General features: G+C 37.2%; 3 protein-coding genes across 5 annotated transcripts; 1 reads left to right on the top strand and 2 right to left on the bottom strand.

Annotated features, from left to right (window-relative positions):
- Positions 1–11,242: 11,242 nt before the first annotated feature.
- Positions 11,243–22,420, bottom strand: odad3 (outer dynein arm docking complex subunit 3). 2 transcript variants are annotated; one of them, XM_052130916.1, is made up of 14 exons: positions 21,643–22,420; positions 21,162–21,283; positions 20,974–21,051; positions 19,517–19,693; positions 17,713–17,748; positions 17,458–17,559; positions 16,934–17,059; positions 16,576–16,698; positions 15,000–15,146; positions 14,361–14,521; positions 14,019–14,175; positions 12,900–13,049; positions 12,323–12,407; positions 11,243–11,738 (listed from the first exon to the last, which is right to left on the bottom strand). In XM_052130916.1, the coding sequence occupies exons 1-14, from the start codon at positions 21,725–21,727 to the stop codon at positions 11,608–11,610; spliced, it is 1,680 nt and encodes a 559-aa protein (XP_051986876.1). In that variant the 5' UTR covers positions 21,728–22,420; the 3' UTR covers positions 11,243–11,607. The 2 variants fall into 2 exon arrangements, with proteins under 2 accessions (XP_051986876.1, XP_051986877.1); XM_052130917.1 differs by lacking the exon at positions 21,643–22,420 and having other exon boundaries at positions 19,517–19,689; positions 21,162–21,183.
- Positions 22,421–23,097: 677 nt separating this feature from the next.
- Positions 23,098–51,844, bottom strand: slc44a2 (solute carrier family 44 member 2). Of its 2 annotated transcripts, none has more exons than XM_052130330.1 (22): positions 51,650–51,840; positions 41,833–41,881; positions 41,608–41,681; positions 41,416–41,500; positions 41,187–41,271; positions 39,092–39,205; positions 36,280–36,340; positions 36,014–36,140; positions 35,659–35,742; positions 35,336–35,448; positions 33,834–33,965; positions 33,563–33,662; positions 33,225–33,317; positions 32,921–33,005; positions 31,733–31,995; positions 31,476–31,570; positions 30,481–30,584; positions 29,644–29,717; positions 29,403–29,473; positions 29,188–29,276; positions 29,012–29,096; positions 23,098–24,427 (listed from the first exon to the last, which is right to left on the bottom strand). In XM_052130330.1, exons 1-22 carry the CDS (start codon positions 51,684–51,686, stop codon positions 24,318–24,320), a joined length of 2,130 nt encoding a protein of 709 aa, XP_051986290.1. In that variant the 5' UTR covers positions 51,687–51,840; the 3' UTR covers positions 23,098–24,317. The 2 variants fall into 2 exon arrangements, with proteins under 2 accessions (XP_051986290.1, XP_051986288.1); XM_052130328.1 differs by lacking the exon at positions 23,098–24,427 and adding an exon at positions 24,453–27,991 and having other exon boundaries at positions 51,650–51,844.
- Positions 51,845–59,234: 7,390 nt separating this feature from the next.
- Positions 59,235–65,872, top strand: gcdha (glutaryl-CoA dehydrogenase a). Its single transcript, XM_052130341.1, has 12 exons — positions 59,235–59,344; positions 60,058–60,173; positions 60,399–60,434; positions 60,523–60,663; positions 60,787–60,849; positions 60,958–61,128; positions 61,568–61,697; positions 62,625–62,841; positions 64,017–64,120; positions 64,309–64,434; positions 64,649–64,809; positions 65,088–65,872. Exons 2-12 carry the CDS (start codon positions 60,071–60,073, stop codon positions 65,159–65,161), a joined length of 1,326 nt encoding a protein of 441 aa, XP_051986301.1. The 5' UTR covers positions 59,235–59,344; positions 60,058–60,070; the 3' UTR covers positions 65,162–65,872.
- Positions 65,873–69,247: the final 3,375 nt, after the last annotated feature.

The raw sequence follows: 69,247 nt of genomic DNA, 5'->3' as shown, positions 1-69,247 counted from the left end.
GTCTGTCATTTTGACAGATAAAAAAGAAACAAGAAACACATTTTAACCTACTGCATCAGTTTTGACTTCACTCTTTGTCCCTCACATTCCCACTGTGCTTGTGCCCCGTTTATTCCCTGGTATTAATATGCATTTTAGATGCGTATTAACTGGCACCATCATCATTTACACCTGGTATTGTGTGTCACGTTTGTGTTTAGATATTGAGTAGAGGGTATCTTGATTTCATGACTGCATACATCAATCATTACTTCAGTGTGTTAATGTACGATAATAAAGTGCAAACTGCATAATAACAAAAAGAAAACAAAAAAGAAGTGCATCATTTCAGCCAATTATGCATGCATTATAAGGGCAAACATCACGTTTAGAGCAAAATTGTCCGTTTTTTTAGCGGAGTGCTCTTCTGGCCCCACATGCCAGCAGGCTTTTCCCCACCTCTCTAGGGCTGCGGAGGGGGACGAGGGGAGGAAAAAAGAGGAGAGGAGAGGGAAAGGGCAAGGCAGATGGAACACCTCTCCATATTTTGGCGGCCGGTAGGGAACATCTCCGCTCCTGGCAGTGGCTTCACCACTCCAGGCAGCTGGTAGAGAGCCCCTCCTCCCCTCGCGGATGGCAGCCATTCCTCTGCATCCAACTCCTCCGTCCCCCAGTGGATGGCCGCAGCTGCTACTTTGGGTGGATGGCAGTGGCAAGGACTCCATGACAACGCATCCCTCCTCCTTGCAGGGTTTCGGCACCAATGTAACAAAGGTTCACGGCAGCTGCATGTGGCTCTCTCTCTCCCGAACTGCCACGTTCCTCTGCACTTATCCCACTCCTTGGCTGATTGGCCTAATTGGAGGCCGGGCATGCATAGTCACGGCCCTCTTCCTCCTTACAACCTCGTTTAAGCACAGCAGTTGATTGACAGGTAGAAGTTTCACACTAGAACTCATTGGTTTCACCAGACTCAAACAAGGGGAGTCAAAAATCTATCATAAAAGCCTATCTACTGTCATTTATGTGCCATTATAATAGATGCTACGCCCCTCAATGTCCTAGTACTAATGAAATGAAAAGTTCAACCATTCATAAATACACAAATGTATAAAAACACAACAAATTTTCAAAGATGTACAATTAATTATTTATATTTATTCATTTGTGAGTTATACAGTATCTCTAAGTCAAAAATACAGGTACCGCCTGAAAGTACCTAAATGAACAATGTTGGATGGTCTATCTGCTGATTCAACTGGAGCCTGTTTTATCCATGAAAACCTTTCATGAAAAGTCCAAATGACTCAGAAGCAGCTGTACAGAACCTTGAATGAATAATGGGGAAAATTGTATGAGATGTCCAGAATGAGATGCCCACACACTCAAAATCTCTAAATCAGACAAAGAGCAGATTGTTGGTTTTCTGGGTATAGAATGAGTGTTTGTTCATTAAAGCCTCTCTGTTCTCTGTAACACAGATCTGTGAATGTACAATGGCATCCATGGAGCCCACCCCACGCTCATACTGACATGCAACAATGGATGATGCACATTAATGAACTTGCCATTTAAAAGACATTAACACAATGAGTACAGTATTTATGCATAATCATTACTAATAACATTTATTTCTGAGGCAGGGGTCTCATGATTATGTGTTTGCTGTGCACACTCCCACAAAAATATGTGCACACACAAGCATGCGCACACAGGCACAAAAAACAAACATAACTTGCATGAAAATCCATCCCTGCTTAGAACATTGCTTCATTTTTACTAGGAAACTTAAAAACTTTTTATCATCAGCCTAGAATAATGGCCAACAACTGGTGGTAGGCCAATGCCAAAAAATCTTGACATTATATTAATTGTATATAATCTTGTATATAATTCTAAAGTAAGTTATAAAGATAATTAAAATAATAATTAAAAAAAAAATAAAACAATAAGGTATTTTTTCCTTGATGGATGGATGGATGGATCATCATCACTGACCTCACTGTGTTCCTCCAGGTCCAGCAGATGAAAGCTCCTGAGCCAAATGCCAGGCTCCTCGTCCATCTGCACATCCACATGATGCCCAGCCTGGCACAGCCGATGCCTCATACGGCCCAGTCGTGCCCGCAGACCCCTTTCTCCCCCAGACACCACTAGAGACGACCTCATCCTCCACCCGTTTTGCACACCAACTTCCTTTAGTTTCAGAGAACTGTGAACAAAAATTTAAAGAGCATTCAGTTTGCTGATGCATTTAAGAGCCAATTTGTGACCAAGAAACAGAGAATTTTATATATTTCTTATCCATTTCACATTATTTATTTATCTTTTTTCTTCAGCAGAATCCTAAATTTTAATTTTGAATCCCAGGTTTGGAATATGGTCTCAGATTATGGACTGCACTTTATAACTTGTAATTCTTTTAGTTCATAAGTCTTGACTTTGTGTAAAATAACTTTTTGGTTTCACAGATCTAAGAAGTCTTGACTGTAAAATAAATGGCTGCACCTGGGGGAAAGCCATAGTTTTTATTTGATTTTAGACACACATTCAGTATAAAGATAAGCTCACCACATAATAATTATGTAATATTTTTTTATAAAACCAGGTGTGTGTAACAATTCTAATGAGATAAACCACAGTAAAATAATAAATCCTTATTTAAATGTTTTGTCACATTTAGATGCAGAACAAACAAACAAGTAAGCAAAAAAAGCTTGTAAAACAGGGTGAGTTACTCACTGTAAATGATGCTCCTTATCCACAGTGTCTGTTTTCCTGGTAGATTAGATCAGATTGTCATGTTCACTGTTGTCTTTTTGTTTTTGTGCTTTTATGTTGAAATTTACTTTAGTTCCTGTTTCCTGTTTGGTTTTTGTAGTCCTTTTGTAGTTTCATATTATGATTGGTTTTCCCCTGATTAGTTCTCTTTCCCTGATTGTTTCCCCAGGTGTTCCTTATTCCCTTGTCTGTTCCATTTGTGTACTTAAGCCCTTTAGTTTCCTTGTTTCCCTTGTTAGTTCTTGCATGTTTTGGATGCTCTGTGCCAGGTCTCCCTTGTTTTGCTTTCTACTGAGTTTTTCTTTATGTTTTTTGAATAAACTGCTGCATATAGATCCCCATTCTCCGCCTGCTTTGTCACACAGATCCTAATATCTATGTTTGTACTCTAAAATCAGGACTGGGGATGCCATGACTTTCAGAAAGTTCCTTAATGATCTGATGCACAGAATGGAGCACATTGAAAGACAGCTCCCTGTAAAAGTGAATATGAACTTACTAGATGATCTAAATTTAGTAACACTGCAATTCTGATCCATTTATCCCTCATTCTCTCTGTGCTAATTAACAGGCACATACTCACACAATAAACTGATTGTCACAGACTAATGGGCTGTCAAATCAGTTTATTCCACCCAATGCATCCTTTTCATTGACACAGTCTCTCCTTTTTCTGACAATGTTTTGTTGTACGTTTTTAAATAGCAGGAATTTTGTAGTTCTCCGTCCTTGTGTTTAATGGAACTACATTTGACACTATCAAATAAACAAGATATTAATAGTGGACACTGTAAATTCTGTAAGGGTGGTAGATGTGAAAAACCAAAATGAGAGATAGCTAAACATAACAGATGGAAGTTAGTCAAGTACAGGCATTGCTATCCACAACACAGATTTTGTGTAACCTATGAAACTTTAAGAATGTCTATTTTAGGGGTCTGGGTAGCTCAGTGAATATTGGCCCTGACTACCACCACTGGAGTCACGAGTTCAAATCCAGGGCATGCTGAGCGACTCCAGCCAGGTCTCCTAAGCAACCAAATTGGCCGGTTGCTAGGGAAGGTAGAGTCACATGGTGTAACCTCCTCGTGGTCGCGATTAAGTGGTTCTTCCTCTCAATGGGGTGCGTGGTAAGTTGTGCGGGGATCGCGGAAAATAGCATGAGTCTCCACATGCTGTGAGTCTCCACGGTGTTTTGCACAGCGAGCCAAGTGATGAAATGCGTGGATTGACAGTCTCAGATGTGGAGGGAACTGAGACTTGTCCTCCGCCACCCGGATTGAGGTGAGCAACTGCGCCACCACGAGGACCTACTAAGAAGTGTGAATTGAGCATTCCAAATTGGGAGAAAAAGGGGATAAAAATATATATTTTAAAAAGAATGTCTATTTTAATTGACAATAAATGATCAATTACATAATACGTCACGTCGATATTTGCATGTCTTAATACTGAACCCTTAAACCCCTCGACCAGTGTTTAACTGAAAATATCTCACTTTGAAGTGAACTTTTCTCCAATTTAGAATACAATTTAGAAACTCCAACTTTTTCTCCAATTTACAAGCCATATCACTACTTTTACCTTATATTTGAGCACAAACACGTCATTGGCTATCTGTAAATGTGATAAACTTTGAAAGTACAAAAAATAACATTATCGACTTGTAGTTACACCTACAGTCTTGGCCTATGTTTGGAATAGCAGGCCTACTACAATAGGAAGTATGCAGAGAATGCTGTGCATAGTATACACATTTTTTGTATGCATAGAATACATGGGTGATTCATCACAAGGACAAATCACATTTGCCAAAATGTAAAAACTACAGCAGAGTACACTTTAAGGAATACTGTATCCTGCAATGTAATATGCTCGACTTGACCTTCCATTTCCAGTGTGAAGAATTAATGAAAAAAACATCAACATTGATGTTTAACATAAATTTCTTGATTCATTATTTGATCAGACTGACAAAAATTAAATTTTTATTTCCAAGATGATATGAAAACTGGTTGCCACTCACTAAAGTAAACAATAAACTATGCAGTATTTCTTATTATAAACACAGCAGAGAATCTTCTGTTTGGTACATGAACAAGTGTGCAATCCGAACACATGCAGAATATCTGACAAAATAATTACTGCACAACATACATAAGTCATGGTTGCCCTAAAATTTTTCATACTTCACGTTTCTGTAACCCAATTTCTATTTCTCTTTTGCAAGATAGAACAGAAAACTAATTGACTGCCAACCAAATTAAAGACAAACAAACAAACATTTCTAAAGTTTTTAATTTCTAAAGTACATAAACAATATAAAGAAGCATTAACACTGAAGATTAGTCAGAAATAAAGACATAATATGGGGATAAAACATTTATACATTTTTTTTTTTTTTTCAGAAACCAGTGTATACACCGAAAGTAACCCAAGATTATGAGTTTATTGTTTGAGTAATTTGGGATGCATCAGTGCTAATGGCAGAGAGGCCTTTTCCAACACACACACACACACACGCGCGCGCGCATGACCAATCCTGATGTACAGTTAAGATGGTTACACTTTTATCTCTCTCTGAGTCAGTGTCTCCAGAGTGTTATATAACAAGTTCAGGGAAGCAAGGTAGGCATTCAGAACACCTGTTCATGGAAATGCCCTTCTGCTTAATATGTGGGAGGAATATTAACGATACTAATAATTTACTGATTTATGAGATTTGTTAATGTTTTTATTATGAAACATTATTATTTCCCAAAAGGGATTATTCTTAAAGAAAAAAAAATCTAGTGTGTTTTGCCAACAAAGTAATATTCTGTTATGACAACACATATAAGACACGAGCATTGAGAAAGAAGAACTCAATAACTACATTGCATTCATGGTGCTGTCCAATTATTGATAAATACCAGATTTAGAGCCAAAACTCAGTACATTCAGATGAACATTTCACCCAAAATTAAAACCCTGTCATCATTAACTGACTTCATTAACCCTCATGCTGTTGTAAACCCATTTTTTCTTTCTTTCTATGGAACTCAAAAGGAGAAATACTGATATGTTCTGCCCACTCTATTACAAGCAATTTTGAAAGGGTACTAAAGCTTTCCAGTCCCAAAAAGGATGCAAAAGCAACACAAAAGTATCATATAAGTAGTCCATGTGGCTTCCAAACACACAGATAAGATGCAGTTTACACTGGCTGTGTATAAACTTTACCATCTGAATGTATTAATAGCTGTATACAATCCACAGAATACGAGGAACACAGAAACAACGGAGGACTCTTCCAAGATGCTGTGGAACAATGACAGTAGGAGCTGTTTTCAAACTCTCATGTGATGTGTGCTTATATCTTATATCATCCATCCATGATTTCTTGGGATCGTCCCGGTTTTTGGGTGTCTATCCTGGAAGAATAAAATTCCATTCCCAAAATGTCCTGAAACTTTCCTGAACCACTTACCCATAAGAACATTTGTTGTTTATGTACACAGTTTTCAAGATGACTGATCAAACTCTCCTACACCACTCTCTCATATGAATCTTTAGAAAGTCTGATTCATTTTAGTGAGTCGTTTCGTATGGACAACTCGTGTGTATGAAGCTCACCAAAACTGTTCTCTCCCTCTCGTATGAAGCATTGGGAATTTCGATTCATTTTAGTGAATCAGTTTGTTTGGAGGATTAATTTACATGAACCATATTCTGAGTTTCACACAGAATATATTTGTGGAAAGTATTTTTAAAACCAAGTAAGTTTTAATTAAACAGTATTATAATGGACATTTGTGTGGTATCTATATGTTTACTTAAGTATGAGAATTGAGTACTTTTTACACCACTGTATACGGAGGTAGGAAATGCAGCAAGGCACATACGAATCCAAAGTTCGCATCACATCCTGTCTACTGAGATACGTTCATCTGATCGTTTCTCCCCCTTTTCTCCCCAATTTGGAATGCTCAGTTCCCAATGCGCTCTCAATTCCCAATATGGCGTAGTGACTCGACTCAATCCGGGTGGTGGAGGACAAATCTCAGTTGCCTCCGCGTCTGAAATCGTCAATCCACGCATCTTATCACGTGGCTTGTTGAGCGCATTACCGCTGAGCCATAGCATGTGTGGAGGCTTCACACTATTCTCTGCGGCATCCATGCACAAATCACCACACGCCCCGCAGAGACAGAACCACATTATAGCGACCACAAGAGGTTACCCCATGTGACTCAACCCTCCCTAGCAACTGGGCCAATTTGGTTGCTTAAGAGACCGGACTGGAGTCACTCAGCACACCCTGGATTCAAACTTACGACTCCAGGGGTGGTAGTCAGCGTCTTAACTTGCTGAGCTACCCAGGCCCCCATCTGATTGATTTTTGGAGGCAACAAAGATGTATCCTTTACTGCATATCAAATCCCACAATCCTGTGTGTGCGGATCCACAGCTGTTGAGCTGAAGAAAGAAAATGGTGGCCGAGGAGGTGGTTGATAGCCAGTTTATGTATAAATGTATGTTTTTCCCCTTTTTCCAACTTTTGATTCCATTTCTAGTAAGGTTGTGTGACATGACGATATATATCGTGGCAATGATATAAAGTGTCAAACCATAGAGATTTTGCTATATCATGTACATTGTGATATATATAGCCATGAGCTAGCATGGGCTTATCTATCAGTGGGCAGGGTTTCACATGAGACTGAGAGAATTTAAGGGTTTTTACGGCATTGAGCATTTTTCTGCTCAAGCAAATTTAATGAATGACCTTCTTCAAGCGTTTGGCGCTTCAAAGGCACTAAATATTCTTCTCATCTGACCAAGAGTGTCTCACGTACCTGTCGCGTGCCCTGTCTCTGGAGCTCCGAAATGCAAGTGAGTCCAGGAGGCTGTCTGATATTTGCGCTTCAGAGATAGGAGAGCTTAGAGCGGGATCTGAAGTGCTACTCAATCGTTTCTTATGGTGGCCCAGTAGTGCACAACCCAACGAAATTCAAAAAGCAAACATAAGTTCACAACACAACGGAAACAAGCCACAACACAACGCAAAAAAGCCGCAACACAACGGAAACAAGCCACAACACAACGAAATAGCCACAACACAACGGAATAGCCACAACACAACGGAATAGCCACAACACAACGGAAATGATCCCGACCACTAGGGGGCAGCGTCGGCACTAAATGACTAAATTTTGACTGTCTGATCAGCCTCACGTTCTGTTCCTGTCAATCATACACAAGGTGTCAACCAATTATACGGCATGAGGGAGGGGCCGAGCCATCACACACTCACACACACACACACAGTGTCAAACTCGGAGGAGAGGAGAGGAAAAACACATGTGAAAACAAAGCAAAAGCAGGAAAATGAGTCGGAAGCACAGCAGCATTTGGAACCACTTTAATGATGTGGACAATGTTAAAGCACAGTGTAGAATTTGCCAAAAAAAAATATCGCATAAAGCCGGTTCTACGCACAACCTACACCAGCATATGCGAACTGTGCACCTAACTGTGAAGCTAAGCGGAGCTTCGAGAAACAGCTTTTTCTTTAATATGGGTTCTATTATGTTCAGATTGTATTTGTTTTGAATGTTGTTTCTATACATTAAAAAGTTCTAATGCAAATGCTTAATAGTATTATTTTTTCATAACAAATCAATGCATTTTTAAAGAAATTGTGAGACATTGCGAGTATGAGTTCATTTAATAACCGAATTAGAATTGTTTTCACACCTATCATAGAGAAAACATTTTTTTTTTAAAGAGCCGTTTGTGAGCCAAAAGAGCCGGCTCTTTTCAGTGAGCTGAGTCAAACGAGCCGACTCACGAAAAAGAGCCAGATTGCCCATTACTAATCCAGACCGCCAGCGATAACGCATGGGAGATTGAGAGCAATTTACCGTTTCCGGAGACCACCTGTCCCCCTAGTGGTCGGGAGAATTTTGTTTGTGTTGTGGCTATTCCGTTGTGTTGTGGCTTGTTTCTGTTGTGTTGTGAACTTATGTTTGCTTTTTGAATTTCGTTGTGTTGTGCACTACTGGGCCACCGTAGTTTCTGACCCAGGAAAACCCCAAATGGAGAAATAAATCTCCACAGAACAGGACGACTGCCAAACAGGTTAAGAAAATGAAGAGAAGCTTGTTATCGAAACAGGTGCGACATCTGTGGTATTGGTTCACAAAAGTCGGCACAGAGCAGAAACATTTAACGCACGACTATAATCACCTCAAAATGTTGCATGCAAAAAAATATTATGAAAGCAAAAAGATGAAATCATTAACACATTATTTGATGAACACATTTAATTCACTCATTTATTTATTCTTCGGAAGAAGCTGTAATATATATATATATATATATATATATATATATAGGAGTCTATTAGCATGGCACATCTTAACATGGCAATATTTGCCCACTCTTCTTTGCAAAAGTGCTCCAAATCTGTCAGATTGCGAGGACATCTCCTGTGCACAGCCCTCTTCAAATCACCCCACAGATGCTCAATTGGATTCAGTTCTGGGCTCTGGCTGGGCCATTCCAAAATGTTAATCTTCTTCTGGTGAAGCCATGCTTTTGTGGATTTGGATGTGTGCTTTGGGTCGTTGTCATGCTGAAAGGCTCTTCATCTTTCTAACGGATGCCTGAATGTTTTGTGCCAAAATTGCCTGGTATTTGGAACTGTTAATAATTCCCTGCACCCTGACTAAGGCCCCAGTTCCAGCAGAGGAAAAACAGCCCGAAAGCATGATGCTGCCACCACCATGCTTCACTGTGGGTATGGTGTTCTTTGGGCAATGTGCAGTGTTGTTGTTGCACCAAACATACCTTTTGGAATTATGGCCAAAAAGATTAACCTTCATTTCATCAGACCATAATACATTTTCCCACATGCTTTTGGGAGACTTGATGTTTGTTTTTGCAAACTTCAGCCGGGCTTGGATGTTTTTCTTTGTAAGAAAAGGCTTCCGTCTTGCCACCCTACCCCATAGCCCACTCATATGAAGAATACGGGAGTTTGTTGTCACATGTAGCACACAGCCAGTACTTGCCAGAAATTCCTGCAGTTCCTTTAATGTTGCTGTAGGCCTCTTGGAAGCCTCCCTGACCAGTTTTCTTCTCATCGTTTCATCAATTTTGGAGGGATATCCGGTTCTTGGTAATGTCTCTGTTGTGCCATATTTTCTTCACTTGATGATGACTGTCTTCACTGTGTTCCATGGTATATCTAATGCTTTGGAAATTTTTTGTACCCTTCTCCTGACTGATATCTTTTAACAATGAGATCCCTCTGATGCTTTGGAAGCTCTCTGCGGACCATGGCTTTTGCTCTGAGATGCAACTAAGAAAATATCAGGAAAATCCTACTAGAACCGCTGAACTTTATTTGTGATTAATCAGAGTCACTTTAAATGATGGCAGGTGTGTAATGACTTCTATTTAACATGAGTTTGAATGTGATTGGTTAATTCTGAACACAGCCACACCCCCAGTTATAAGAGGGTGTGCACACTTATGCAACCAGGTTATTGTAAGGTTTTTAATAAAAACACTTCCCCCACGAATATTTCAGTTTGTTTTTCAACTGAATTGTTCACATTATAGGTCACATTAAAAGTGGAAAAAGTTCTGACATGATTTATCTTTGTCTCATTCTTTTACATCACAAAAACCTGGCATTTTAACAGGGGTCTGTAGACTTTTTATATCCACTGTATATAACGTTATCATTATATAAAATTACTCCTATCGTGATATAAGATTTTGGTCATATCACCCACCCCTAATTTCTAGCAAAAAAAAGGAATTGTAGTTATTAAATATACACTTGGTTATCGCCAAAGCTCTCTTGATTTTGTTCTAGATTAATAATCCGTTGTGGTTCAGTTGGACTGAATGAATTCTGTTGTCCTAGCAACTATGTGACGTGGTGCTGCCTCAGAACCAATTTCCAGAGGTACCTCCATACACAAACGCTGTCTGTAATGTAAGTCAGTAAGGCAACAATTTAGCTACCTTTGGATTGGAATTCAGCCATTATGTTGGCTTTACAAAGCCATTTTACAGACATGGTTTAGGGATTTTTCAAAATTCCAAACCAAGACCATAATTTCTTACTTTACCTCCTAGCGTTTTCAAGCTCAGGCTGTTCAGGCTGTTCTGACTCAGATTGCTGACTTCTTTAACTGATCAAAATTATGGTTTTCCCACAGCGGGAGATCAAAAATACCCAAAATCCCATTGTCGTATATTAACAGAATGTTTAAATGAGCCAATGAAATGTTTGTGAATTCAAACTTCCAACTGTCAAAAAATATAAATGTAAACAATGCCTTTAATCTGCTTTCTCTCTCTCACCTTACTTTCTTATTTATCTTTCTCGGTAACCTTCAAACTTTTTTCTTTTTTTGAATTAGTGTTGACAAACTTTACCTATCTAGTTATTTTTTTGTGTTAACTATGTATGCATGTTTCTGCTTAGCTTTAAAATGTAAAAGTATGCAGTAAATTAGTTTGCTAATTGCTGAAGGACATTTCTCCAGTTCTATGCCGAGAAGGTATCTCTGGCTTATCATCAACACAGGTGTCATGTGAGAATCATAATCTTTAACAGGTGTTACATTAAAAACATGACTGATGTCATTTGTCATGCAAGGAGTCATGTGCACAAACGATTCAGTTTGCTAATACTTTTCTTGCAATACAACTCAATAATTAATTTATTTTCACCAGCACAAATTTTCTAACAGATCAGTTTGAATTGAGACAAAGCTTCCAGGAAATGTAGTGGGTATATCTGGTCATATTTCTCACTGCTGTCAGATCAGGGACTGGATCAAATCAGAGTTTGCCCTTCCTCTTTTTGATACGAGTCTTCCTCTTGGTTTTTGCGTCAATTATCAATTGCGACTGGTGCTTCAGGATGGCACGGGTGATGACATCACCTTCATCTTCGCCACTCTCTTGCTCATCTGTTTACAGAAAGGACATGCAGGTATGAGAGGTGTGTGTCACTTTTCTTTGCTAAAGGTTTAAGTTCTCATATTGTACAGTGTACTTATGGATTTACAGCATTCTTTAAAGGATAACAGCTCTAAGGGACTAGTAGGCCAGCTTCTTGTAGTCAGTATCACACTTAAATCTGCTCAGGCCCTTAAGACCTTTAACAAACCAGTCACCAGTATGTAAACCAGAAGAGTGAGCTTTTAAGTGCCACACAGTGTCCCAACTGAGGAATGGAACTAGATCAGAGAGCACACGTGAATACAGATTGAAAACTGAGAGCTTCAGTACTGTGTGTGCTTGTAGAGAAACACAATACATCATTCAAACATACACAGCCGTTCCAGGTCAAGAGCTTCTTCAGTTCATGAGCCAGTGGTCACTGGTCAACATGCAAGAGCAGGTACTGGCATTAATGATTTGGCACTCAAGCCTTTTATTTAGAAGGGTAGACCTGACCTAATCCAGCATAATGCTCAGCTATGGACTAAAATATATGTTTAAATGAGTGTGTGACTATAAAAAGGTGTGGTGATAGAAGCTGGTGTCTCACCATAAAAGGGGGCCAGTTTCTGTGCCTCAGGCAACTGAATGCGAGTGTTGTGGTGGGGCAGTTTTCCTTGTATACTGGCACGGAACTGCAGGGCGGCATGAAAAAAAGACTCTGTTAACATTTTGATATAACATTTTTTTTTACCAATATACTAGGTACCATACCAATATAGGTGGCATTTCACTATTCTGCCCCCACAACATGGAACAACTTACAAAAAATCTAGAAATTAAAGGAACTGTTTCAATAGGCCAGTTTAAACTTTTGCTCAAAAGTTTGGAAATGAAATCTATGGTTTGTAAATGTTTTTAAATAGTCTTATGAAATTGTTATGAAATTGTTTGTAATGTACTAAATTGTTGTGATCTGTGCCGCTGTCTTGGCCAGGACTCCCTTGAAAAAGAGATTAGTAATCTCAAATGGGATTTTCCTGGTTAAATAAAGGTTTAATAAATACTAAAATAATCAGTGCGGGATTATAGCAACTTCAACAAGCCAAAACACAAAATTTGCATTTCAAAATAACAGGAATGTCCAAATAACATAACTAATCACTATTCACAGACATGCTCCTCACCTCTTCATCCTCCATCTCCTTTATGATGGTCACCAGATCTTTACCCTGCAGTTCCTCTTTTAGCCTGATAAGTTTCTGCTTGGCCTCAGACAGCAGCTGGAGCACGTGTTCTCCTGCATCTGAGGGAAGTTGGGGCACCGGACTTTTCATCTGTGAAAAAGCATAAAATTAATTAAGATGATTCTGCTCGGTTATGTACATTATTTACTGGATGAGAATGCAAATGCACTTTAAATGAATTAAGACTGGATCACTTTTACTATTGCTTCTTAGAGTTTGGGATTTTAAACCCCTAACCCTAAGTATTAAACTTTTGGTCTATTGGTGTAACCTAATTTGTCAGATTAATTTAGTCACACTAAATAAATAAATAAAAAACATATATATATATATATATAATATGACCCCATTAAATTCCAGGAAACTGTACAGTACTTTGCAAAAGTCTTAGGCACATAAGTTTTTTTCTTTAGATGGTTATTTATGTCTTAAGCTTTAGTGTGTCAATAAGAAATATACATTTATAACTCCCGAACATTCCTTTAGCAAATAGAATAGAAGAAAGGGAGATCTGTAACAGATTGCATGGCCCCCACAGAGACCCCCACTAAACATCGAGTCAGTCTGGGAGTACATGAAGAGACCGAAGCTGACAGCCTAAATAGATAGAAGAACTGTTGTGAATTCTCCAAGAACATTGGAACATCCTATCTGCCAACAACCAAGAAAATGGTGTCCAGGTGACCTAGGAGAATTGGGGCCATTTTGAGGGCAAAGGTGGTCACACCAAATACTGATTTAACTTTTTTTATGTTTACTAGACTTTGAATGACATTAATTGAAAAATAACAACTTTTTATGACATTATTTTTGAAGACATCATCACTATGCAACATTTTTCACAAGTGCCTAAAACTATGGCACAGAACTGTACATTTACAAGATGCTTTCTATATGCAGATACTGTAGGAAACAATCCTCATATTACCTGAAAGTGTTGACATACGTACATTTTCAGGAGGATCTGAATAACCCTTAATAACCCTGTCACAAAGGCATGACAGTAAACCTTTGTATATGTGGAGCATGTATGATGGATTTGATGTGGTTCACTAGTACCAGTGGTATATGCTGAAGTTTATCACTGAGCTGTTGCACTCCAGCTCGGACGGATCTGAGTGTGCGTGTGAGCCAGTCCAGATGATCTTTATATGCATCACGCTGCTGTTGCTCCTGCTGCAGTTGATGCTCGCAATCCTGCAGCATCTGCTGCTCACTAAACATGCGCACATAGGCATAAACATACACAGGATAAGTTAAAATACATAACCAGTGATATAGCTAGGATTGATGTTTTGTTATTATTTAATGAGAAAATGTAATGAGAGCATACAGTCATAATAATAGACTCATGTTTATTTTTGTTTTAGGATTTATACAACATACAGTGTCATCTCTCACCTTGATAGTTTAGTTTCTCCTGAATATTTCATATCCTGAAACTGAGTCTGCAGATTATTTCTCTCATCCTTCAGCTGAAGAAGAGTTTTCTCATTTTGTGCCTTCATCTTCTCCAGATGTGTCTGTGTTTCTCCCTGAGAGATAAACCTGTCCACTATTTCCTAATGATAAACATATATGATGAATAAACAGAGCTTAAAGGCATAGAGGGGTGAGTAAATAATGAGAGAATGTTCATTTTTGGGTGAACTAGTACTTTAACACAAAGTTTGGACAACTATACACATCTAGATTAGCAGTTCCTAAAGGAAATCCCAATTCTTGCAAGACAACAAAAATTGCGTTAATTCAAAATATTAGGTAAGCATAGGTTTTAGGCTTTGTTTCTATGTAAATGAAATGTTTTTTTGTTGTCATGACACTCGGCACAGGCTGAAAATATCGACAAAACAAAGTATAAAATGAGTCTGAAAATTAAAACTGAAGTGTGTCATTTCTGCACTACTAGCACCACCAAACGGAATTGCAAAAATAAGCACTGTTTTCAAAACAGCTTTACAAATATGCTTGAATAAAACTTGTTTTATTTTGACTTTGTTATGGGGTCACATGAGGTCATGTCTGTCTGTCTGTCCTCACCTGTGTGTCTGTGACTCCAGTGGCCTCTTTGATGCGTTGGAAAGCTTCCTCAAAAGCAGAGATGGCTTCCTCTTCCTCCCCCACTCCAGTGGCACTGCGCTGGGCATCAGTGCTCAGCTCATCGGGGTGCATGCTCGCTCGCTGGGGCTGAATGTGGAAAGATAGATGGAATAAGGAGGAGAGAGTATTAACATTCCCATTGCAGTAGGGAAATATAAAGATTTCACAACAATGAGGTTGATATCAGTAACTGATACAAGCCTGTATGCTCATATTTTTCTACGGAACACTAAAGGAGAATTTTTTGAAGAATCTTCAAATAGCTCAGTTGAGTGGAGTGGTGGTGGCGTAGTGGGCTAAAGTGCTGAGCTGGTAATCAGAAGGTCACTGGTTTGATCCCCACAGCCACCACCATTGTGTCCTTGAGCAAGGCACTTAACTCCAGGTTGCTCTGGGGGGATTGTCCCTGTAATAAGTGCACTGTAAGTCGCTTTGGATAAAAGCGTCTGCTAAATGCATAAATGTAAAAGTGATTGAAAATCGTCCCCTCTGCTGCAGCTAGGGTGGCCAACTTTCTAACAGCCAAATACGGGACATTCCAGCTTTAAATATGGAATTTTTTTTCCAGCAGGGCTCCGGCGTGAGACGCTGCTCAGCTGTTAAAGAGGTCCATCTAGAGCTTGTTTTTAGGAAAACAACTGAAAAGCAGCTCGTAGCAGCTAATAGGCTATGCTTAAAATCAAAACCGCTTTAATTTGACGACTAAGAAAAACCAAATTTCTATCAATCTTCATTTAAATTAAGCAGATATTTTTCTGTCAAGAGTTTTCTTCCCCATAATTAAGATGTATTTAAAGCTCAATGAACCGGCTTTCCGTTTAAAATTGGGCTCATCAGTTTGTAGAGAGTATATGACTGTTCAAAATAGTATGAATCAATAAAATTATTTGGCTGTTAGTTCAAGTCTTACTACTGCAACCAGGTATTATAATGGATGTTTATGGGTGAGAAAACGCATAACATAGTGTATTATTTCTTTGATTACAGTCTCATTGTTTTGTTTTGGCACTAAATCCCAATGGTGAGAAACCGTTATCATGCACTTGAATAACATATGTTTGACAAACTTCTGCTTCTGACTGAAAACATAACAGAAAACGTATGCTGAATTTGAATTGATCTTTACCAGGCGCCGACTGCTTCTGTCAAGTGTGGCATCTGTGTAACGTTTAACAGCTGATATTTCACACAACTCTTTTTCTTAACACAGCAATTTTTTAAAATGCTGTCATCTGACTTTAAGACATGGATTATGGCACATGAGTTGTATGGACTACTGGTGTCCTTTTCAGAGCTTGAAAGAGGTGGTCACTACGAACTGTCGCTGTATGGGAAAGAGCTGTGTAACGAATCTTCAAAACTCCTCCTTGTGTTCCATGGAAAAAAAATAACAGTATTCAGGTTTGGAACAACAATAGGGTGATTAAATGTTGACAGATTTTTTAAAAGCTGCAAGGTTTCTTAAAGGTAATTGTGTTTGATTCCAGCAGATGTGTGATTGATGAGGTGTGCTCACTCTTCTCTCCATCCTCTCTGCCAGAGCCTTCCTCTCTTCTGCCTGCTTCTTATAGCGGAAGAGAATTTTTTCTCTCTCTCTGCGCTCTCTGAGCACCTGCTCCTCCTTAAACTGCAGCTCAGCCTGGACACACACACACACACACACACACACACACACACACACACACACACACACACACACACACACACACACACACACACACACACACACACACACACACACACACACACACACACACACACAAGTGTTAGAGTTATATAAATCAGCAAGTGTTTGAATGTCACCATCACCATGGCACACATACAGATGCTTTTTTATTGGTATAAATCCTGTTTAATTCCTCTGAAGTCTTTACCTTGGCAGCGTCCTTAGACAGGTGAGCATCACTGTTCATGACCTGCAGGTCTTTGAGCTCTTGGGTCTGAAGGTGGATCTCTGCCTCCAGCTGGTCCAGCTTAGACTGATATGTAAGACTCTCTTCCTGTAAAAGGGTAGTTGACATGAAATACTTTTGGGAAGTCCTGTGGTGTGACATGTTATTCTCTTAATCTTAAAGGTATAGTTCACACAAAAATGAAAATTCTCCCATTATTTACTCACCCTAATGTTGTTCCAAATCCACATGACAGGCAGAATGACAGTCTCAGTCACCATTTACTTATTTTTTTGAAAACAAGATGCAATTAAATTGATCTGTGACAGAGACTAACATATTGCCGAACATCTCCTCTTGTGTGCCGTAGATGAAAGAAACACATACGGGTTTGAAAAAACTTGAGGGTGAGTAAATTATTGGTAACCTAAAATCCTCTGTTATCTATATGTTTATTGTGCTCTGTCAACCTGTAGCTGAATTCAGCTGTATTACCACACTTTTACCTGCAGGTGCTCCTTCAGTTTCAGGTATCCCCGCATGATGTGCTCTGCTTCATGACATTTCAGCTGTGCTTTCTCCAAACGGTTTTCCAGCATGCGCAACTTCTACACAATAAGCACAGATATGATCATTCATTCATTTTCTTGTAATGCACGAACACCATTCGTTGTGCTTTCTAATACAGAGTTTGAGCAGTTGGTTTGCCACCAAAAGAGACATTGAAATAGAATAGAGGGTTTGGCGAGGTTAAGAATGACCTTTTGAGGAAGCTGATCGGCGGAGTCCCCTTCTCTCTGTGAATGAGGGCAACATGATGGTTACCATCATTTCACAAGAAACAACTGAGCTTGAGTGTGTGTAAGAGAGTGTGTAGCACTTCAGTTTAGACTAGAATATCTAAGAATGACCATTTGGGTGAATTTCCAGATTTTTCCAAAATCTGCTGCATATTTCACCACAAAATAAATTCACCATAAAATATATATAAGATATTATATTTTGCATAAAGAAAATATAGCATATTTGTAGGACCATTAAGATTTTTTTGCTGATTATTGGACATTCTTTAACACAATTAAAGGGATAGTTCACCCAAAAATGTCAATTCTCTCATCATTTACTCACCCTTATGCCATCCCAGATGTGTATGACTTCCTTTCTTCAGCAGATAACATTTGAAGAAAAATAAAAAAGCTCAGAAGGTTCTTATAATGAATGTGGATGGTAACATGATTTTTGATGCTCCAAAAAGCACAGACAATCAGCATTAACGTCATCCATGTGACTCAAGTGATTAAATGAATGTCTTATAAATACATAAGATCCCTTTTGGTGCCACAATATCAATATTTAAGTACATTTGAACTATAAATCACTGCGTCCGTTAAGCAGCAGTATGCATGTTCACGAGAGGGCATGTGGTCTTTCTAGCAATGGCATGGCAATGCATTCATTGCAGTAGATGCTCACCTAACTCTGTTGGCATTGCCTACATGTGCACCACCATGTTTCCTGAGCTCTCTGAGGCTTGATGTTGTGCTGCAGTTGGCCCAGCCTCCTCCATCTCCCTATGCTCCTGAAAAGTTAACTCAGGTTCAAATAAATATGCCTGTGCAAAAACTTGTATCTCCTCTTCAATCAAAATCTTCTGACATCTTTTTTTTTTCATTTACTTCAGTTTGTTTAAGGTGTTCAGTCTGCACAGAGTTCCTCCTACTCAGCTGTAAATAGTGCTGCTCTTCCAAGTGTGTCGCGCATGCGTCACTTCTCGTGTCAACATGCCAACGCCAATACGTCACACAAGAGGCCGTGTGACCTGTGCTTAGCCCTCTTGTGAACATGCATACTAGTGCTTAACGGAAGAGATTATTTATAGATAAAATTACTTAAATATTGATCGTTCTTGCACCAAAAGCGATCGTATCACTTTATAATACATTCATTTAACCACTGGAGTTGTATGGAGGATGAATGCTGACCGTTTGTGATTTTTGGAGCATCAAAAATCATGTTACCATCCACTTGCATTTTAAGGACCTACTGAGCTGATATATTTTTCTTCAAATGTGTTCTGCTGAAGAAAAGAAGTCATATACATATGGGATGGCATGAGGGCGAGTAAATGATGAGAGAATTTCCATTTGTGGGTGAACTATCCATTTAAGCACCCATTGTTATTATTGTAATGAGAAGGAAATAATATTATATTATTTAAATTGTAAATTATTAATGTATCTTGACAGCATTTGTTGTACAGTTTTTAGAATACATACATTTACAGAATTTATCATTTTATTACTAATATTACAATCAGACAAGATGATTTTCATTACTGATTTTTCGCATTACTTTTGGGTGAAAGATGTGCTTAATTTGCATATAATTTTTTTTTAAATAATGTTCGTAAAATAGAATATGTAATCTATCCAAAATATACAATCTACTTTTTTCTTTTAATTTTGGCAATTGTCACCAGTTTTCACCCAAAGTGCCCAGAAAAACACTTTTCATTATTATTTGTTGTTGTTGTTGTTGTTTACTTTGTCCAGTATATCAACCTACCTTCTCCTCCTCTTGTTTCTGTGCATCAGCCACAGGGCTTCTTCTCTCTGGCTTCATGCTCTGGTACTGAAGCTTCAGGTCCTCTAAACGGCGCCTTTGTGTCTGAGTGGTGTGTTTTAGAGCGTTAAACTTCTTCATTTTATCACACACCTTCTGATCCATCACCGTACAAGCTGCCTGTAGAAGAGAGATTTTGGTGAACAATGAGGAGAGTCTAATAGAAATCCCTACAGATGATTCTGTAACTACAGGCACTATTATTTTCCAGCAGTGGAAAAAGGTTGAAAAGGTTTACTTGTGGGATATTATTATTATTCTATTAGTAGATAACTGCATGAATCTCCAGGGGAAAATACTTGGCTATGAAAGACATGACTTTAATTAGATTTTTTTTGGCTAAAATGAACTATTTTGCCATGTCCGCACAGACACATTTTTTATATTCACAGGCCAATTAAGGACTAATTATAGATTAAGTCCCCAGGTATGATCATTACAACCATAGAGACTAAAACACATGGAATTATAAATTCTAATTATTTTCAATTCAATTAGAAAATAATATAATCAAATATATTTTGAGGTTTTATTTTTCATATATCAAAGATAAAATGGATAATTTGGGGGTACACCCAAATGACAATAGTCATCATTCTGTTGATGTGTTACACATGCTATAGTTTACTTCCATGTTGTTTCTTCATCAAATAGAAATGTCAAATGTAAATCAAGTCACTGAAGCATGCATGTATAGCATGTATGTGTATGCATTATGGAATAATGATAATTCACCACTGTCACACAGAAACTCCACATGCAGTATTTATTTGTATGAATATAGTACTAATTTATCTTGTAATAATCAAAGAAATGTATATCCTGTGATAGTAAACTTACAGTATTTTAATATTAAATAATCATAAAACTATGATTATTGGAAGTTCCAAAAAAAAAAAAAAAAAAAACACTCTTGCACACCTAGGGTCTCTAACGACCCTATACACTTTTGGTACCATTAAATAAATAAAAATTGCAATTTTGGCTTCTTTTTTGTTGTTTTTTTTTTGTTTTGTTTTTTACAATATCTATAAGAGAGAAATTTAAGAATGCTAAAGAGGTGTGGGCAGGGCCGCAGCTAATGGGGTGAGAGGTGGTAACGATTCTAGGGACCAACAGATCCGGGGGCCCACAACAAATTTTAAACTACAATTTTTTATATGAAAGGGGCCCAGACCAATATACAGTCATGGGGCCCAGAATTTCTTGCAACAGCTTTGGGTGTGGGCATAATTCCAAAAAATGGATGAGGTACAGGGGGTGGAATTAATTCCCGGGTCACTAAAGACTGGAGGTATACGATTAAGGGAAACAAATCTGGTCAAAAATGCCCCTAGTACAGGAACACACATGCAGAAATGTCCTAGACTAGAGTTTCCTAAAAGTTAATTTAACCTCACCTTCCCAGACATGTTCCTGAATGCTGCTTTCTCCACCACACGGCTTTGGAAGGCCTCTCTGATGACTTGTTCATCTCCCTGGACATCAATATGACCACATTACACTTCACTGGATATGTTTGGCCTATATCTTAAATTATATGTTTCATCTCCAGATTGAATTAGTGTGTTCATAAAGTTTGACATACAGCAAGGGCCTCGGCAAGTTTCTTGTGCAAGTTTTTATTTTCTTGTCTCAGCTGCAGGATGGTTCCTCTGTTTTTCTTGATGGCTGACTGAGCGCTTTCAAAGTATGCGCTTCTGTCTCCCTCTAGTGGACACCCATAAAACAACCATTTAAAAAGAGATGTTGAATGCAATATGAAATTCCTGTCGGCATTTTTTAAACGAAGAATTACATTTGTATTTTTTTTTAATTTAAAAGTTAAGATATTAAACAACAACTGAAACCAATTTGAATATATTCAACAGTAGATATACGCTAAAACATAACATTGCCATATTTGAGAATACATTATTAACTTAATAAGAAAACAATTATAAAACAAAGCAAAATGCTAATTACTCCATTTGCTCAACGGGTTTATAAATATTCAATAAATCCCTCTGTAAGTTAACTGTTTAGTGCTTAATCGGCCAGTTGGACAAAAACGGCAAAAAAAAACTTACCCAGAAGCTGAATTTTTCGTTGTAGTATCGAAATTTGATCATGGACAGGGGTCTTGATGCCCTCTGATAACAACGTACTGGACATTTTTATGATATTGATTGTTTTAAAGTTTATCGTTGGATTTCTGTCTCTGCTTTCGCCGTACCCACTGCAGGCTCATGTGTTTCTAAAAACGAGTTGCTTAGTAACTGAACCACTTTGTTCTTAACGGTAGGGGAATGATTGGCTAATGAATATTAATTACATCACGTGCCTGGAAGCCCGGAATTCTAAGCCATAGACATAATAAATACATAGACGCCCTATTGGCCGCTTTGGAACGTTGCTGCGATACGTCAACGCGTCCGCCATTTTGCGGAGGGCAAGACTGCGCTGTAATCAAATGCAAATAAACGGGGGAGTTGCGGTTTTTCTGGATAAAAACAAAAATAACGTTTACATTTTTCAACCGATTTCAGTGGTTCGTGCATGTGTACAGAAAGTTCCATCTCTAGTTATTTAAAATCTCGATAGTTAGACTTATAACATTTTATTTTTTAAATAAGATATTGTCAAAGCTCAGGCTTGTCATGTATTTGGCTTTTTATTCTTGGATAAGAATTGTGAAGACCCCCATACTGAGATATAATTTAATTTTCATATTAAATGAAATAAAGTTTTCTTATTGTGGAAAAAACATTTTCTGTCTTTAATCCGATTTTAGCTTCTCTTGTGCTTACAAATGAGCCATTGAGAAAATAAAACAAATCAGCAAATCACACATGCAGGTGCTTTCTGTATTTTTATAGCACTAAAATATTGGATATTTACAGATAGATACTCCAAATATACAATAACAAAGATAACTGATGGATCCTTTATGATAATATATGGACGGTCCAACTACAGTGCAATGCAAATAGTAAATATAAGATAAAGTGAGAATAGTAAATAGTTTAGTGTATAGTCAATAAAATAAACAAACAGTATACAGCAAATAAATTAGTAATGAATAGTATAATTATATAATATCGTAAGTACAATAATATAATAATTATAGGTAATAGCATATATTTTATGTATAATACTATAATAATAGCAATAGAATATGAAATATTAATTACAGAATAAAGATTAATAAGTTAAATAGTGACTAGTAGGCTACAATAATTTAACACCGTAACTATAATAGATTGATAAATCGCAAGTGGTATAATATAATAATAGCAAATACAATGTAATATTAATTGCAGAATAATATAGACAATAATAAAAATACTAAATTATTCAACTCCCGTTATGAGAGAAATGGGAACGTTGCCCTCCGCAATATGGCGGCCCGTTGGCGTACGCTCCAGCGGCCAATAGGGCGTCTAAGTATTTATTATGTCTATGTTATAAGCAACGTCGTGCACAACCTAATTAATATTAATAAGCTCCGCAGCCCATACATCACTCTTTTACTCTCTGCACGTTTACAAACACAGCTTAAAATTTTTATTGTCTTCTATCAAAATTAATGGCTTCTGTTTATTAATTTGAGGACTACAAACATACACATTATCGGAATATTCCGGGTTCAATACATGTTAAGCTCAATCAACAGCATTTGTGGCATAATATTATCACAAAAATGTATTAATTTGGACTCGCACCTCCTTTTCTTAAAAAAATATATGTGTTACAGTGACGTACTTACAATGGAAGTGAATGGGGGCCAATCTGTAAACCTTAAAATACTCACCATTTCAAAAACGTAAATAATATGCGTGTTAACATGATTTTAGTGTGATAAAATCGCTTACAAACCTTATTATTAAAGGTATAGCCAATTATATTACTTTATTGTCATGACGATGTTATGTCCACAAACCCTAAAATGACTGTAAAAATTACAATTTAAACGACTTTACAGCTCAAATAACACATGCATTTTAACAGAATACGTAAGTCCTTTTATAAAATTATAAGCTTGATATTTCCGCCTTTAAACCCTCAAAAAATCGGCCCCATTCACTTCCATTGTAAGTGCCTCACTGTAATTAATTTTTTTGCTTTTTTTAAAGAAAAGGGTGAACGAGTCGAAGTTAAGTTTTTGTGGTACATTACGCCACAAATGCTCTCGATTGACCCTAACTTGTATTGAACCCCAAATATTCCTTTAACATTACTGTTATGAAACATCACAATGTCAAATGCTTGGATAATGCATTCAAAGTCATCCAGTAGCCTAACATTATTGTAATCATTCAAAGGCATTACTTAGAACAGAACTCGTAAATGAGAAAAGTTACAATAATTATACCATGAACATTACTAGTTGACCACCAGGAACATGTTTGAGCATGGTTCAAGCAATGCTAAGGACATGGGTTCAATTCCCAGAGTAGACACACACATACTGATAAAAATATACACTGTAAGTTACTTAGTTTAAAAGCATCTGCCAAAGGTAGTAAATGCATATGTAAATGCCTAATATATACAAATTACAACACAAAATACATGTTAATCTCAATGCAAGTAGCACAAAATGAATTGATAATACTTTTGGTTTCAGCGGCATGGCATACATTGTAATGTCTCTATGACAAGTAACTGGTGCCTTATCCATGAAGTTTGATAGATACGTCCAACTGATCTCCTTCTGTCCCTATAATTCTTTCTATTTTTCTATCAATCTTTCCCTTTTTCTTTAGTCTACCGTTTTCGGCCCCTCATTTGACTTCTTAAGGATGGACAGCAGTCTCTCTGGCATGAAGTAGGGCCTGTCCGCTGTGCCATCATTGCGTTCAAGATCCTCCACTATTGGAACAACATTTTGTTTGAGACAACACACAACAACAGTATGATTTGATCTGTAGATTTTAACCACATTTAATAAGTACAAAATATCTAAGTGTCCAAATACTTTTTGGGGCTACTATAAGTGTTTATAATATGAACCATTTCCCAATAAATATTAAAATAACAGCAGGAGAAGCAACAAAGAGAGTACATTTATTAAAGCACTGGGAGATCACATTTACAACATGCAAAGACTAAGTAAAGTGAAGCATAGAGGTAGAAAAGGAGGCAATAGAGAAGCAAATAGTGACAAATATCAGGCCTTGAAAAGGTAGCAATCTGTCAATACAATAACCAGTTATAGCAGACCAAATATTTAAGTATTGTTTCTTTGATTGTTTCTTTTTAAGCCAACTTACTTTTGGTGCCACATGTTTTTTGTTTTATAAATCTCCACTATAAATTTATCACATTAGGTAACAGAATTCTCAGATATATTTGCACAAATTATTACAAAATAAAATGGTTTGGTCTTGGCTAATATGAATGTAAACAGGATTGTTGTCCGGTAGTTGCTATAAACAGCGATACTGCGAAATCTTTTTGCATTCTTCATTATGATCAAGACATTGATAAGCAACAATAATTAGGCACAAGTCGAGCACCTACAATACACTTTTACACATCCTTATATCAAAAGATTCAACATAAAACACAGTCACATTCTACAAGTGCTATGTAGGCATATCTATTGGGCTTTAGGTCCATGTAACAAATTTTCATCCATACAAGCAACTCATATTGGGTCTCATTCCCTATTCATGCATACACACGTTATTGTTTGTAAACCGAAATCATGATTCATTAATAAGTTGGCAATTACAAGTTTGAAACCACATAAAAAATATTCATAAAAAAAAAAACAGATTCCTGGTGGCTTTAGACACATGGAATATGGTGAGCCCTTTTTGACTATATATATATATATAAATATATATATTACAAAATCGGCTAACACGTAATTATTTGTCATAAATTGAATAACAAAGTGACCCTACAAAAGTGTCAAACTTATTTCAGACTAACAAAAAAATTATGTGTTATGGTTGCAACTTGATCTGGATAGGTTCTGCATAGAAATGCAACCAAACATGTGTAGTGTAGGCCTATATAAAAGATGTGTATTGTGTCTCAGTTACGTAGTTTAAAAAATTGCACACTTGGCTTTAGTCGAAAATCTTCCTTTAAGTCGGGAGCGCATCTTTAGGGAGCGTAAGTGTACGTTTGCAGAGAATAATGAATGGCTGCCCAGGAAATGTTGCGTGGAAAGCTCTAATATGGATATGTTTGGGCGTGTATTATGGTAATTATAAACATGCTTCCGCATTTAGAATAATCCAGATTCATCTAGGTTATAATGTTAGTAACAAATGTATGCGTGTACGCACCTTTTCTGAACAGTGTTGGGTGTAATCCGATTGCAAATTAATTAGTTACAGTAATTTTATTAATTTTAGGCAAAAAAAGTAGAGTAATTCATTACATTTTAAATTCTTTAAATCAGATTACATTTACTGACTTTCAATTAATATAGTTACTTTTAAGTACATTACTCGTTCATATTTCTAAAATAATATTATTTATGTAAAATACATTTAAAACATGAATTATGTTCATATACTTGTCAATTAGCATTTCTGTGACATTTGAAGGGTGTATGCCCCCTAACAAGTCATTGTGAAGCCCAAAGTATGCTTTGGTCAGACACGAACACTGAGAATCTGCATACAAGATGCACAATGTAAATTTTGTCATCAGCAGAGTGCTCCAGCACTGACCACACATAGCTTGATATTTCTAACCGTACGTCTTTGAACATGTAAAATGTGCATGCGCCATGTTTGCACTAATTACTGGGTCCACAAGGTGACAACACTCACATTTGAGCCATTACGGTCATGAAGAAGCACTAGAAAAATATGTAATTGCCTTTTACATCTTCTAGCACTTCTTCATGACCGTAACGTTAAGACGAGCAATGATTTATTTATTAAGAGCAAGACAGTTCTCAAAATCTCATCTTATTGTTTGCGTAAACATTTAGACTCAAATGACGAGAGGTTCTTTTCAATGTATACTAATCGCTTATGAAAGCCACCAAAGTGCAACAGTTTCCAGTGTACTGAAATTAACTGGATTCTCTGAATCAATTAACAACTTCACTGAGATGACGGTGGAAACAACAATGAATATTCACATCAAGTGGTCAGGAGATACCAGCATTTGTATAATTTGAGTCCAAAGAAAATAAAAGACATCATCATGCATTTAAATTCCTGAGGAGATATAGTCCAGTATCTCACAGCAGTTGTAGCGTGTATGCGCCAACCACCTGTGTATTCACACATTAAAATTAAGCATGCTTTGACAGGCTCGCGTTAAACTGTGTGCAGACATGTGAGCGTTCATGTCAAAACCCAAGTATACTTTGGGCTTAAAGAGAAACGTGTGTTGCTGTGTGTATGACTTGTGTGCAACAATTAACAAGGATGAAATATAGACATTTTGATTATGTTGAGCAGAAAGGTGTTGTAGAAAGTAAATTGAAAGTAATGTAATTAGTAATATGATTACTTTTCAATGAGGTAATCACTTTTAGAGAATTAGAGAAGTAATTAGTGATTTGTAGTGGATTACTTTTTTTGAGCAAATTACCCAACTGTTTGTGAATACAGTGAACATTTTGCATGAAAACCTTTTCAACGCACAAAGAATACGAAATGACTAGTTAACGAGACCCACTGTGAGTACATGACAGTTTCTGTCCTATTTTAGTGTCATGCCATCCATTATGAGCAATGATTTAGTTATTAAGAGCAAGACAGTAATCAAAATATCATCTTATTATTGTTAGTAAACATTACGACTCAAATGACGGGAGGTCCTTTCCAATGTATACCAATGGCTTACCAAAGCCACCAAAGTGCAACATTTCCCAATATACTGAAATCAACTGGCTTCTCTGAAACATTTAACAACTTCACTGATCTTTGTACAGCTACTCCTGAGGGGTCAGCAGAGTCTCACTCTCTTGAGGTCCATTTTCTTGAGGCTTTGGTTCCTCTGGTTCTTGTTCTTGTAGGTTCTCCAACTGTGGTGGTGATTCTGCTTGTGGCTGAGCCACCTGCTCCTCAGCATCTACTTCCTGTGGTCCATTTTGATGTGGGACCACTTGTGGCATCTCGGGCTCTTGTGATTGTGTAGTAACTACTTCTTCAAGTTTCTCCTCTGAGGCAGCAGGTGCATCTGGAGGTTGTGTTTCTTGGGGTGGTTCTTCATTGTGGGTCTCCTGATTTAGTGGCATCTCTTCTTCTTGGTCCTGCTTTAGAATGACCTGTTGTTTAAGCTGTACCTCTCCATTTTCCTGCAATGGGACTTCCTCTTCAGCTTGTACCTGTATGACAGGTGTCTCTGCAAGGTCTTGTTCCTCTGTGCTTTTTTCAATAGACAAAATCATGTGCAGCTCAGGCGACATGAAAAATGGCTTGTCGGAAGAGCCATCATTTCTTTCTAGGTCCTCGCCTTGCGTTTTTGACCATTATTGTTTTTAAATGTTAGTGTTTTGAGAGAGCATGTAGCAGATAGGAGCACAAGGACACATGATTGGTTGAAATCATGTTGAAGAGAGAGAGAGAGAAAGAAAGAAAGGAAAAATGGTTAGACACAAAGCAAAAGCCCCTGCAAGCATTCGAGATCTGAAGATGTCATAGAGCGCTCCATTAATTTTCTTCATAGAGAAATGTAATTTTGTTAAACATTGATATATGCTTCTGTAAAAGCCAAAAGTCAGTGATTTCAACCTGATTTAAAAAAAAAGAACTACACTACCCATAATTCTGAAGAGACCAATCAGAGAAGTGGAAAATGTTATGGAAATGTTAATCCCCCAAAAGTGCACAGCAGTGACCGCCCATCCCCATTGCAAAGGACATAATCGAGCCAGTCTCCCTACACTTTCAAACAACTTATATATTTGTATATGTTTGAATATTTTGCAATAACCTTCAAATATATCGTATTTGACACTTACAGTCAATGATTTATAGTCAATACTGTGAGTTTTATAGTTGTGCCATCACTGTGTTTACAATGTTTCATGGCATGGCCAGTCTAATGGGGGGCTAGGGGGCAATGCTTTTTCCTTGTTTCTAGATTTTTCTAGTTGGATGGCAAAACACCCAACTAGAAAATTCTTCACTGAAGAATTTTGTGAAATGCTGATGAGAAAATGAGTGGGAAAAATACTTTTGGGACCCAGGCTGCTGAAAAAGTGGGCGAACACTGATGCACTCAAGTTGCATTAGAGAAAGAACAACAGTTAAGTGATAGAAAAAAGAGCAAGTTTGAAATATATATTTAGCTGATGATTAATACAATAAATAACAATATCTGTGAAACATACCACACTAGGGACTAGGTACAACACAAATCCAAACACAACGGCTGCTATTTACCAGAATTCCAAAGCACTGACAACTTGTTCGTCACATTTGTTCATTACTTATTTATCTTGTGAAATAAATAAAGCAGCTTCACACTTACAGAAACAGAGGAAGAGTGTGTCCACACACATGGCGTATACACTGAAGAAGCCATGGGCAATTAGATAGGCGCCAACCACCACCGTCTGCAAACAGAGGGAAACAATTATAGCACAGACGGCACATGGAAAAACTGGTACTGCTATAATAGTTCAGTTTCCAGTTCTGTTTACTCACCATTATAGGCACCCAGTAATAGTTAAGGGATGGAGCAACTTCCTCCACTATCTTAATCTTGCCAGTGAAAAAGAAGAAGGAACAAATTCCTGAGAACAGGAAGAGAAAAATGCTAGTGCATGCTGTTTTACATGGGAGAATTGGTATGTGAGAAGACATTTCCACCCGAATATCCTGTGGATTGACGTGGCATCTACATCAGTCCAATCACTCACCCACAATTCCAACGATGAGAAGTTTGCCCAAAAATAAGAGGAAGTCTGTAACCTTGTCAAGGACTGCCACACTTTAGTAGAGAAAAAGTTAAGTTCAAGCATTAAATCCTGAAACGCCATGCCAGCTTCGATGGCTATTTTCATGGCGAAAACCAGATTAAAATTAAGTGTTTATTTAATTATTTTTCTCATTCATACAACACAAAGGACACTCAAAGATTTAAATCCAGCATGCGCTCACCGGACAATGTTCCTCATCAGGAGAAAGAATGCGTCTTTGGCAGACGTACAGAAATTTTTGCCATATATTGCCACCTGCAAACACAGAAATCCTGATTGAAGTTGAGCTTTGGTTTAACAGTGGCTACACCACTGTACAATACTGATGCTCCTTTGCTAAACAGAATCCTAACATGCCGCTTTCCCACTAAAATGGTGCTGTTGCTCATGCCGGAGCGAACCTCTCTCAGACTGATCCTGCGCTCCTGAGTTAAGCAAATTAGGGTATAAATGACTACATTACAACAGTCTTTGTTTACGAGACTTACAAGGTTTGAGAAGACATTTTAACATTCAAAGTCAATTGATTCAGCATCATGAGCTGCTTTTTATGCAACGATGTATGTTATACAAGTATGCAATTCATACATATGGTATTTAGAAGTATACATTTTTTATTTACACTGATGTTGCCACTGTGCAATACACAATACATAGGAACAGGATATCCGTCAACTGAAAGTGTGTCGAATAGGACATTTCTAAAAACCTTTGTTGACTATAAAAGGAGTGATCTATAGTTTTATTTTGCATCAGCCTTGCCAGATTGAGTTATTTTGAAAAATTTACTTGTAACGGACATTATCTCACTACCTGGCCCCTGACAATACCGGGAGCAAGATAACTCCTGAATTGCGAACAGCAGAGGCCAGGATGGAACTGATTTTTCCAGCACAGAACCGTCTTTCCAGCTATGGAAATGAAAAGAATGGTTCCAGATTGGGCACCAGCACCCTGTCCGTGGAAAAGCAGCAACAAGGTCAAAAGGTCACCAAAAAGGAAATAACGATGGATGTACCATGATATAGGCATTTCTGTTGAGGAACTTGATGAATTTCTCTAAGCACCAGAAGCAACACTTTAAACAGCTGAGCAGGAATTTTGCAAACTTATTCTGGGCACCTGGAGGTGGAAAATATAAACAATCAAGTCTAAAAAGTATATAGCACAAAGGGTACATACCATGAACAAAATATTATGCCTTACGAAAATATTTAGGCCATGTCCCCACTAATACATTTTCATTTGAAAATGGATCTTTTTCTTGAAAATGCCTTCGGTACACAAGCTTTTGAAAGCTTTTCAATAACACTCCAAAGTGGATACATTTGAAAACTGTGTCTTTGCATTGCAGTGTGGACAGGGGAAACGGAGATATCTGAAACTATGACATATTTGTTGTCATATGACGCAGTCATGTGACCCATTCAACCCAAAACTATCAAGATATTGTAGCGCGATGTTGTGCCTGCTGTTCACTTTGATAGCGATGTTTAAAATACATTTTACTTTGTACAACTTTCACATTGAATTCCTTTAAAGGTGATAGGAAGTTTACTCTGAATTGCTGTCCGGCGACGGAACACGAGGGCAATTGTTTTACAGACCGTACATGGAACAGCGTTTTTTTGTACGCGCAGTAAGTTTTTCAAAAAGCTCAGTTTTTGCTGTCAAAAACTCTGTCTCAGTGTGGGCGAAAGGCCAAAACTTAGAGAAAAAGATGCGTTTTCAAACTAAAACATATTAGTGTGGAAGTGGCCTGAGCTGATCTGATGAAAGATGTATGTTTTTATTGATTTGATAATGTTAAATAATATCTAAAATGTGTTAATGACATATTACTTTTCAATTATGGGACACTGTTTTTTTGTGTTGTAAAAAAAAAAGAGGCATATTTCGCTCTTATCACTATTGTAATAAAAGGGAAGTGTCTGAATTGTTTGGGTCTGAAAGGCACATCTTCTGAATCTAAATGATGAATAAAAAAATGACTCAACAATGGAGCAATGAAACCTTTCAACTTCTGATCCAGATATTCCAGTATGACCCTGATGACCTGGACGATGGCGAGAATAAGTGACCCAAACGCCAGAGAGCCAGTGTGATACCTGAAGAAAATGCGAGGGAGAGTGTTTCCATAAATTCACTCTATTATAGGAATGCCTTTTTTATGTTCAAAGACAAAAACTAAAAGAAATTGTCAAAGAGTGGTGAAGAGGACAAGGATTTGGTCACACATGAAAATGGAAAGTGTTCCTGTAATCACATACCTGAGGGCTCGTCCCAAAGAGTTAAATACAGGGTACGCAGGGATGTCATCAGGCTTTTTGAATGCCCAGTAATAAGATGCAAAAGCCCCTGCCAGTGTGGCCTGCCCCAGTGCTGTCACGAAGTTGGCACACCAGAAGAAAAGGAATAAATTATAGAACTGGAACAGAATCAGGTACTTGTGGTATAATGTCTCTCCTCCATAGAATGCAAACAGACACTGAGCATCAGCGCATTCAGTGGTGATATTTGAGCTGTTGAAAGTCTGTGGAGAGAACCAAATTAATGCAGCTTCATGAAATGAATTCAGATAGTGTTCGCAAAATATGCTATACAAAACACACTGGATGCATAAACCTTTAAATATAAAAGACCCGCACAGAATCTGCGCTTGCATAACTCTGTAGCAGATTTATGCAGAATTGAAAATCCAGTCATTCATAAAGGTCTACACATCCTACGCAAATTGCTTGATTGTATAATATTTTGTTTAATTTGATAATGATTTCAACTACCAATAATAGTTGCGAAAAAGTCTACAGATTTTGTCTGGGTTTGGTCATTTCAAATTCAAATATGTCAGTAATGACAAGGAGGAGACAGTGGTAAAGATCTAGCCAACCAACATGATCACACAGGAAATCGTCATGCTGCTTCCAAATGTTCATGTAACCTGAAATGAACCCCATTTTTCAGAATTACGTCTTTCCCTTTGGCATGACCATATCATATCTCCTAGACATGGTTTCTAGTCCCATGGAAACCAGGAAGTAATTGCGTTAACATAAACAATGGTGAGTTTAATTCGTTGGTTGCATTTTCTAAATAAAAATAAATATTTTACTCCACTAACGGTTATGATTTATGGGGTAGGGTTAATAAAATATGCATCCCTGTTAACTGTATTACATCATTTACAACTAAAAACACAACTCGCTTTTGGTGCCACCTTGTAGACATTTCACTTGCAATGTGGCCAATAACACTTCCAGCTTCAGCCAACTGGAGGCAGTTTGAATATTGGTGAGCACAGATCAATTTCAGCAGCAGAAGTTTCAACCTCCTGTTCCCGTATTCACAGTGTAATCAGTCTGAGCCAACATAAATTAGCCAATAAATAGTCACAATAAATGTTTTCATAAAGAGACAACTAAATTAATATTTAGTATTTAGAACAAAAGTGCACTTACCTCAGGGTTGCAGGTGCCTCTGGAATATTCACACTCTGTAGTATTAAAAACCTTGTACACTGGCTCATTGGAAGTTGACAAAAATCTAAATAATTGTTAAGGATTTAATATAAATAGAGCTCAAAATTGGCTTCATGTAATAGTAATCATCTGCATTCTTTACATTTTCCTAACACATCTCAAAACAGACATTACTCAAGCTCAGTGCAAATAGTATACTTCTGATTTGTGAGACAAAATATTTATAAATGCTTTGTCTGTGTGTTATTATACGTTATTGCGTAATTCATTTTCTTTAGGATACACTGCGGTGATGGCCCAGTATGCGATTACCAGAGACAGCAGGGCAAAGGTTAGCAAGGGGTAAAACAATGATGACATCACATGACCGATGGCTCTAAAAAATAGATGGGATTATAAAGACTTCCTTTCTAACTATTCCTGTTAACCTCATTATTATTTCATGACTTTAGGACTTGGTTAATACATTAAATGCAGTAATAAAGCTTCTGTTTGACTGTTGATGCTACCAGAGTACTCAAAGTAGCAATAATATGGGACAAATTAGATAAAACCATCAAAGCCATCAACAGATCTAAAAAAAAAAAAGGGGTGTGCTCAACAGTAGGAAGGTAGACTGACCTGCTGGCCTCTTTGATGAGCGCAATGGCAATAAGGATCCTCTTCCTGAGGAAGATGAGGAGGAGAATGATCACCACTTCCACGATACACAGAATGATCACTGTGTCGGACAAAATAGAACAGGAAACAATAAAATATTATGCATAGGAAAACAAATAAGTGATAAAGAAATCTGATTCAAAAAGTGTTAAATTCCACAATAGAACAAAAATTTGAGGATTCACATGTGTTTATGAATTGCACATATGTTACCAACAAAATGTTCACTCACTGAAAGCAAGCCACGTCTGTTGAATCTGAAAGTATACAGAAAAGTCTGTCTGTAGACCCAAATCCTTGATAGTGACATCAGAACCAGCCTGTCCTTTCAGACTGGCATACTGCATATAACAATGGAAAATACCTGCAGAAGACCAGAAGATAAACAACATAAATAAATCAAATGCAAACTGAAACATTTAAATATAATCTGTAGGTGAATGTCACAAAACATGTCTAGGTCACATTTCACGCATAAAAAGCTCAAAACGCCAACCTGAAATATTTGTATACTGCCATGCAAAGGTAAAATGCAGGACAATCTAAAAATATTAGAGCTGTCAAAATTAACATGTTAACGCTTGCAATTAATTAAAGTTCAATGCTTTAATTTTTCTTGATCGCAATTAATGCATTTACCGTTAATAAAGCATAAACCAGCATAAAAACTGGTTAGAGGGGCGGAACCTTTGTGATGTGTCCGCCTGGACTCATTACACTGACGCACACACCACAAACATACACACAACAGATGGGAAAGGACCTCTTAATGTTATTTGTTGTATAAAACAAGCCCAGATGGGACTTGTGACAGGAAGCAAGTACTTTGTAGCCTCTGTAAAGCACAATTTCATTACCACAGAAGTAGGGCCATATGAAATCTATTAGATTTTTTTTCAAATTCTGATTTGTTTTCCCAAATTCCATGTTTTCTCTGAATTCCGGTTAATTTAATTGTTTAATTTAACGTTTAATTACGATGTTTCTTCAGATTTCTGTTTTTTGTCATTTATATGCACATGAAGAAAAACATTGCAAAAATTACATATGATGTATTACAGTAATGAGAATAAAATGAGATTATTTAGAATTACAAAAAACAAACAAAGAAAAAACCTAGAAAAGTAAACATCTGGGTGCATTATGGTAATGAGAATTTTGGGGAGAAAACAGACATAAAAAAAATCTTAATGATTCTAAAAAAAGGCTTAATTGTCTTTATGCAAAATAGATTTTGATTCATAGCGTGGAACTTTTAACTTTAAAAGCATTTTAACTTTGAAATTCACTGCTTCCAGCTGCTCATTCAAACAAATAAGGGATAGAAAAATCAGCATTTTTTACAATAATCTACAACATATTACAATATAAACAATTATAAGTAAACATTGTCATATTTCATCAACACTACATCATCATCATCAACAGTTGATCATTAGTGATCGCGTGTCATAAATTTCCAATGTTGCTTAATGATTGTGAACTGCTCTGCAACAGCTGAAAAAACTCACAAGCCACTGTGTGCTTGGAGAAAATACAACAGTGCAGCATTTTCACTTTGAAGGATGTAGCGCATACATTTATTTAATTAAACTGTATTCTTTTGAAGTTTAATAATCACATTAGGTCATATCACGATTCCTGTCTGAATTTAGACATTTTTAATACTTTAAGGATCTTTGGGAACCCTGAACATGCACAGAATCGTAACGCTTCAGGAAACATCACTCTTACCGTATCCAATGACAAGGATGACCATGATGGTCATAACCCAGATCATGACTCCAGCCAGACAACGCAAGAGAAGAATAAAGATCAGACTGACCAGCATGGCAATCACCAAACCACTGTAAAGGACCAGACAGAGATTTGATCATAAGGATTATCCATGAATGTATTGAGATCTAGAAGTTACTGATGTTAAATCTGATTGTCATACTGGAAAGCAAAATGGTACTTAAACACAAAGACAATATGTGAGCAGCAACTGTAACCAGTAAATCCTGTGTGCTTTAGCAGAGAAAACAGAAAATTAACTCAGAATTGCACATACTTACAGAAGTATCCAGTGCCAGGACTGAGTATAGTCTTCAAAGATCCTCATGGCTACAGCCCGGGCCTCAACCACTACATTGGATTTTCTGTAAAACAAACCCAAACCCAATCAGAAACCCTATGATTTTAGCTATGTGACATCAAATTTAACCAGGCTTCTCTATAGCAGTGGTTCCCAACTGGTTTTGCCTCAGAAACTAGAGTTTATCAAGTGGCAACCAAACAACTTATCCAATATTGTTTATCGTATAAAATTAAACAAAATGTATTTAAAATCAAACATTGAGGCATATAAACTGAGGCAACATTTTTAACATGAAATGTAACACACACACAGTATAATCACTGATCACTAACTTTGAGGCTTCAAGCAGATCTGTAGCATTTATATTTTCTCCTAGCTCATCCATGAATGTAGTTTTATTGCCAATCACAACAACACCACCTTTCAAGGTCTCTAGAGCAGGCAAGCATCTCCGTGTGACTGAAAGACAGGGTAGAAATATCACAGAATTAAAGGTAATTTAATTTGCAGCAAAGTAGGCAACTGATGTAAAATCACAAAAGTTTAAGTAATTTATGCAATGTAAGACAGACATATTAAGAAAGATATAAAGGCTTACAAGGCTTGCTAGGTGTGATTATTGAAGGGCACAAACCATCTCTCAGGATTTCAGGAGCTTTCTGGTAAAGTGAAGAATTACAGGATTATATTTACTACATGGACCGTCTCCCCGAAGCAATTTAAGATTAAGTGTGTAACCTATTTCTGGGTTGCTAACCCAAACTCTTAACCGCTCTACACTGTAAACCCTAATGTTGTCATTACTGGAAAAATCAAGTTGTCGTAATTAAACATTACTTAGAATGTCAAGTTTTGGGCTCATCACTCAAATGATCTAAGTTCCTTGAAATTATTTTTCTTGAAAATTCATACACTTAGATTTAAGTGTTAATAACCCTAACTACTGAGTACAAAATTGTGGCTATTGGGAATACCCACAATGCCCTGCGCTTGCATTATTTAATTATGTTTCCTTGGTTAAAGGGAACATATATTTAACTATTTACTATTAGCTATTACTATTTATCTTTATATAGTTGTTATTAAGAATTCATAGAGGATTTAGCTCTTTTGTAGTTTTATTTATGTTGTTTTGTTGCAAGCAGTTGTTTCATGTGATGTCACCATTAGGGTGATCTGTGTTCCCTTTGGTCAAGTTGGACCAAAAATTTGAGTCCATTCATGTGAGGAATGTGACCGGGTGGAGGGCCTCCGAAAGGGACAAAGGCTGACTGCGGACGGAGGTGCGACACAGAGAGAACATTTACGGTCAGCTGTCAGTCCTATGGGTTTGTGTTTGTGTCTTTTGGTTTCCGTTTTACATTAAAATATTATTTATATTGCCAAGCCAGTTTTCGCCGCCTCCTTTCCATTGGTCCCTTTAAAAACAATTAAACCAAAAATCTGAGTCAAGTCAACTTGCAACTAATTACCTTAACTTAAATAGTTTAGTTATTATTAGTTTAAATAATTTATTCTATATAAACACCAAGTTAATTGAACTTGATTACACATGCACTCAAAAAAATATTTTAGCCTATTTTTAAGATTTATCCATTTTAAATGGAATAACAAGTTTCCATCTAATTGAATTGAATAGCCTTGAAGAAAATGTAATTAATAAAACTTGCATTTTGTAAGATTTATACATTTGATTTAGTTAAAGATCAGGCAATTCAATTAGATGGACATTTTTTATTCAATTGAAATGGATAAATCTTGAAAATAGGCTAAAATATTTTTTTTTAGTGTGTTTTGGAAACACCATTACTCAATTCAATTGAGGGAACGAGTTTAATTGATCAATGAGTAAAGTCAACTTATTAGAGTTTTCAATGTATTACCATGACCGTTTTAGCAATAACATCAAGTAGGGGTCGACCGATTTGTTTTATTCAGGGTCGCTAGCGATTATTAGTCATCAAAGATCCCGATAACCTGTATTTGGGGCTGATAAACATTTGTAGTAAAAATGTAATTATAAATAAACAGTCAAAAATTCAAGAATGAGGACATTGTGGCCTAAAGACAACCAAAGTAGTGGACTATGGGGGATCTTCTACTGTTTATACATAATAAAGATACTGTATGGTGGTTCAGGGGTAACTCCTGAGAGAAAATGTAAGTCTTAATGAACCAATTTTATATTTTAAAATGCAAATATACCAAAAACAATCAATGTACATCTAAATAGCGCAGTTTAAAAATACTGTTTGCTATCATCAAGTATAAATCGATTAACGGAAATGTTTTTCAACATAAGCAGAGAACTTGTAATTTTAAAGTTTTGGTGGTCTTTCTTGCCATCCATGCCAGAGATGATGTTATCTCTGATTCATTTTCACAAAATGAAAACAAATATCTCAGTTTATTATAACTAGGCTTGAATTTTAGGCGAGAATAAATCATTTCTAGTCAAAAACGAGCTCTGGAACCACGATACATTTTCCTGTCACAAACCTTGCCTAGCTGAACCGTCGGAGTCAATTCAGAAACATGAATATTTTTTCTGCTTAATTTTTGTTTTCTGCAGTGTATTTTAGCTAAAGATGTTCACTTTATTTCTCCGCTACGGTCTACTGTCGTTAAAATAAAAGTGTCTGCAGCTCTACTATGTGGTGCCTCATGTCGCGGGCCAGTGGAGAGAGGCAACGCATGCAGAGCGCAAAAAGGAATTAATGAAGCATGTTTGGTGCTAGAGAAAAATATTCAAGGATATAGCGCTGAAAGATAAATGCCATCTATGGCCCGGACCAATTGTGGTGTACACAGATGTGTTGTTTTGTCATGCTGCTAACCTAAAGTGTAGAAATGACGAGATGGGACAACCGTTGTAATGTCTGACGCGAGACATCATGACAACGGTTGCCCCATCTCACTGCTAACTGGTGACCACTGACATTGAGTTTTGTCATGTTTATTGCAACTTCAGTTCTGCATTATTACATTTGAAAACAGTTCGTCCCTCTCAGTGATGCATTTTCTTTTGCTACGTTCCTTTCTTCCGCCTCTTCCCAATGAATACGGAGTACAGTGTTGATTGGTCATTTACTTGTGACATATATAACCAATCCAATAATCCTCTGGGCGGGACAGTGAGCCAGACTACAAGCAGTAAACTTTCAGAGAGAGGCGGAGTCAGAGACAACGGAGCGCATTTTAACATTTCTCGTAATCAGATCAGACAAAATAACAAGTCCAATAATTAGAAAATGTAATATTCGATAATTGGTCGACCCCTAACATCAAGCAAACCTTAATAACACCTCTCTGATTACATGTAAATGCTTCTTAATTATCCAAAAACTGACTGTTCTTTATCTTATAAATATTCCTTTGATGCCGTCTTTCCCTTCCTCTCCAGAACTTACCTTGGTGATGTCAAATCCCTCTTTGCAGAATTGCTTGTAGTAGTCCATATCATCTTTTTTTCTTAAAGCCTTCACTAAAGTCATGAATTTATTGGGACAGCTCTCCACACAAATCTGCCAAAATGAACAAGGCTGTGAAACATCTGTGTCAAACAATGTTATTACATGGTTTTAAATGTATAACAGTGAAATAAAAAATACTATTTGTACCGTTGTGGATTTTATTTTTACGTAGAAGTCAGAATATCGAAAATAACCCCATGAAATAGCTTGAGAAGTTTTATTTCCTTGGTTGATGTATTTCCTATTAAAACAGTAATTTAGGCCATACAAAACTGATCAAATATCAAATACCAAAGGGCTCGCCTCTTTTTGTTAAATAGCCAATAGCCTTTATTTTACATCCCAGTAATGAATCATGATTTCTACTTTCTTTTGCTAGTCAGAGGCAGGCAGAATTAGTGGGAGGGACATTTCAATTATAGACATTCAGTGAGCTGCAGTTCTGCGGACGGAAACGCCTTGTTGGACAGAGAATGGCCAGAATTGTTCTAGGTGACAGGAAGGCTACGGTAACTCAGATAACCACTCTATACAATTTTAGTGAGCAGAATAGCATTTCAGAATGCACAACATGCCTACATTTATTAATTTGCAGGCAGTTTTATCCAAAACAACTTACGAATAAGGAAAATAATAGAAACAATTTATCCTAAGGAGGTAGTAATTATAGAAGTGCTGTAATACAAAGTTGAGTGTAACCTTGAAGCTGATGGGCTATGACAGAAGACCACGTCAAGTAGGGGTGTGCGATATTGAAAAAAAATTATATCTCTATATTTTCTGGGATTTTGCAGATAACGATATTTTGCATCCTTCAAAAAATAATTTGTTGAAGGCTTATATTGTACTAGTTCCCTCTTACAACATATTAATAGCATAACATAATAATATTGATTGTTGATATTGTTAATCGAAACAGTATATTGAAGGAAAATAGATCTTTATTATTTTAAACTGAATCATTCAAGTAAGAACAATACAAAACACTGCTCTGCTGAAAGGTTAACTGTGCAGCATAAAAGCAAGAAGCAAAAATATGACATTGTAATAAAAGTCACCAAATGCTAACTTCTTTCAAACACAGCACAAGAAAAAAAAACTATTATTGCCTTTGTAAACAAATTACACCCTTCTGTAAATATTTGCATAAAGTAAAAGATGAAAACAAAAGCCCAGCCAGTGTGTATCTTGGGTCTAAAGTCTTCAAAACAAAATTAAAACCATCTCTCTCAACCACTTGAATTGGAACCTTGTCTTTAGCGATGTAATTGGCAACAGCGTTTGTTATATCTTGCCATCTGTCGCTTTTTTGGTCGTAAGGAACTTTTTTGTTAAACGATTCGGCCAAAGTTTGTTGAGTGTGTGTTTTTGCTTTTACCCTGTCAGCTGCAGGCGTGTTGTGTTCAGTTGACTCGCAAAGCTTTTCATATTCCTCATATTCAGCGCGGTGGGTAGTTAGAAGATGTTGAAACAGGTTGGTCGATTTTTGGCACAGTTTGCAGATTGCCGTCTTTTGACTAGCATCTAACCTTTCAAAACCAAACCACCTCCATGCTATTGACGACCAACAACGTCTAGCAATTTAATAAGCATGGGTTGTGAGGTTGATGATGTTTGATGATCTTGTCCTCTTGCCGTTTCTTCGCTCATTATTAACTTCATACACACTGCAATCTTATGTGCAACACACTGCAATTTTATGTGCAACATCACAATCTGAATGCGCATGTGCAGTAGTTTATTCTACTTTGCTACAACACGCAGTGAATTCGTGGACACTTAATATGGCTTTTTGAATGGTTTTTGAAAATGAGTGACAATAATGTGATTTTGCATATCGTTAAAACAACAATTGCGATATTATCGTAGACAATATATATCGCACACCCCTAACGTCAAGCACTTTATTAGGACCATAATGTTCCTTATAAAGTGAGGGTAGATGACCTCAAAGCTAAAAGACATGAACTAAAAGCCACAAAACTCAAATTTTGATTTCATTATAACAATCCTATAGGTGTTGCAGTCAAACCTGAGTGGTGGGGCACTGAAACTCTAGCAGGACTAGAGGACTGGCACACTTCATGATGTTGAAGTAGAACAGCAGAGGCTTTTTCCTGATTATGAGTACAGAGACAATAGTCATGTCTGAGATTTCACAATATACCAACCAGAGAATTGCATTAAATGTGTCATATAGTCCATCACTTGTGGAAACATGCCTGGGGAAGTTTGAAAAGGGATAATGTAGCTTTACTCACTCAAGGGGGGTGCCAACCTGCCCACAAAACTGACCCTTACTGTCTGTCGGGTAAATCACCTTACGGGGGTCACCTTGAGACCATGCTGTGGAATAAACATACATCACCTTTAAGCACACCTGATAATTTCTGCACATTTACACACAGCAGAATTGTGCATAGAAATGTGAAAATGGAAAAGCTCAAACTTACCCAGAATTCCAACAGCAAAGTATCCCAGCAAGGCCAAGATGAACAAGATACAACAGAGAATATCTGTGCAGCTTCTGTACAATGAGAAACCTGACACATTCAGTACTAAAACATAAATCTTTCCTTAGAAGTTTATCTAATTACATACAAAAGTTAAAATTGTGGCTTATACATGGTTTATAAACATTACAAGTGATTTTGATTTTTATAAAGGTTCTTTCTCACCTGTTATAAATTGGGCCTTTAAATGTGGGGTCAAATACCCTTGGCTCACCTGTAACAACATAAAAAATAAGTATTTATTCTCAGAAGAACTGTAAATTGTGAGCAAATCCAGGAAACAAAATTAAATTCTTCATTTTTAGATATTAGTTCACAGAGCACAGGGGGTATGTGTGCGTGGGCACATGTTGTTTTCATTCTCTGCCACCATTTCTCTCAAAGGGGTTGCCTTCTGCTGTAATGAGGCTGTGCCATCATACAAAATCAAGTGGCAGATTTTATTGGGCAATTTAATGGATCATTTCCAATGATCACTGAAAGGTTAACTCAGTTCAACAAACTGATTCTTTCCCATTACCTCGGGTAAAACAGGGTGAATAGGCCCACGTACACACTGCTGACAATGCATTTAAATGAATATTCTAGGTTCATTTCAAGCTCCATCAACAGCATTTGTGGAATAATGTTGATTACTAATAAATTATTTTGACTTCTCGCTTTTTCTAAAAAAAAAAAAAAAAAAAAGATAGAAGTAAAAATCAAGGTTACAGTGAGGCACTTGATAGTGATAGTGAATGGAGCCAATTTTTGAAGTATTTTAAAAGGCAGAAAAATTAAGCTTATAATTTTATAAAAGCACTTACATTATTTATTCTTCTGTTAAAACGTGTATATTTTTTGAGCAGTTATGTTGTTTAAATCTTCATTTTGAAAGTTACAGGAATTACAAGTTTTACAGCATTACGTCATCATGGCAACAAAGTTCTAAGTGTATTTTAACATTTACAAATAGGCCCCATTCACTTCCATTGTAAATGCCTCACTGTAACCCAGAATTTTGCTATTGATGGAAAGGAGGGACAATTCGAAATTAATTGTCGTGGCAATCAATATTATTACAGAAATAAAGTCATTTGAGCTTAACTTATTGAATATGAAATATTTATTTAAATGCAGGAGTGAATCCCCTATATATCATTTGTTTTAGCAACTCGCGGCTGTAAAAAAAGAAACATTGATGCCAAGAGGATACCATCCCGTTTGGTTCTATTTTTGACCACTGATATAAACCAAAGACATATTATCGTCCAGCAATAGCAAGAAAACTGCCGTTGACAGAGGGACTGTTTTTTGTTAATACTACTGTTTTTAAATAGTGTGTTCTCTCTCAAATATATGTAGACTGCAAAGCTGGTACGAGCAACTACGTTAGAGAAAGACAGCGTGGAAATTTGCAAATGATTTAATGTAAATTAATTTTGGACTAACTGGTCTGAACATTTGGAAAGAGTTCATGTTGTCTTCAGTCATGTGTGTAATGCCTCACTCACACTAAACTTTGCCAAGTGTGAATTTGGCAGAGGCTCAGTATCTATTTAGGGAAAACAGGGTGGGCATGTTGAAGAGCATTCTGTGATATAGTAAATGTTATAAAGTTCACAGTGCCTAAATTAAAGCATGTTCTTCAAAGATTACCACTACAGAAACATTTTTACTGCAACTTTACTATTGTTGTAGCCCTATTTACTAATATGTTACATGCTGACAACAATTTAGCATAGTCATTTAATTTGACAATGCAAAATTGTCTGTACACCACTGCAAGCTCATCCAAATAATTGCATTTATTTAATTTAGATAGTCGCTTTATTCTTTTTCTACACTGTAAAAATGCTTATCATTATGTTAAATCAACATCTTTGTTTACATCCATTTAACGCAGTCGCAGAAGAGACCCAATCTGAGCGGGAGTCGAGACTGGGAGAGATTTAAAATTCTGCCGGCTGATGCGCACTCTAACACGGAGATGCTTGTCTCTCACCCTCGCTGTCTGCAGCTCACAACGTGTTGCATCATTGATGAGATCATCATAAAATCAATCTTATGTGAAAAATAACACTAAAATGACAACAACAATAAAATGTGTGTGTATGTATGTATGTACACACACACACACACACACACACACACACACACACACACACACACACACTCACTCACCTAAAGGATTATTAGGAACACCTGTTCAATTTCTCATTAATGCAATTATCTAATCAACCAATCACATGGCAGTTGCTTCAATGCATTTAGGGGTGTGGTCCTGGTCAAGACAATCTCCTGAACTCCAAACTGAATGTCAGAATGGGAAAGAAAGGTGATTTAAGCAATTTTGAGCGTGGCATGGTTGTTGGTGCCAGACGGGCCGGTCTGAGTATTTCACAATCTGCTCAGTTACTGGGATTTTCACGCACAACCATTTCTAGGGTTTACAAAGAATGGTGTGAAAAGGAAAAACATCCAGTATGTGGCAGTCCTGTGGGCTGAAAATGCCTTGTTGATGCTAGAGGTCAGAGGAGAATGGGCCGAATGATTCAAGCTGATAGAAGAGCAACTTTGCCTGAAATAACCACTCGTTACAACCGAGGTATGCAGCAAAGCATTTGTGAAGCCACAACACGCTCAACCTTGAGGCGGATGGGCTACAACAGCAGAAGACCCCACCGGGTACCACTCATCTCCACTACAAATAGGAAAAAGAGGCTACAATTTGCAAGAGCTCACCAAAATTGGACAGTTGAAGACTGGAAAAATGTTGCCTGGTCTGATGAGTCTCGATTTCTGTTGAAACATTCAGATGGTAGAGTCAGAATTTGGCATAAACAGAATGATGACATGGATCCATCATGCCTTGTTACCACTGTGCAGGCTGGTGGTGGTGGTGTAATGGTGTGGGGGATGTTTTCTTGGCACACTTTAGGCCCCTTAGTGCCAATTGGGCATCGTTTAAATGCCACGGCCTACCTGAGCATTGTTTCTGACCATGTCCATCCCTTTATGGCCACCATGTACCCATCCTCTGATGGCTACTTCCAGCAGGATAATGCACCATGTCACAAAGCTTGAATCATTTCAAATTGGTTTCTTGAACATGACAATGAGTTCACTGTACTAAAATGGCCCCCACAGTCACCAGATCTCAACCCAATAGAGCATCTTTGGGATGTGGTGGAATTGGAGCTTTGTGCCCTGGATGTGCATCCCACAAATCTCCATCAACTGCAAGATGCTATCCTATCAATATGGGCCAACATTTCTAAAGAATGCTTTCAGCACCTTGTTGAATCAATGCCACGTAGAATTAAGGCAGTTCTGAAGGCGAAAGGGGGTCAAACACAGTATTAGTATGGTGTTCCTAATAATCCTTTAGGTGAGTGTATATATATTGGTTTTGGATAGACAAGAATGACAAATGCTTATCAATAATACTCTTATGGCTAAAATGTTTACAGTGTTCAGTGACTAAAATGTCAATATGACTAAATGTTACTAAAATATGACTAAAATGTCAACAGTTTTCGTTCACTAAAACTACATTAAAAAGCCCAGACTTTGTCAACTAAAACTTGACAAAAATAAAATAAAAAAAATAGGATAAGGTTGACTAAATATGATAAAAATTAACAACATTTGACACAGGATTAAGAAAAAGACTAAATAAAAAAACAGCTAACAAAATTAACACTAGTATTCAGTAGCCAGGTGTATTAACGCAAAGCCAACGTTTACTTGTTATTAACGTCACTTTTTTGATCAGTATGGTACCACCTCCGTCTCATTTTGAGCCAGGAAAAACCCTGCTATAGGAGCATAATCAGTAAATTAAGCACTAGATATTGCAGTTGTGTGATTTTAAATGTAATCAAAATGAAACGTATAATCCTGAAAATGTCTAAAGCACTTTATTTTTGTAATCTGATTACATAGTCCAGATTACATGTAATCCAATCCTACCCATACACATGGCTGAGGTAATGCTACACTTTACCAGTAAGGTGTTGGTTTGCAACGTGTAGTCTATGTGTGTGAGTGTGTGTTATTGACAAGTTTTCTTTATTGAGTTGCCATCCACTTAGACCACACATCAGTGAACCAGACAGATGCACTTAGCGGATCCACAAACAGCTCCCTGGTGACCCTATCTTTTGAAAGTATTGCAAACAGCCAGTCACATTGTCCAGCATTTCTCAATGAAGCTCTTTACTATGGTGATAAACTGGCATATACGATCACTTTAAAAATCTAATTATGTATTATTCACTGGATTCAAAGTAATAAAGCAAGTAATCAAATCTATTTTAATATATTGTAATGTAGATACTAACAGATCTGTTTCTACCTCTCTAAAATGGTATGTCAGGTATGTCAAGTGACGTAACATAATAACGTTAGATTATAATTCATACCAAATTCTCAGTAAATGCCTTACTTATAGGTAAATTGAAGGAACCTTGTTTAACATGGGCTCCGCTTCCCATGACTGCCTCAGACTTTCTTTTCCGTTACCTCTGGCAATACTTCTAAGCACTTCCGACATCTGCTTGAAACTTGACAGGAAACTAGTCATGTCTTACATTCTCAGTAACACGGCTTGACTACTCAACCCTTGAAAAGTACTTTCTTAACTGTAAATGTATGGTACTGTATATTTGCATATCATACTAGAATGAAATAAGTATTATAAAATAAATAAATATTCTCAATTTGTAGCCAAATAAATGTATTTTTAGGTGCACTAAGTAATATTCTGAACATGTAGCTTTGATGCAACATCCTGCAAGATGAAATGTTCTCAGTAACTGATGTCATAAAAGAATGAAAAAGCATCCAATAACACAGGACTATCGAGATAAAGCAAGCAATATTTTGCTGGTCATATGATATCATATTTTTTTAAGTACTATTAATTTCTTTGTTTAAACATTTTGCAATTAAAGCTGAAATGTGTAATTTCTGCAACACAAGCACTAACCAATGGAATTAGAAAAATAAACAAGGCTTTCAAAACAGCTTACTGAATACGCTCCTCATCTGCAGTTGTACACAAAGCCAGACAGTTCCGCCCCCAACTCACGCCATTGGTTGAGAAATGTTGTTGGAGCATGTCTAAGCGGATCACTCAAAACAAACAGGAATTTTTATGCGCCACAGAGACACGGTGTTTACAGTTTTAGAGAAAATAGTTGTCTCTGCATATTAAGCCGGGATAGGAGAAAGTATTTTAACTTTCTAAACAACCTATTATTTACTACTAACTATTTAAAAAGTTACATACCTCAGCTTTAACTAAATAAATGCTTAGAGCATCTTTAAATTACCAAAACTTCAATGTCAAATTATGCCATTTTGGTATGACACAACTCTGAACACATTTATTTATGGTGACATGTCAATTTTTTATATCAGCATGGGAAAAAGTAATTTCACTTTACATGCAATTAAGTGAAACAAAAAAAGGTTACCATGTTTCTGCCTCCTCTTCAATGCATAAACAGCAGATATTAGGCACAATGTGCCACTTTCTACCAAATAAGCCCTTCCATGCAAGTAAAATCAAGTGACAATTGTGCAGTTAAAGGTGGCAATCAAAGGCAGCAGGGTATATGGGCGAAAATTACAATTCAAGCGATTTGCTTAAGCTTCTCAGCGCTATTTTAATAAAGTCAATCTGTTGTGCACAGCTGTTGTTTATCTGGAAAAGCATGTTTATGTGTTATCACTTTTCTCTGTCTATTCCACAGATTGTGCATTATTTTCAAACCTAATCTGATCTGATCAGACATATGGCCAGAAAGCCTACAGCATGATTCCAATCACACACTTTGGCCTCTGTTTCAAACTGACCTTTTCCACCCCCAAAGTCACGTGATCTCCAGACACAATAAGGGGTAGTGATATTTGAGATGCCTTTGTAGTTATCAAGGGTTTGCAAGTTGTCAATGTTGCTAGGCAACTGGAGAGAATTGTATCATTGTCATTCTTGAGCCCTGTAAAACTATGTCTTTGCACAGACATCATGAGGAGGCACTTCCCATAGACCTAAGCTGAGTTTGGAAAAGCATACCTCCATACTATTACAATTTACTATTTAGTAAGAGTAGTATATTGTATGCTATTACGAACACAGCACAAGCAGATATTTTTTATAAGGACCTTTTGGTGTTCTTTTAATACATTTATAACTAGTGGTCAACCGATAGATTGCAGAGGCCGATAATACTCAGACTTTTTTTAAATGATCGCATTAGCCGATACATTTTCCTGTTTGGCCAATTTGTTTCTCGAGGGTGCCAAAAATCGTCTGCTTGCATGTGAAGCGGCTGAGAAATGTAAACAACCAGTCATGGTTTGTTTTGTTATGTGCCATCGTATTACTACAATAATAGACTGGTGTGCAACCTGGTCACATTTAAACGTTCTGCATATCAGAGCCGTGGTAGACACATTTGAGCTCATAATATTAAAGTGCTCGCCTGATTCATTCTCCCCCTCTCTCCTCAACAGTTCCCTGTAACTTCTCTTGTCTAATGATAAAAGGCAAATATCAATAAAACTAATATAATATACCGTCTGCCAATATGCGCATAACTCATTTAAACAGATGCAATAAACCAAACTCACACAACTTCAGCATCCTGTGGAGCACTCATTTATCTTCCTCTAAAGCACGTATTGAACAGTCTCTCCACAACAATTCCCTGTCACTTTCCTAATGTTAAAAGGCAAATATAAATAAAACTTCTATTACATACCATATGCAAATATGCAGATAACTCATTTAAACAAACTTAATTCATGAACTTCACGAAAATCCAGCGTTTTCTTCCCGTCGAGTGCACATCTAATATCTTCCTCTGAAGTGCGTATTCTATCAGCCAGAATCAATACTTCAGGATCAGGATCAAAAGTTCCTCTAATTCACATATCATGATGACAATCCAAGAAGGTGATCCAGGTCATTTCATCTGGAGATTGAGGCTCACGCTGGAAACACGAGCATGTGAGTGTTACCAAAGTCTTTCTAGCAAGTCAATCCAATGTCGGCCATGTTTAGAATGCTCTCAGGAGACCATTTCCAGTCATGAAAGTGCAGCTACTATCTACTTGAATGGAGAAGGACAAAAATCTCCAAAACAGTTGGTCAAGATTACAATCAAAGGACATATTTCAAATCATCAGTAAAATCTGACAACACAGGTATCATAAATGGGGATTCTTTACATCAGATTAATAATAATTTTCCCAGCTTTTATAGCTAATGCACATGCGCATTCTCAAGTTGATTAACAGGCAATGTCTGTATCTAAAAGGTGATTGGCTCTTTTACATGTAAGGAGGGACTTCCTATCTACATCTATTGACCATTTTCTGCAGTTGGGCATTACAATTTTTCCCATTCATTTTAATAGAAGTGGCCCGTCTCTGCTAAATAGTCACTGGTGCAATATCAAGGTAAAAGCACTTCACGTGTGCTATGAGTAAATGTCTTATTCACTATGTACTGCATGTACAATTGGTTTGATTCAGTATTTTTTTTAAACATTTTTTGTTCTCAGCAAACCAACAAAATCTGCACTGTTGTGAGAAAACCCAAAAGCAGAAGGTCATGAGAAAACTTAAAGCAGAACTTCAAAAACCTTGAACAAAAGTTTAAGAATTCAGCTGTACTTTAAAAACATCTCTAACATACCTTCTAGAATGTATGAATGTCAAGCAGATTCTTGTTCAGGCATGTTAACTTGACAGTCTTGCAAAAAGGAATATTCCAGGTTCAATACAATTTAAGCTCAATTGACAGAATTTATGGCATAATGTTGATTCCCACAAAAAATTATTTCAATTAGTCCCTCCTTTTCTTAAAAAAAGCAGCAAAATTAAGTTTTTAATTTAGAGCGAACAGATTAAGCAGGATGCTTTTGTTTAAATGTCACTTCCACAAGACAGTTTGGCTTTAGCAAAACAATAGGAAAGTGAGGAATGCCAACCACTCAAGAGAAAGAATGCTAAAAATTCATGGTTCAAGGACATGGGGCTTCACTTAGAAATAGTCATGCAGGCATGTTTTGGCAACTCTGAAATGTATTGGCATTTAAGATGAACCCTCAAAGCGTTTACCTTAAAAGATTATCTGGAAACTTTAAATTGAGACTGAAGAAATGAACAAGAACTTCACTAGGTCTTTAAAGGAATATTATGGGTTTAATACAAGTTAAGCTCAATCCACAGAATTTATGGCATAATGTTAATTACCATAACCATTTTGACTTGTCCCACATTTTTATTTTTTTTATAAATAAAATAAAATTTAGGTCACAGCGAGGCACTTATAATGGAAAAGAATGGGCCAATATTTAGAGGGTTTAAAAAGGCAGAAATGTGAAGCTTATAATTTTATAAAAGCACTAACATTAATTATTTTGTTACAACTTGTACATTATTTGAGTTTTAAAGTTTTTTAAATAGTTTTATGGCTGTTTTAGGGTTTTACAGTTAATGGCATTATGTCATCATGGCAACGAAATTGGATATAACTTTACATTATAAATATGGTTAACAACTTGTGGATATAATTTTTATACAGTGAGTATTTTTAACATTTACTGATTCACTTCCATTTTAAGTGCCTCACTGACTGCAACCCAGATTTTTGCTTTTTTAAGAAGGGACATGTCTAAGTTTTTGTGATAATTAACATTATGCAACAACATGATGTTGACTGATGTTGACTTGTGGCAGATTAACTTGTATCGAATCCGGAATATTCCTTTAATTCCGAGTGACTCTTTAAGAAAACAACATAAAAATGTTGGTGTTAAGAAGTGTCAATGCCCTTCCATAAAATGTACCTTGGTACTATTGTAGCCCTAATTGTAGTAACTATGGCAGGGTCGTCACTAAAGTTCCCAGAGACTTTAAAAACATCTCTAGAAACATATTTACTAGAAAGTCTGAATTTTTTAGCAGATTTTTGTTCTGGCATGTTTCATTGACAGGCTTGCAAATAGGAATATTCTGGGTTGAATACAAGTAAAGCTCAATTGACAGAATTTGTGGAATATTATTGATTGCCACAAAAATAAATTCTGTCCCTCGAAATCTTTAAAAAAGCTTAATCTGGGCAACAGTGAGGCACTTCCAATGGAAGTGAAATGGGGCCAATCTGCAAACGTTAAAATACTTACAAAAGTTTCAAAAGTATAGCCACAAGACATAAACAATATGTGTAAACATGATTTTAGTGTTATAAAAGCACTTACTAACCTTTTCTGTGTAAAATTACATAGCATTTTACCATTTAGTTACAATGACGGCGTAACTCAGTAAACTCTGAAACCCTAAAACGACTATTTATACAACTTTACAGCAATTAATACACACGTTTTAACAGAAGAATTGATATGCGCTTTTATAAAAATAAAATTATAAGCTTCACATTTCAGCCTTCAAACATTGGCCCCATTTAGGCCTACTTTTGTAATAATTCTCACTGTGAACTCGACTTTTGCTTCTTTTTTCTTCTTCTTCTTTTTTAAGAAAAGGAGTGAAAAGTTGATTTTTTTTACCCCCGTAATCAACAAGCCACAAATGTTGCCGATTGAGCTTAACTTGTATTGAACCGAAATATTACTTAATGGCGCGATATAAGTGAGGAACAGTTCTGTTTATATGTAGATGATCCTGAGCATACAATCATATGATCGAAATGATTATTGACTTGCGAGAAATTACACCAACCATGTGTTTTAACACGCCTATTGTTTCCTTCCATATATCCGCCCTGCCTGCTGTATCCTCTGAGACCGATCTAATGCAATGCTTTAAATTAAGAGTATGCTATTATGTTGACGACCGGTGGAGTCTGTATTATTATTATTCATCAAAATCCGCGAGACCCGCGCCCATGTATTAGTCATTGTTTCCAACTGAGGACCATCCCTTCCTCTCTCAAGAGGAGGAACCCTAAAAAATGAAAACGTCTCACCATATTTGGACTCTGGATTTTTCTCCTCCGGCTCCATGGCAAAGAAATTATACGTACTTGTGGCAGTGACTTAAATCTCAAATGAAATAGTATCGCCGTTGCTTAATATTGTAGGGAAATGTCCATCAGTCCAACTCAGCTGCTCCGCTACAGTTGTGTGAATGCAAATAACAGTGCACACACAAACAGGCGTTTCGTTTACCCGATGAATCGTTTGAGGACTGAATCCACCAATGAGAGGAGAGGAAATTATGACAGACAGTCATGTCAGCCAATGAAACGTAAATGCTCCTGCACTAAAACGTACCTACGTTTGAAACGGCAACAAATCACAATTTCAATTAACCTATGTTTCATAATAAAATAATAAAATAACAGACCAATGGATCATATAATACTGATATTTTTAAATATCAGTAGGCTATTATATGATCCATTGGTCTGTTATTTTATTATTTTATTATGAAACATAGGTTAATTGAAATTGTGATCAGTCAAACTAATAATAAGTTGTTTCAACATGGAGTAAAATTAACTGGAAATGTAGTACAACATTCTTGTTTCTAACGGTCTTTGCCTGTGAGATGCTAAAAAATACATGGACCTCTATGGGTAGCTAGGACGGTGCCTAGAAATACTAATTAGAAGACCGTGTTAAAATTGCTCCCCAAATCTGATACTCTGAATCTCATGAATAATGTAATAAACATGATCACGTTTCACACCTGATGACAAAGTTGCGGACAAATTCTTGGAAGGCTCTGCTTGGAATTACCCTTTACCAAATATTTTTGCAAAACATTATTAAAAAAAAACAACAACAACAAAACAACGAAAAACTAAAAGTAAATCAGTGTATGACATATTTGTATATTTCGTAACTTTTTATTATTAATAATATTATTAGTGTTGTCATTGCCCCAAATACAATGGATGGATTCACTTTCAATGCATATGTATACAGGGATGCAGGGTATATTGTGTGGATAATTAAGCTAATCCAAGACAGCATGCTTGTAGGACTTTTTGAGGTTTTGTCACTGTGAAATAATTAATGTTTCTCAACAACTTCTCTGGGTGATGTCATCACAAAGCAAAGCTGCTCCTTGTTCAAAGGATGTGTTCTTTAGGAATGTGTTTCTTTTCTCTACTCTCACGTTTCACATGCAGCTCAAACATGTATGTCACCCCCATATAAGGTAAAGAACTATTTCATTCTAATTCAACAAAATAAATTAAATACATTGGATGACAAAATTATCTAACAGTCACATTTTTGACAACTGACATGTTTAAACACAAGACAACACTTCAAACAAAGTATCACAAATATTTAATTGGATAAGCAACAATGAAATAAGAATCCCAGTCAAATGTTTTTCAGGAGTGAATCTAAAGTTACTGTCCATTCACAGCTCTCTCCATTAGTGATCTGTTAGATAATTTTGTCATCCAATCCCCGTCTTGATACGGCTCAGCTGAGGGAAGAAAGAAATGACACAGACATCCAATGGTATCAAATCCTTCTTCAAAGTTTATTGTTCAGCACTTTGTTATATGGTCCAGAAAAAACACATTCCACAGGACCCCCACCAATGAAATACTTCTTTACCTTATACGGGGGTGACATACATGTTTGAACTACGTGTGAAACGTGAGAGTAGAGACAAGAAACACATTCCTAAAGAACACATCCTTAGAACAGGGAGCAGCTTTGCTTTGTGATGACACAGCAAGCTACATCACACAGAGAAGTTGTTGAGAAGCATTAGTTATTTCACATTGCCCACTTTGATCCTGAAAGGACCACGTAGCCTTCTCAACCAACTTCAGTATTAGGTACACACACATAATGGAGCATGGTGATTTTATGCCTGTTTATCATCACATTCAACTTTTGCATTAATAATTGTAGCAAACATGGGCCAAATAATAACATAAGTAGAATGCATACAGCAATTGATATAATGGAAGACATCCAGTGTGCGAACCACCCAAACACATTGAAAAATGTTCCCTGTATTCCCTGATGTTATCAGCTAATTCTTTATTCAACTTATCCATTTCCTTTCATACCTTCATGAATTCTCCATCATCATCAGTGTGACCCGGGATGTATGTACAGCATTTATCACCAAACATTTTAGATACTCCTCCTCCATCTTTAGCCAAGATGTAATCCAAACATTTAATACCTCTTGGCTGTCCAACACATGTCTAGATATACTTCAGGGTCACTTGAGGCATCACCTTCTAGGTACCTTCGTTTCCGGGTGTTTACCCATACCTTCATAACAGAAACATCTTCCTGTAACATTACCATAAAACATAAACCATCATACATTATTTCTAGGAATTGGAATTACACTTGTGACTCCTTGTTGTTGTGTTGATACTGAATGGTCATAGGCAAGCACGACCGCCTGCCATATGCAGAGTGTCAGTAGGAATGTCTTCATGTTAACTATTCCGGGTCCCTCCTCAGGTCCTCCTAATTCACAGATTCCCGGTTGGGCACTGGCGTTGTCAGCTCCTCCAGTGCTTTCACCGTTCACCTTGAATCAGTAAGGCAAGCTTCATGCGGCTTGCGTGGATCCACTGTGGTTGAAGGTCAGTTAGCAGTACAGTAGTTGGGCCCACTTTGGTTCACCTAACTTTGTTGGTTTCAGACACTTCACCAGAACCTGCTGATTTTGAACAAATAGATGAGTAGGGCTTTCTGCAGGCAGAGGGAGAGAGAAAGATATCATCATTTATGCCATTTAATATTTTAATGAGGGAATCCACATATTCTGCAATCACCACCTCCTTGTCACCTGTGGAGAGAAAGCCAGCGCGGAAGGACCCCTTTGACCCAAGGGGTCGGGAAAGGCTTACCCATTAGTATTTCAAATGGAGAGATTAACAACAGAGGATGGTGAGATTCTGAGCTCAGTCAGCCAAATCTCTGTATTATTTATTTTGCCAAATTTTCACCATTTTACCATTTTACCTCACACACGGGAAAGCTTCTGTCCGTTTAGAATGGCAGTTCCGAGTGTGGTAATGAGTCGTGCTTCGTAGGCTTGTGTCTGTTGTTCTGTGCGCATATTAGACATGATTCCAGGATACATTTTACTGCATTTTGTAGCCCATTTATGCAATAAGTTTGATTTCACTTAATTTGAGGCCCAATGTTGTCAGATTCAGATGGATTTACCTGTAACAATTTAATGTCATTGTCTTTTACCAGTGTTGATTGTATCATGGAAAAAGTCTCTTCAGCTTGATTCAGCTCTGGGCTTACCATAACTTCCCTTGCAGCCCACTTTGCTACCTCATCAGCATACTTCGAGTCTGTGTATATATCTATTGATTTAACTTTAAATGGGATGCTCTGATCAACGCAAACAACTCAGCAGCTTGTGCAGATTTATATGGGTGAATAAGCTTCAATAATTTGACTCGGAAGTTCCGTTACAGCATAACCAAACCAGTATATGGAATAATTTGGCTTGGAACAGGACCCATCAACGTACCAATGGTTCCCCTCCTCCAGGGCGGATGATGAAACATCCGGCCTGCATAAAGTACATGTTTTCAGGCAATCGAAGCAATCATGTGTGTCTTTAGAAAATTCACTTTGAGTCAGCAATTTGTGTAATGATAATGTCAGGCCATGCACAGTGGAAGTTGGTTTAATTTTCAGATTAGCAGTAACCAATAAAATAACTTCATACCCTGATCGACGTTGTGCCGTCATGTGTACCCTGCCCTGTTGATTCTAAGACCTGTTCAGCCATTGATTCTTTACTGTTTACATTTTTGTGGAAAAATAAAACTGAATAGGTTAAAAGAAAGACATTGTTAAGAAGCAACTCGGAGTGAGGTGTGAATGCTCTGGATTTTAGTACTCTTAATCACGTTTATAAAATTAATTGGATTAAACACTGTTTAGCTGCCGATGATCACTCATGGAAATATAACAAATTCCCCATTAAGCTCGCTAACTTTCATAAACAAGCTTTAGAAGAATGTAAAATGGCCTTTTAGCATACACTGTAAAACATTTCAGTAATTTTAACAGTAAAATAGTGTAAAAACGTGTTAATTGATTAACAAAAATTAACTGTAAAATATACAGTAAAATGTTTTAATATATTTTAAAAGTCAATACTGTAGTTTTTACAATACAAACAACAGGATTTTTTTTACAGTGTATCTTTCCCCCCATATAAGTATAATATGGAGTAATCAACATATATTGCACAGGATAAGTTTGATAATGGTATAGTTTTTATCTTAGACTTGATGAAAAAATAACAATGAGATTTATTCTTATAGAAAATTTGTTGTAATTTCAAGAGTGAATACATCTCCAAGAGTTTATTCAAGGGTAGTTAGATCTCAGCATAGTTATAATTTCCCAATTTGTGAAATACCTAAATTATCCATTGGAGGTATGGAACTTGAAAACACTAAATGTAAGAAGAATCCTCTTCTGATTGTAAGTAATTTCTGGACTGGTATAAACAGGTTTTTGTTGCCCAACAAAATGAAGGAGGTTTATTTAAAAAATGTACAGAAGTACTACGCTTGTAATGCTTTTTGGTCAAAATTTAAATTGGATATATCTTCTCACTGTACATTTTGTAACTCTAATATTGAAACTCCGTGAGGGAGGCAAAGCAGTGGGTGTGGGAAAAGTTCGGAGAAGCCATGGAGAAGGACTTTCGGTCCGCACCAAAGTGCTTCTGGAAAACCGTCCGCCACCTTAGGAGGGGGAAACGGGGAACCATTCAAGCTGTATACAGCAAAGATGGGATGCTGTTGACCTCAACCGAGGAGGTTATTGGGCGGTGGAAGGAACACTTTGAAGAACTCCTAAATCCCAACACGCCCTCTATGGTAGAGGCAGAGCCGGAGGATGATGGGGGATCAGATTCTATTTCCCTGGGGAGGTCACTGAGGTAGTCAAACAACTCCGCAGTGGCAAAGCCCCGGGATTGATGAGATCCGACCAGAAATGCTGAAAGCTCTGGATGTGGAGGGGTGTCATGGATGACACGCCTCTTCAACATTGCGTGGAAATCTGGGACAGTGCCTAAGGAGTGGCAGAACGGGGTGGTGGTTCCCCTCTTCAAAAGGGGGATCAGAGAGTGTGTGCCAACTACAGGGGTATCACACTTCTCAGCCTCCCTGGTAAAGTTTACTCCAAGGTGCTGGAGAGGAGGGTTCGGCCGATTGTCGAACCTCGGATTGAAGAGGAACAATGCGGTTTTCGTCCTGGCCGTGGAACGACGGACCAGATCTTTACTCTGCAAGGATCCTGGAGGGGGCCTGGGTGTATGCCCATCCGGTCTACATGTGTTTTGTGGATCTGGAGAAGGCGTATGACCGGGTCCCCGGAGAGACTGTGGGAGGTGCTGCGGGAGTACGGGGTGGGGGTCCCTTCTTAGGGCGATCCAATCCCTATACGTCCAAAGCGAGAGCTGTGTCCGGGTCCTCGGCACGAAGTCGAGTTCATTCCATGTGGGGGTTGGTCTCTGCCAAGGCTGCGCTTTGTCACCAATCCTGTTTGTGATATTCATGGACAGGATATCGAGGCGTAGTCGGGGTGGGGAAGGTGTGCGGTTCGGTGGGCTGGGGATCTCATCGCTGCTTTTTGCAGATGATGTTGTCTTCATGTCATCATCGCTCCGTGACCTTCAGCTCTCACTGGATCGCTTGGCAGTCGAGTGTGAAGCAGCTGGGATGAGGATTAGCACCTCTAAATCTGAGGCCATGGTTCTCAGCAGGAAACCGATGGAGTGCGTACTCCAGGTAGGGAATGAGGTTTTGCCCCAAGTGAAGGAGTTCAAGTACCTCGGGGTCTTGTTCACGAGTGAGGGGACAATGGAGCGGGAGGTTGGCCGGAGAATCGGGCAGCGGGGCGGTATTGCACTCGCTCTATCGCACCGTTAGTCACGAAAAGAGAGCTGAGCCGAAAGGCAAAGCTCTCGATCTACCGGTCAATTTTTGTTCCTACCCTCACCTATGGTCATGAAGGTTGGGTCATGACCGAAAGAACTAGGTCAGCGAGTACAAGCGGCCGAAATGGGCTCCCTCAGAAGGGTGGCGGGCTTCTCCCTTAGAGATAGGGTGAGGAGCTCAGTCATCCGTGAGGAGCTCGGAGTAGAGCCGCTGCTCCTTTGCGTTGAAAGGAGTCAGTTGAGGTGGTTTGGGCATCTGGTAAGGATGCCCCTGGCCGCCTCCCTAGGGAGGTGTTTCAGGCACGTCCAGCTGGGAGGAGGCCTCGGGAAGACCCAGGACTAGGTGGAGAGATTACATCTCCACACTGGCCTGGGAACGCCTCGGGTCCCCCAGTCAGAGTTGGTTAATGTGGCTCGGGATAGGGAAGTTTGGGGCCCCCTGCTGGAGCAGCTGCCCCCGCGACCCGACTTCGGATAAGCAGTTGAAGATGGATGGATGGATGGATGGAATATTGAAACTATACCACATTTGTTTTTTTGAATGTGACTATGTAAAGGATTTCTGGAAAGAAATATCAATGCTGTTTATTATTATTATTATTATTATTATTATTATACGCTTTTTATTTTACAGGTTACATCTGTATTGTTTTCAAATTTGAATACTGGGGTACATATGATGGATGACATGCTAAAAGTGTTAATTTTTTTTGTGCACATTTTCATATACACAAATGCAAGGGTACTGATTCGAGACCCAATTTTAGGCTGTTTCGAATTGATTTAAAATAATTTTATGCTCATTATCTAGTAAAAATGCTAATAAAACCTCTCTTTTGTTGAGAAGATATATAAGTTTAAGATAGAGTGTATTACGTCCATGTGTTTTTTTTCCTTTTCTCGTTGTTATTTTATTATACTTTTATGTTACATTATTACAATTTATTAATGTGACCTTAATCTTGCTGAATGTTTATGTAACAATGTGTTGCCTTTATCTTCTAAATCCCCTGTACAATGTTTAATAATATTAATAATAATAATAAAAACACATTTTAAATGTTTATATCTTCTGAAAACTAATTTTGTCAACGTATACATTATCATATACGTGACCTTAATCCTAATATACATGGGCTTTGATTTGTTATTGTGTTGTTTACAGTCTCATATAAGTTTTGGTTTTAAGAATGTATTTATTCACGTGCCATTAGGCGCACAAAACATTCATGGTGCAAATATTCTCCACACATCAAACCGACCCAGTCATATGTTGGAAAGAAATGCAATAAATGCACTTGAACATTCCTCTCCGCGCACATGTCTCTTCTGATCATCCAACCAGAGCGCGCGGTGCACACCAACGCCTTCGGCATTGCAAAAGATTGCGGACGTTGCCGTCAGCCATTATGAGCGTGGCAGAATCGGATTTACAAATGTACTTTTTTTTAATTAATTTTTTTTTAGATATTTTCCAACTTTATTTAATATTATCAAAACATATATGTAATTATATTTGTGTAAAATTATATTTAGGTTACTGTATATTAAAAAAGGAAACAAACACATTTAAATTAATGTTGTGCAATGACCTCAAAGTGAAAGGCTGCTAAGAGAAATGCCACACAAAAGATGGCGGGGGCGCTCGTCCAATTTGTGCCTGTGCCATGCGCAACAGCGCTTAATATATGTTACGAAACACTGTTCGGGGAGAATCGTCTGGTCAAAGGCTTTATTGGTGAAGGTAGGGAGAATGTTAATATAAGATATTCAGTATGACAGCATGACGTACCCACTTAAAAGTTGGAATAGGAATAAAACGTTTTGAGATTTAAATGTCGGTTTTGAAATATGTAAAAGAGTTGCATATTACGTTTTGTAACTGCGGTTGTGTAACCATACACTGCTAGACAATTCTTACAATAAGAAGAAAGATAAATCATAAAAAAAACTGACACTCATACTACTGTAGATACAATACAATTTTTAATAGGCTACCATAATTATACGGTAGAAAAGTTATAGTAAATGACAACACTAATAATGAACACAAATTTGATGTAACAGTATATCAACATAATCATTAAACTCCTAACAAGACTTTGATGCATGCTTTTTTGTGTTTTTATGTAGCTAACAAAACGTTGTCGAATTATTTATGAAAACCATGTAACCATAGAACCTTTCCTAAAAGAAATTTAGGTTAGACAGTTAAGTATGAAACATGAAAGTGGTTTGTTTATATATATATATATATATATATATATATATATATATATATATGAAAGCAAAGAATAAAGCTGGTACTAGTCTTATATGTTTATTAGTTTGTATTGTTTCCCCTCCAAGGACTAGTATAATATTCTGTTTGTTGTTCTAGTGTAATAATATTTTATTGGTTTCATCATTGTGACAAATGAGTGTATGTATCGTAAAGGCTTTTGTTTAATTTTTTAGGTTTGAAAACAGCATGGCTTTAAGAACAGCTATCTCACGCTTGCTGGTAAATTCACAGAGATGTTCTCTGATCTCTGTGTCAAGGGCCCAGGGCTCCGCAGCACCTGTACAACAAGGTTAGATCACTACTTCACAATCTAAAGTGAACGTAACTTAACCATAACTTGATTAAAATAATCATATTGGCTAATGTAAGGATGATGAAAGTAGCAGAAATGGCACATTTATTGCAATGTAACTTGTGTTTCTGTCTAAAATCAAACATAGTTTTAATGCATAATTTAAAAACAAAATAAGTTTCCAAAGCTAATAACCACATTCCAAATTATCTTGTTTTTCAGAGGCAGAGGAGCAAGTTAAAAAAGCAGTGAAGACACGTAATAAACAAATTCATTTTTAATATTACCATAGTTTTTAATGTTGAATTTGACAGCATTTACTGAATAACAGATTTTCGAACTTTAGCTAAGGTGCATTTTGACTGGCGTGATGCGTTGAATCTGGAGGGGCAGCTGACAGAGGAGGAGATCATGATTAGAGACACTTTCCGCACCTACTGCCAGGAGAAACTCATGCCCCGCATCCTCATGGCCAACAGGAATGAAGGTAAGTGAAAGAGCTAGTCATTTCTTATATAGTAAAAATGTTAAATTGCCATTTAAAAAAAAAAAAAAAAAAGCAACGGGATCCTATCAAAACAGGTTTTCATAAGTGTCTTTCGGTTTCCAGTTTTCCATCGGGAGATTGTAAATGAAATGGGAGAGCTGGGGGTCCTTGGGCCTACTATTCAAGGTAAAATCAAATATTTAAAGTGGGCCTGTTTGAGACTAGAAATGTTTGATTATGTTGTCTATGACATTCAATATAAAATGACCTTGAATGCTCTGTTATGTGTTGAAGGATATGGCTGTGCAGGCACCAGCTATGTGGCATACGGTTTGATTGCGAGGGAGGTGGAGAGAGTGGACAGTGGTTACCGTTCAATTATGAGTGTCCAGTCCTCACTGGTCATGCATCCTATTAATGCCTATGGAACAGAAGCACAGAAACAGAAGTTCCTGCCAAAATTGGGTTAGTCAAATGCACATGTCTGCGTATTTGTAAGTATGCCTCAGATGTTTGTTTTTATGTATGATAGCATCTACAAGTAGCTACAAATTCCAACTGCTTGGAATTCCAAATGAGTATTTAGTAAGATTCCCATGGTTGTGGAAAACCTGGAAATATATGAGATTTTTTAAATTGTGATCTCCAGGCCTGGAAATACGTGGAAATTAATACATACTTTAAAATAGTAATATCTATAGGTAATAGAAATGTTCAAGTGATACTGATCTTTAAAATATTTCATTGGTTAGAAGTTGGTCATTGTGAGAATTTATTTTTAAAATCCTTTTCCATTAATCATTAACAACTGGGATAATAATAAAAATGAATTGGTCGAAATGTGTGAAACTCTGCACTAGTGTCTTTTCAGTATATAATGTTTCTAATCTTTCATTCTTGCCAGCTCGTGGAGAGATTCTGGGCTGTTTTGGACTTACAGAACCAAACCATGGAAGTGACCCTGGCAGCATGGAGACCAAGGCGAAATACAATCCCTCTAGCGGTACCTTTACCATCAGTGGGGCAAAAACATGGTAAGTGCCACTGAATGTTTTTTCAGAGTTAGGAGTCTTAACTTGAACTCTTTCAAAAATCCATATAGTTTCAAAATGAACTTCTGACACTTTGGTGACAATACGGTACCTACAATTAGTACCTACCACAGTAATACGAAAGTATTTCTGTTTGTGCATTCTGCAATATGCTATTGAAGGTGTTTTCATACTTTGATTGTTTGGTTTGAACCCAAGTTCGATTAACCCCCCTATTTCCTCTGATTTCTGTTCATATTGAATTATTTGTATCCGAACTGTGGTATGATTGCACCATCAACATGAGTACCACTGTTGCACACCTGAGTTTGGAAAAGGGCTGCAATACCAACCAATCAAACTGAACTCTGACGCCAAAAAGACTCGGGTTGCACCAATAATGCTTGCGTGAAAGCATAAATAAACTGTGTAATAGGGAGAATTTAATGACACATGATCTTCAAAGTACAACATTCATTGTGTAAACAGGACTGATAGAGTCCTCAGCACGGTGAAGTTGCACAACGTCCATGAAGGGCTTTTTATGTCAAGGTCAGATCATGGGACAGTTTCTTATGTAAGAGACGTCATCTGAGGGCTGTGTACATGCGTCCATATTTAGATTTTGTAACTTCACCCTCTTCAGGGTGTTTGGAACTAGCTGTTTTAGGAGCACACAGAAATCTCTTGACCATTTGTTTACTTGGCAATGCAACTTGACGTCAGTAGATGATCATGTAGAATACAGAGATCATATAATATAAAGATCAATCACAGAGCACCTGTGGCCTGGGACAAGACATCCTCTGGAGCTGTTTCAAGGTCTATATGACTGTCAGAGATCTAAATCAAATAAATGTAAATAGTAAATAAACACTCAATCAATCAGTGATAATGAGTGGTTCATACGACACTCTTTTCTCTAACCAGGATTACCAACTCCCCGTATGCTGATGTCTGTGTGGTGTGGGCGAAATGCGATGACGGCAGAGTGAGAGGGTTTATCATCGAGCGGGGAATGAAAGGGCTGTCCACCCCTAAGATAGAGGGCAAGTTCTCCCTTAGAGCCTCGGCCACCGGGATGATTCTAATGGATGAGGTTGAAGTGCCAGAGGAAAACCTGCTACCCCATGTGTCTGGTCTTGCTGTGAGTATGTTTGTTACTTTTATAAATGATATATTCCAGTCTGGAGTATTCCTAGAATATTCAGCCCGTCACGCACACTCCAGGTTTAGGTTAGATTAAATCAGTAGAGCGAGCTTAATTTCACATACAAATGATCACATGCAACATGGTTTGCTTGAATCAGAGAAAAGGGGCGTTCACACTGTGTTCTGTCTGCACAATTGTAAATATTGTTTGTCTGTGTAAACATGCAGCAGACTGATCTTTTACCATTGTCCCACATCTCGCTGTATTTTCGGTGTCTCGTGCCATGAGCACTGCATTTTTAATTTTTTTGTAATTACATTTTTTTTTATTAAATCTTACAATAATAAAGAAAAGAAAAAACATATATATATATATATACACACACAAAAACAACATTTAAACCCCACAACCACCTCCCCCAGCATTGCATTTTTAAGCATTTTTATGCTGCATAACTTTACTGTAACAATAGTTGAACTTTTGACACACTGTATCAGATCAATGTCATTTTCTAAATAATGGACCAATCAGATGAATTTGGAGGTAGGATATGTATCTCAGGTGAATTCAGTGTGTGCATTAGTAACCGTGTATATGAATTTAATTGCGCCGTTTGTTGCACTCCATTTCGCTGTTTTTAAAGGAGTAGTTCACTCAAAAATAAAAAATGCTCTCTTCATTTACTCCCCTTCATGCCATTCCAGATGTGTATGACTTTCTTCAATAAGGACTTCAGTAATTATCTGTTTCTCACCCACACATTTCATATCACTTCTGAAGATATGGATTTAATCACTGGAGTCGTACGGATTACATTTAGGTTGCCTTTATATGCTTTTAGGACCTTCAAAGTTCTGCCCACCATTCACTTGCATTGTATGGACCTACAGAGCTGAAATATTCTTCTAAATATCTTTGATTGTGTTCAGCAGAAAGAAGAAAGTCATACACATCTGGGATAGCATGAGGATGAGACTTAATATTTTTGTGTGAACTTTAAAGCAAGAGCTGGTTTTGTGTTAATGCTCTTTATTATAGCATGTCATTAGAAGGGGGATTTGAAATGGTCCGATATCAGATTAAATCATTGAAATTACAAATAATCTCTTTACATATTTTAATTGGCTGATAGACTGAATGTTGTTGGTCTACCTGCTGAATTTCTGTAGGGTCCCTTTGGCTGCTTGAATAATGCCCGTTATGGCATCGCATGGGGCGCACTGGGTGCTGCTGAATTCTGCTTCCATGCTGCCCGACAGTACACCTTAGACAGGCAAGCATACCTTTAGAAGTCATCTTTATCAATTTAACATTCATAAATTATTATTTTCAAAATATTTGAAGTGTGATGGAGGAAATGTCTTTTTAAATTACATTTCTACATTAATTATGTGCAGATAGCATAAGAATCCATTTGATTTGTTCAAGGATACATATATTTGAGTGAATTTTACAATGCAGAATCCAGTTTGGAGTGCCTCTGGCCAGAAACCAGCTCATGCAGAAGAAGATGGCAGATATGTTAACGGAGATTACGATTGGATTGCAGTCCTGTTTACAGCTTGGCAGACTCATTGACCAAAAGAAGTGAGTCGAGACAAAGTTCTTAAATAACCTGCAGTCATGTTCTCTCAACTTTGCATAAAATTAGTCTAGTTAAATGTTTTACAACAGTTCAGATCTCAGTGCATTTTAATTATGAAAGTTAATTCCCCTAAAGGGCCTATTGAATACACTACAGCTCAATTAGTTTAAAATAATTCTGTAGCTCGCAACATTTTCAAACACATCTCTTTACCAGATACACACCAGATATGATCTCCATGCTGAAGAGGAATTCATGCGGTAAGGCCCTGGACATCGCCAGGCAGGCCAGAGACATGCTGGGAGGAAATGGCATATCAGACGAGTATCATATCATACGCCATGTCATGAACCTGGAAGCTGTCAACACATATGAAGGTAAGGGAAGTAGGCAGGGAGGTTTATTCCTACTTTTACCAACTACAAATCGAAAGTTATACATTTGGCCGGTAGAGGTCAGTATAGGCCTCACCATGAGTTTCAATTTGCTTGCATAGTCAAAAAAGGTGTTTCGTTATGACAACTAAACATATCCTCTGGAAGCAGTAATAATTGTCATTCTTGCTTAAATGCTGTTGTAGAGGCTGTTCCTTTAACATGGGGTATATAAATCATAAGAATTGTAATCTACCTCAATTTTCTCCTTCATTTCACAGGCACTCATGACATCCATGCTTTGATCTTGGGCAGAGCCATCACTGGACTCCAGTCTTTTACCGTTGAAAATTAAACACATTTCTTTTTGAACAAAGGTGTCTCTAGTGAGACTCTCTACTCTGGAGAACCTCTACCCACATCCATCCATACAGTAAATGCCTCATTATGGCAACAAACCTTCTGAAATTTTTAAAGAAATGCCTGCATGGGTCCAAACTCTGCTCTGTGTTAACATGCAAAACTACAAAGAGAAATATTATAACTTCAGGATTGTGGTTTGATGCTTGATGTTTTGATGACATATTAAATGTTAAATGACTTCAGTAAAAACGTTTTTCTGTTTGAAATCAGATCCACAGATTTCAATTGTAGGTGAACTACAAAAGTGATAATAAAAACTTAACATGTTGTTAGCAGGTTCATAATATTGCTGAAATCACTGCACTTTAGAAATGCAGTCTGATTCAGACTGATTCATGTTTAATAATTGCTAGGCTCTTGTAAATTGTACTTTAATTGTTTTGGAAATAAAGTGAACATCTGCATTTTGTGATACGTATGCCTTCATTCTAAATTACATGATCGTCTTTATGAAAAATAAGGTAATAATTCACAATAAGGTTCCAATCGTTAACATTTGTTAATGCATTAGGTATGAGCTAACAATGAACAATTTATTCTTTACAGCATTTACCGGTAATCTTTATTTGTTTGTTGAATAATAAAAATACAATTGTTCATGTTAGTTCATAGTGCATTAAATGTATATTGATACTGCACAAACTTTTGATTTAGAAATGTATTATCCATACATTGAAAATAAAGAATAGTTCTCCCAAAAATTCTCTCAGCTCTCCGGGTCCATACATTGAAAGTCAACAGGGTCCAAAAGTTTTAAGCTCGAAAAGCAAATAAAGACAGCATAAAATGAATCCATACCAGAGTCCTGCACATGCGCTTGAACCCAACGGGTTAACCCCTAATATTTTATGTAACCGGTGGAAAAATACATTTACGTTGTCATTTGCGGTACGGGCCGGGAATCAATAGGCACGGGTAGACTACGGGTCAAATAGCTAAGGCTATTTTTTAAATGTTGAATAATGTTCAACTTTCTCATCTTTTTTCAGTTAATTGTCTCTACGTTAGGCTACGACATGTTTATTTTTCTTAAATGCTCCAAATCAGAGTGCCTATTGTTAGTTTGATTGCTTGTGACACAAGCAGATAAACAATATTTGTCTACCTGATGTAGTAGATTTATTTTAATCCGGGTGCAGTTCGGATCGCTGTCTTTTTGTTAAACGGGTCGGGTCAGTTACATCAACCAAAATGTATGTAAAATTATTTTTCATTGTTAGTTAATGTTAACTAAGGTTGTTAACTAATGTTGACAAACGGAACCTTAAGTGATCACAAAAAATTAAATAGGCAGCTTTTGATTGGCAGATAACCTTCAGAACAGAGCGTCAAACCTAGAACAAAGTTTCTCTAGCAAGTCAGTCCACTGTCGGTAATTTTTGGAACGCTCTCGGGAGGCTATTTCCAGTCATGGCAGTGCTGCTCCTATATACTTCAATGGAGGAAGACCACAATCTTAAAAAACGGTTGGTCAAAATTACGAACAAAGAACATATTTCAAATCAGCAATAAAATATAACATTACTTGTATTATATATATTTAAAAAAATATATTTTTTTACCTCACATTACACTAAAAAACGCAATTTTAACGGATTGAATGGCTAATGCGCACGCGCGTTCTAGAGTTGATAGACAGGTGATGTCAGTATCTAAAAGTTGATTGGCTCTTTCAACTGCAAGGCGGGACTTCCTTTCTACATCTGTTGCGCTTCTCGGGTGAGCGTTCCAATTTCTCCCATTCATTTAAATAGAAGTGGCCCATCTCTGCTAAATCTTCTCTGCCTAGAATGACACGTGATGTGCGGTGATTCGTGTGACCCGTGACAAGTGATGATGCGAGTAATCCACCAATCATCTCGCTGTCCGAAAGAATCATTACCGTTAGTTGGTGTGAGGTTCTCATGCTTAAACCGCTTTATGCACTGTCCATCTGACCATACAAACCGAACAATGCGAGGAAAAAAATACCCGGTTTTCAAATATCATATTTGTGTTTTCAGTAGCTTTTAAAGTTTGTTTGCCGTTGAGTTCTGGAAGTACATATTTGACGTTTTAATATTTATTATTATTATTAAGTGCCGAGGAAATGCGCTATATAAGTTGTCTGTTCTCAGATACGACGCTGAAATAGCGGATATTTGTCGGCACAACACGATTGGGCTAAACTACCTTTGAGGAAACAAGACGTCTTTGGAAAGTACAACAGAGGACTTTAAAATCTTTGTGAACTTGCAAACTGTGATCAAGAATGGAGCCTTTTAACACGAGCAGATTAAACGCACCCATCTCTGGAAACCGTGACGACCAGTATACGATTTATGAGTATCCGCTGTATAAGGAATACAAACCTCCACCCCGAGATCTCATCCAGCTTCCCAAGGCTATGCTCTACCTGATGATGGCCACGGTGGTTGTGGTCGCTGTTGCTTATGCCATTGTGGGGCATTTAATTAGAGACCTCGCTCATGACATCTTAGGTAAATCTTCTGGGAATTGTATTATTATTTATAACGCATGAACAATAAAAACAAAAGGCAATAAAAACGAAAAATGCAGCTTAGATCAGTGACTTGAAGGCTGGTAAGTGCTTGTGCAATGCAACAGGAAAATGTTATCGACCAAGAAAGTCTTGGTGGTTAAACTAGTGAAAAAGCAGGGTATTGCTGGTTGAAAATGAAACTAGTAGCCCACAAAGGTATTTGGATACTTTAGCCACAAAAAAATTAAATAAAAAAATGTGTATGAAGGATGTTGCCACAATGTGTCTTAAAAAAAAAAAAATAATAATAATAATAATATTTGGGTTATAATTTGGGTTAGTGGAACACATTTATAGTTAATGTTTTATAAAATGTTATATATATATATTGTATTATTACATTTTCATTTAAGGCACTAGAATCTAATGAGAATCCACATTTAAAATCATGGTTATTAAAAAAAAAATAATAATCTCATTATTCTAATGCATTTTTCCCCACATGATATAAAATATAAATTGGTCATTTTAAGAATTGTATTACAATATTTGTAGGTATTATATTATCTATTATATGATAATATTTCTATACTACAGTAATGAGAATCTAATGAGAATCACCACTTAAAATGGAAATTACAAAGAAAAAGAAAAAATAATAATCATTGTATTACAGTACTTGTAGGTATTATATTATTTATTATATTATATTTTTATACTATAGTAATACAAAATTAAATGTTAATCGTTATTGAAAATAATGGAAGTTACATAAAAAATACAATAATACTAATCATTGAGAATCAGCTTTGAAAATAATGGAAATTAAAATTTGTAATTAAAAATTAAAGACATTTTAGGGTAATGGTAATTTGAGGGTAAGGCATGCTTAGTTAAAAATAATGTTACAATGTAAAGAATCTTGAAGTAAATCAGGCTTAATTTTCTTCATGCAAAATATGTATTTTTCCTTTTAAATTTTGTGTGAAATGTGACTTGTAATTTTAAATTTTTTATTTACACTAGTATACTTGTTGTAATCTTTATACTTTCTGCGAATGTTTAGATTGGGCTTTGGGTCCGGAAGAGGAGATCCTAAAAGCCAACAGTGAAGCAGTTGGAGACAGCATCACCCACATGCCTCCAGAACTCACATACTCTCACCCCAACGCCTTCCATGTGTGGAATCAGGAGGACGTGGTCATCCCCCTCTCTCCGAAGCACAGCCCCCAGGCCAGCCCTCTTCTGGGTGTCATCCCTTTCATCCCTCACTTCTTCCCATCTTCCACCTCTCACAGTGTGCCCAACAGCCCTGCACTCCCCCAAACACAGCCAGGGGAAACCAAGAGCCTCAACAAGACACCACAAGAGGCCTACATCTTTCCCTCTCCAGAAAGTACAGGACAAATCTGTACTTTTTCAAGCAAATCATTCCATGAAAGAAGAGATGGGACTGATAAAGTTTGACTCTTATAACCCCGAGCAACGACTTAGATTTACACCCTATCGCAGTAAGACATTCTGCATCAGGTAGAA

Source organism: Xyrauchen texanus, chromosome 7, assembly GCF_025860055.1.
Source record: "Xyrauchen texanus isolate HMW12.3.18 chromosome 7, RBS_HiC_50CHRs, whole genome shotgun sequence".
Lineage (NCBI taxonomy): Eukaryota > Metazoa > Chordata > Actinopteri > Cypriniformes > Catostomidae > Xyrauchen > Xyrauchen texanus.
The sequence above is the reverse complement of the archived record's forward strand: the minus strand, read 5'-3'. Positions and strand labels throughout refer to the sequence as shown.

Bases quoted from the DNA above. Each gene is read 5' to 3' on its own strand.
- slc44a2 (XM_052130328.1), bottom strand. From the start codon at position 51,686: ATGGAGCCGGAGGAGAAAAATCCAGAGTCCAAATATG. The intron at 41,501-41,607 runs GTAAGTTTGAGC...TTTATTCCACAG, and splicing joins CTTTGCTGTTGGAATTCTGG to CATGGTCTCAAGGTGACCCC. The intron at 39,206-41,186 runs GTTTGACTGCAA...TCATTTTGGCAG, and splicing joins TTCAGTGCCCCACCACTCAG to ATTTGTGTGGAGAGCTGTCC.
- odad3 (XM_052130916.1), bottom strand. From the start codon at position 21,727: ATGTCCAGTACGTTGTTATCAGAGGGCATCAAGACCCCTGTCCATGAT. The intron at 17,749-19,516 runs GTAGGTTGATAT...CCTCATTCACAG, and splicing joins AGAAACAAGAGGAGGAGAAG to AGAGAAGGGGACTCCGCCGA. The intron at 14,176-14,360 runs GTGAGAGATGAC...GCGCATGTTTAG, and splicing joins GGAGAAACTAAACTATCAAG to TGAGCAGCAGATGCTGCAGG.
- gcdha (XM_052130341.1), top strand. From the start codon at position 60,071: ATGGCTTTAAGAACAGCTATCTCACGCTTGCTGGTAAATTCACAGAGA. The intron at 61,129-61,567 runs GTTAGTCAAATG...CATTCTTGCCAG, and splicing joins GAAGTTCCTGCCAAAATTGG to CTCGTGGAGAGATTCTGGGC. The intron at 64,121-64,308 runs GCAAGCATACCT...TTTACAATGCAG, and splicing joins CGACAGTACACCTTAGACAG to AATCCAGTTTGGAGTGCCTC.